Source organism: Oncorhynchus kisutch, linkage group LG3, assembly GCF_002021735.2.
Source record: "Oncorhynchus kisutch isolate 150728-3 linkage group LG3, Okis_V2, whole genome shotgun sequence".
Taxonomy (NCBI): Eukaryota; Metazoa; Chordata; class Actinopteri; order Salmoniformes; family Salmonidae; genus Oncorhynchus; species Oncorhynchus kisutch.
The window spans coordinates 49,794,784-49,862,657 of NC_034176.2; the positions used below are offsets into that span (position 1 = coordinate 49,794,784).

At 41.8% G+C, this 67,874-nt stretch overlaps 3 protein-coding genes across 11 annotated transcripts; 1 reads left to right on the plus strand and 2 right to left on the minus strand.

Moving 5' to 3' along the window:
• Positions 1 to 3,696: 3,696 nt before the first annotated feature.
• Positions 3,697 to 9,792, minus strand: shld3 (shieldin complex subunit 3). Of its 9 annotated transcripts, none has more exons than XR_004205969.1 (3): positions 9,682 to 9,792; positions 5,321 to 5,592; positions 3,697 to 4,764 (listed from the first exon to the last, which is right to left on the minus strand). XR_004205969.1 is itself a non-coding variant. In XM_031807839.1 (3 exons), exon 3 carries the CDS (start codon positions 4,738 to 4,740, stop codon positions 3,976 to 3,978), a length of 765 nt encoding a protein of 254 aa, XP_031663699.1. In that variant the 5' UTR covers positions 4,741 to 4,764; positions 5,404 to 5,592; positions 9,682 to 9,792; the 3' UTR covers positions 3,697 to 3,975. The 9 variants fall into 9 exon arrangements, 6 of the variants coding, with proteins under 6 accessions (XP_031663699.1, XP_031663696.1, XP_020332019.1 ...); XR_004205971.1 differs by lacking the exon at positions 9,682 to 9,792 and adding an exon at positions 9,520 to 9,674; XR_004205968.1 differs by lacking the exon at positions 9,682 to 9,792 and adding an exon at positions 9,019 to 9,512.
• A 9,288-nt stretch (positions 9,793 to 19,080) lies between these two features.
• LOC109884502 (serine/threonine-protein phosphatase 2A catalytic subunit beta isoform) lies at positions 19,081 to 22,867 on the minus strand. The gene is made up of 8 exons (XM_031807851.1): positions 22,767 to 22,867; positions 22,462 to 22,587; positions 21,841 to 22,050; positions 21,541 to 21,714; positions 21,299 to 21,388; positions 21,051 to 21,212; positions 20,316 to 20,434; positions 19,081 to 20,189 (listed from the first exon to the last, which is right to left on the minus strand). The coding sequence occupies exons 2-8, from the start codon at positions 22,561 to 22,563 to the stop codon at positions 20,117 to 20,119; spliced, it is 930 nt and encodes a 309-aa protein (XP_031663711.1). The 5' UTR covers positions 22,564 to 22,587; positions 22,767 to 22,867; the 3' UTR covers positions 19,081 to 20,116.
• A 6,040-nt stretch (positions 22,868 to 28,907) lies between these two features.
• On the plus strand, positions 28,908 to 57,715 carry LOC109872590 (interleukin-6 receptor subunit beta). Its single transcript, XM_031807859.1, has 16 exons — positions 28,908 to 28,963; positions 29,224 to 29,274; positions 42,389 to 42,490; positions 44,501 to 44,624; positions 44,858 to 44,991; positions 45,983 to 46,113; positions 46,543 to 46,702; positions 46,969 to 47,051; positions 51,707 to 51,923; positions 52,483 to 52,668; positions 52,786 to 52,887; positions 53,007 to 53,150; positions 53,391 to 53,531; positions 54,724 to 54,808; positions 56,319 to 56,400; positions 56,561 to 57,715. The coding sequence occupies exons 2-16, from the start codon at positions 29,226 to 29,228 to the stop codon at positions 56,930 to 56,932; spliced, it is 2,112 nt and encodes a 703-aa protein (XP_031663719.1). The 5' UTR covers positions 28,908 to 28,963; positions 29,224 to 29,225; the 3' UTR covers positions 56,933 to 57,715.
• The last annotated feature ends 10,159 nt before the right edge of the window (positions 57,716 to 67,874 follow it).

Genomic DNA, 67,874 nt, shown 5'->3' on the forward strand with positions numbered 1-67,874 from the left:
TATCTCTACTTGCACTTCTATCACTCCAGTATTAATGCTGAATTGTAATTATTTTGACTCTATGGCCTATTTATTGCCTACCTCCCTACTCTTCTACAAGCTGCCAGTCCTCAATGACTCATTGCCTGCATCCGTAATGGGTCAGCGGTCAAACGACGTCAACTCATCACTGTCAAACGCTCCCTGAAACACTTCAGCGAGCAGGCCTTTATAATCGACCTGGACGGGGTATCCTAGAAGGATATTGATCTCATCCCGTCAGTAGAGGATGCCTGGTTATTTAAAAATATAGCCCTTGGTTCTCCCCAGACCTGACTACCCTTAACCAACACAAAAACATCCTATGGCATTCTGCATTAGCATTGAACAGCCCCCGTGATATGCAGCTTTTCAGGGAAGCTAGAAACCAATATACACAGTCAGTTCGAAAAGCCAAGGCTAGCTTTTTCAAGCAGAAATTTGCTTCCTGCAACACTAACTCAAAAAAGTTCTGGGGCACTGTAAGAAGAATAAGAACACCTCCTCCCAGCTGCCCACTGCACTGAAGATAGGAAACTGTCACCACTGATAAATCCACTATAATTGAGAATTTCAATAAGCATTTTTCTACGGCTGGCCATGCTTTCCACCTGGCTACCCCTACCCCGGGCAACAGCACTGCACCCCCCACAGCAACTCGCCCAAGCCTTCCCCATTTCTCCTTCTCCCAAATCCAGTCAGCTGATGTTCTGAAAGAGCTGCAAGATCTGGACCCCTACAAATCAGCCGGGCTAGACAATCTGCACCCTTTCTTTCTAAAATTATCTGCCGAAATTGTTGCCACCCCTATTACTGGCCTGTTCAACCTCTCTTTCGTGTCGTCTGAGATTCCCAAAGATAGGAAAGCAGCTGCGGTCATCCCCCTCTTCAAAGGGGGGGACACTCTTGACCCAAACTGCTACAGACCCATATCTATCCTACCCTGCCTTTCTAAGGTCTTCGAAAGCTAAATCATTAAACAGATTACCGACCATTTCGAATCTCACCATACCCTCTCTGCTATGCATTCTGGTTTCAGAGCTGGTCATGGGTGCACCTCAGCCACACTCAAGGTCCTAAACGATATCTTAACCGCCATCGATAAGAAACATTACTGTGCAGCCTTATTCATTGATCTGGCCAAGGCTTTCGACTCTGTCAATCACCACATCCTCATCGGCAGACTCACAGCCTGGGTTTCTCAAATGATTGCCTCGCCTGGTTCACCAACTACTTCTCTGATAGAGTTCAGTGTGTCAAATCGGAGGGTCTGTTGTCCGGACCTCTGGCGGTCTCTATGGGGGTGCCACAGGGTTCAATTGTTGGACCGACTCTCTTCTCTGTATACATCAATGATGTCGCTCTTTCTGCTGGTGAGTGTCTGATCCACCTCTACGCAGACGACACCATTCTGTATACTTCTGGCCCTTCTTTGGACACTGTGTTAACAACCCTCCAGGCAAGCTTCAATGCCATACAACTCTCCTTCCGTGGCCTCAAATTGCTCTTAAATACAAGTAAAACTAAATGCATGCTCTTCAACCGATCGCTGCCTGCACCTGCCCGCCTGCCCAACATCATTACTCTAGACGGCTCTATGTGGAATATGTGGACAACTACAAATACCTAGGTGTCTGGTTAGACTGTAAACTCTCCTTCCAGACCCACATCAAACATCTCCAATCCAAAGTTAAATCTAGAATTGGCTTCCTATTTCGCAACAAAGCATCCTTAACTCATGCTGCCAAACATACCCTTGTAAAACTGACCATCTTACCAATCCTCGACTTCGGCGATGTCATTTACAAAATAGCCTCCAATACCCTACTCAACAAATTGGATGCAGTCTATCACAATGCCATCCGTTTTGTCACCAAAGCCCCATATACTACCCACCATTGCGACCTGTATGCTCTCGTTGGCTGGTCCTCGCTTCATACTCGTCGCCAAACCCACTGGCTCCATGTCATCTACAAGACCCTGCTAGGTAAAGTCCCCCCTTATCTCAGCTCGCTGGTCACCATAGCATCACCCACCTGTAGCATGCGCTCCAGCAGGTATATCTCTCTGGTCACCCCCAAAACCAATTCTTCCTTTGGCCGCCTCTCCTTCCAGTTCTCTGCTGCCAATGACTGGAACGAACTACAAAAATCTCTGAAACTGGAAACACTTATCTCCCTCACTAGCTTTAAGTACCAGCTGTCAGAGAAGCTCACAGATTACTGCACCTGTACACAGCCCATCTATAATTTAGCCCAAACAACTACCTCTTTCCCTACTGTATTTATTTTGCTTCTTTTCACCCCATTATTTAACCGTAGTCTAGCTTTTTTATGGCGCTTTTGGAGCAGTGGCTTCTTCCTTGCGGAGTGGCATTTCAGGTTATGTCGTTATAGGACTCATTTTACTGTGGATATAGATACTTTTGTACCCGTTTCCTCAAACATCTTCACAAGGTCCTTTGCTGTTGTTCTGGGATTGAGTTGCACTCTTTGCACCAAAGTACGTTCATCTCTAGGAGACAGAACGCATCTCCTTCCTGAGCAGTATGACGGTTGTGTAGTCCCATGGTGTTTATACTTGCGTACTATTGATTGTACAGATGAACGTGGTACCTTCAGGTGTTTGGAAATTGCTCCGAAGGTTGAACCAGACTTGTGGAGGTCCTGGCTGATTTTTTTTTTTTTTCACATGATGTCAAGCAAAGAGGCACCGAGTTTGAAAGTAGGTCTTGAAATACATCCACACCTCAAACTATGTCAATTAGCCTATCAGAAGCTTCAAAAGCCATGACATAATTTTCTGGAATTTACTAAGCTGTTCAAAGGCACAGTCAGCTTAGTGTATGTAAACTTCTGACCCACTGGAAATGTGATACAGTGAATTATAAGTGAAAAAAATCTCTGTAAACAGTTATTGGAAAAACTACTTGTGTCATGCACAAAGTAGATGTCCTAACCGACTTGCCAAAACTATAGTTTGTTAACAAGAAATGTATGGAGTGGTTGAAAAACAAGTTAATGACTCCAACCTAAGTGTATGTAAACTTCCGACTTCAAATGTACACACACACACACACACACACAAAAGTATTGTGTTGATGAAGAAACACTTTCTTGCAAAAACCTACAGTGGCTAGGTTCCCATCCAATTTGCAGCAGATTTTGATGCATATATTTCTAAAATCTAAATAATACAATATGAGCATATTCCTACCAGATGTTTCCATCTGATTGACTTTGAGGATAAAAGGCTGTGGGTGATGATACTGCACATAAAAATAAACTATTGCCGTTAAATTCTCATGTACAGAATAAAAAATACAAGTTGAATGGGTTTCCATTAAATTTTCAACTCTACTGATGGTTTTGTCGCAAAAACGTTTGGTTATATTGCAAATGTGCCCACTCTGGTCTTGGCACATGCGATCTAGCCAACAGTTCGCAGATACAGTGTGGCTAGGCTACCTACATTGAGATTTGCATTTGTCAAAACAGCAGCCAAGAATCGATCATCTTGTCATCAGATTAAGACCTTCGATATTTATTGGAAAGGAGCATCAATTTTTTAAATAGTTGAATTATGTTAATTTTGCAAGATGTAGGCATTTAGAATTCAATTGAGGAGTGGAGCTGTATAGTTATGTGGTGACATCAAGTTCTCTGCATACCTTCCAAATGATTTGGCAATCATCATTTATTCGAAAAACAGTTTCCAGCATTATTTTCCGCAATAACAAAAGTTTGACAGAAGAATAATCCACCCCTGTCAAATGGAGATAAATGTTGTTGATCTTTAAAAAATGTCTCCCATCTGCTGTTTCCATTACACATGTCTCATTCTTTTTGCGACATTGCTTTAAAATCAAATACACCTGAGTCAATGGAAACCTGCCTACTACAGTTAACAAAATAGATGGCAGTGACACACAGATCAAATTCTGACAATCACTAATTTCTATAAAGTGAAAATGTCTCCAAGTCTATGAACAAATAAAGTGATCTGTCCAGTGACTTGAAATTCTTCCTTTAAATAATTTCCAACATATTCACAGTATAATACATCGCAGAACACACAGATTTGTGTCAGATCCCTCTGAATGTTGGCATTGCAAGTTGGAAGCATGGAGTTCCTGATGGCCCGGTTCAGTCCTCTCCATGTATGTTCTATGTCTCCAGTGACAAAGTTCAGTTTGTCAATAACCCATTTTGCTCTCTGGCGCATGTGAAGTCCGTGCCTCCAAACAACCTTGTGGAATTGTTTGGAGAATGTTTGAGTGTTGTGAATGTATAAACCTCTCTGTGAAAAAACACTCCATGATCTTTTCACTTTCACTTCCCTCTCACTATGGAGAGTATCTTTATGCTGTGCTGATGTTCCAAACTCAGAGCATGCCTGTACATGCAAGGTGGATCTCCCCAAACTGGTTAGAGCCAAGTTCTGAATGCTTTCAGCACAGGGATGGGATGTTAGTAATGGCTCAGCAGACTGCAGATGTGTTTGGATATTTTCCAAATCTTCCAGAGAAATTATCGGCGGTGACTTTAAGGGTCTAATTGGCAATAATTTGTCACTTTCAGGTGGGAACCATGGTGTAAATATAGGCAAAACACGACAGGGGAAGTCCTCCAAGGCCTTTTCTGTTTTGTCCACTAAGATTTTCAAACTGCCATCAATGCTTTTGTAATGCAACAAGACATCCATAAGGTTTTGCCATCTCATTCCTCACAAGTCCATATCACAGTCCTACAGAAGATTATAAGAGAAGACATGGTTAAAATCAGTATTGAATGACTGTACATCAAAAGTGCTCTTTGTAAAAAATTGGGTTTAACAGTCTGTTGGTTTTTTGAAGAACACTGTTTAGAAAAACATGAAATAGCTCTGTGCTACTTTCATAGCCCAGACTGGGATCTGTCATCAGCATCTGTTATTATATTGTTGTAATGTAACACATATGCTGATAGGGCTGGACGATATAGCAAAAATATAATTTTACCCTATTTTTCTAAAGTTTCACGGAATGATGGTATTTAGTGTTTTTACATAATAAAAAAGGTCTAAATATGCTTTGAGACCTTAATGACCCTAGGGTGGCAAGACATACAGTGCATTCAGCAAGTATTCATACCAGATTACTTTTTCCACATTTTCTTACTTTACAGCCTTATTCTACAATGGATGAAATCATTTCCCCCCTCAATCTACACACAAGACCCCATAATGACAAAGCAAAAACTTGTTGAATTTTTATTATTAAGAATTTAAAACTAAAATATCCCATTTACTTAAGTATTCATACCCTTTACTCGGTACTTTGTTGAAGCACCTTTGGCAGAGATTACAGCCTCGAGTCTTCTTTATGCTGCTACAAGCTTGGCACACCTGTATTTGGGGAGTTTCCCATTATTTTCTGCAGATCCTCACAAGCTCTAAGGTTGGATGGGGAACTTCACTGGACATCTGTTTTCAGGTCTCTCCAGAGATATCATAACCGCCATCGATTAAAGACAGTACTGTGCAGCAGTCTTCATCGACCTGGCCAAGGCTTTCGACTCTGTCAATCACAGTATCCTTAATTGCAAAAAAGATATATATTTAAAAAATAAATATTATTTATTTTTTAATTGCTGAAGCTGGAGACTTACATTTCCCTCACTAGCGTTAAACATCAGCTATCTGAGCAGCTAACCGATCACTGCAGCTGTACATAAGTCCATCTGTAAATAGCCCACACAATCTACCTACCTCATCCCCATATTGTTTTTATTTACTTTGCTGCTCTTTTGCACACCAGTATCACTACTTATACACCATCTGCTCATCATCATCTGCTTATCTATCGCTCCAGTGTTAATCTTCTAAATTGTAATTACTTTGCTACTATGGCCTATTTAATGCCTTACCTCATACCATTTGCACACACTGCATATAGACTTTCTTTTTTCCCCCCTATTGTGTTATTGACAGTACGCTTGTTTATTCCACGTGTAACTGTGTTGTCGTCGTCTAATTCGGCTCGTAAGTAAGCATTTCACGGTTAAGTCTACACCTGTTGTATTCGGCGCATGTGACCTACACAATTTTATTTGATCTCTGAACTTTCATACCAGAAATCCTTATCACAGGTGCCGGAGCGGATGGCCACTGTTTTATGGGCTACTAACCAACTATGCTATTTTGTTACTCGCACGGAGGCAGGAAACACTGAAGCATGCATGAGAGCACAAGCTGTTCCGGACAACTGTGTGATCACGCTCTCAGTAGTCGATGTGAGCAAGACCTTTAAACAGGTCAACATTCACAAAGCTGCGGGACCAGACGGATTACTAGGACGTGTACTCAAAGCATGCGCAGACCAACTGGCAAGTGTCTTCACTGATATTTTCAACCTCTCCCTGGCAAAGTCTGTAATACCTACATGTTTCAAACAGACCACCATAGTCCCTGTGCCCAAGAAAGTGATGTAACCTGCCTAAACAATTACCGCCTCGTAGCACTCACGTTAGTAGCCATGAAGTGCTTTGAAAGGCTGGTCATAACCCCTGTATATAGCCTTGTTATTGTTAGGTCATTTTCTCATGTTACTTTAGTAAATATTTTCTTAACTCTATTTCTTGAACTGCATTCTTGGTTAAGGGCTTGTAAGTATGCATTTCACCGGTTGTATTCGGCACATGTGACAAATAAAATTTGCTTAATAAAAATCGAGATTTGGGACATTGCACACCGTACACATGAAATACATTGATGAAAAGATGACAGATGGTAGGCTAGTGTACAAATAACCAAATAAAACTAAATTGAATTAGCTAACCTGAATTTGATTTAAATATCGTTAAACTACACTGCTCAAAAAAATAAAGGGAACACTTAAACAACAATGTAACTCCAAGTCAATCACACTTCTGTGAAATCAAACTGTCCACTTTAGGAAGCAACACTGATTGCCAATAAATTTCACATGCTGTTGTGCAAATGGACAGGTGGAAATTATAGGCAATTAGCAAGACAGCCCCAATAAAGGAGTGGTTCTGCAGGTGGTAACCACAGACCATTTCTCAGTTCCTATGCTTCCTGGCTGATGTTTTGGTCACTTTTGAATGCTGGCGGTGCTTTCACTCTAGTGGTAGCATGAGACGGAGTCTACAACCCACACAAGTGGCTCAGGTAGTGCAGCTCATCCAGGATGGCACATCAATGCGAGCTGTGGCAAGAAGGTTTGCTGTGTCTGTCAGCATAGTGTCCAGAGCATGGAGGCGCTACCAGGAGACAGACCAGTACATCAGGAGACGTGGAGGAGGCCGTAGGAGGGCAACAACCCAGCAGCAGGAACTCTACCTCCGCCTTTGTGCAAGGAGGAGCAGGAGCACTGCCAGAGCCCTGCAAAATGACCTCCAGCAGGCCACAAATGTGCATGTGTCTGCTCAAACGGTCAGAAACAGACTCCATGAGGGTGGTATGAGGGCCCGACGTCCACAGGTGGGGGTTGTGCTTTTACAACCCAACACCGTGCAGGACGTTTGGCATTTGCCAGAGAACACCAAGATTGGCAAATTCGCCACTGGCGCCCTGTGCTCTTCACAGATGAAAGCAGGTTCACACTGAGCACGTGACAGTCTGGAGACGCCGTGGAGAACGTTCTGCTGCCTGCAACATCCTCCAGCATGACCGGTTTGGTGGTGGGTCAGTTATGGTGTGGGGTGGCATTTCTTTGGGGGGCCTCACAGCCCTTCATGTGCTCGCCAGAGTGTAGACTGACAGATCTGGGAGGAGATCCCTCAGGAGACCATCCACCACCTCATCAGGAGCATGCCCAGGCGTTGTAGGGAGGTCATACAGGCACATGGAGGCCACACACACTACTGAACCTAATTTTGACTTGTTTTAAGGAAATTACATCAAAGTTGGATCAGCCTGTAGTGTGGTTTTCCACTTTAATTTTGAGTGCAACTCCAAATCCAAACCTCCATGGGTTGATAAATTTGATTTCCATTGATAATTTGTGTGATTTTGTTGTCAGCACATTCAACTATGTAAAGAAAAAAGTATTTAATAAGAATATTTCATTCATTCAGATCTAGAATGTGTTATTTTAGTGTTCCCTTTATTTTTTTGAGCAGTGTATATTAGGTCTATGTAGCCTATATTGCATTCATTATTAGTCAGTCGGTTTTTGTTTGAAGAGACTTCATATCATTCTCTTGTTATGCAACGAGATGGGAAACTTTATTTGTAGTCACTGTCACACATAGAATTATGAATACGAGGTCTATTAGATTACATTCGTTCTGAAGTTATTGGGGGGGGGTAACACAAAGACATAACATTGATTTTGTGTTTAAGGGAAATCTTAGTATAAAGTGACGCGAAAGGGCAAACAACTATCTAATGACCCTCTTAAATGTCCTGCGAATGGTCTGATGCAGTCGTTAAATAACGAGCGTTTTCAAGAACAACTTTAGAAACAGTACAATGGTTTCGGGAAACAGCTCGGAGATGTAACAATGCTCCAACTAAGGGTCTAACGATGAACGTAGCCTTAAGATGCTTTTGGGAAACCGGACCCTGGCCCAAGACAAGTGCGCTTGCCCTATAACATCAGGGGTTGCAGGTTCAAGCCCTACTACTCATCCCTTATTTTATAGTTAAAAAACGATGTACCGGTACTCAATGTTGTTAGCAAGAAAGCAAACTATTAACGTTAGCCATCTAGCAGTGAAACCCATGTTATTTAACCGTCACTCGCGGGGCAATGCCTTCAATTGCAAGTTAACTTAATATAATTTAATAAAATAAGTTAGCTAACAAGCATTTTCTCTCTTTGTTTTGGTTAAATAGCTAACGTTATCGTTAGCTAGCTAAGTTAGCGATTTAACGTTAAAGCTACAATTAGCTAGCCAAACTGAGTGCAACAACGTTAGTTTAAATGCTAGATGACTATGAATTTCGCTACTTTATGGTGTACATACATTCGGGTTATCAATATTCGATACTAACCGGTAGTTTTGGCTCAATATCCACAATGAGTCAGTAACCAACGAGTAAATGTTTTTTTGTTTTTTTTTTATCCGCAAGCGTGTACATCCAGTTCACGCCACGGTCTCGCGGAGCATTGTTCATACAAGCACAGAAAATCAGGTGGCCGTCCTAGTGACAACAGCCACAAAGTCAGAAGATCCACCTACTCGACCAATCAGATGAGGGAGTGTGATGACGCGTATGCCGATTGGCTAGCCGGGACAGACGAGAAACGTGCATTTATATTATTTTGTGATCCATCAATGATTTGATAGTTTTTTATTATAGCTAATAAATAATATTTCTAAATGAAGTGGTAATCGGATGTTTTATTCAAACTCAGCTTGCAAGCGTATCATTACGTTTGCCCATATCCATAGTTACTTGTCTTAACCCAAAATCGGTTTACGCAAATATCTGCATTGTTCTTTTAAATGGAATGTAGACAAACAAACTGAACCTAGGTCCAAATATACTTACTGGAGCAGCTCAAACTGCACATGTTATGTTTCCATGAGACGCCATTTTAACTGACTTCATTATACAAACCGCTCTTATAATACCCCATTGCTCTCAAATGATGGCGTCTCATGGAGACATAACATGCGCAAACAAACTGAGTTTATGTTCAAATATACTTACTGGAGTAGCTCAAACTGCATATGTTATGTTTCCATGAGACGCCATTTTAACTGACTTCATTATACAAACCGTTCTTATAATACCTCATTGCTCTCAAATGATGGCGTCTCAAGGAGACATAACATGCGCAGTTTGAGCTTACTCCAAGAGGTAGATTTTGAACTTCGGCTCAGTGCTGCCATCTCTCATTGAATAGCTCCAATTGAAGGCTGACCGGGGTACTGCATGCTGCCAGTAGCAACTACATTATCCTCTACTTTGTGCAATTTTAAAATAATCGGTTCAAGGACATTCATCTGATGTATTAGAAACAATTATTGGTACCATGATAGCGTAAATATTTTTTTATTTACACAAAGATTGACCACAAAGATTTAAATTTTTCCATTCACTGAATTGGTGGACAGTTTTCTGTAAACAATGCCTGCAACTATGACCTGCAGTACTGAAGTCACCCTTGAATTTACGCGGCTTCAATGAGAAGGGGCAGTTGTTCTTCCCTGGGCTAACCCCATGACCATCTGATTGACTTGTGCTTGTATCAACAAGGCTTGCAAGAACATGATGTGAACTCAATCCACATGTCTACAGCCTTTAACTTTCTGGAAACCGACTGATCTAGCAACTCCTGTTGGATATTTAACAACAATTACCGGTTTGTATCGAATATTGGTTGTACCAGGAAAGTCAGCATATGTTATAATTGGAGTCTTCACATACGAATGAATGGTGTCACGTGATCAATGACTTTGTCCATTCACATACAGTTCAAGTCGGACGTTCACATACACTTAGGTTGGAGTCATTAAAACTCGTGTTTCAACCACTGCACAAATTTCTTGTTAACAAACTATAGTTTTCGCAAGTCGGTTAGGACATCTACTTTGTGCATGACACAAGTAATTTTTGCAACAACTGTTTACAGGCAGATTATTTCACTTATAATTCACTGTATCACAATTCCAGTAGGTCAGAAGTTTACATACACTAAGTTGACTGTGCCTTTAAACAGCTTGGAAAATTCCAGAAAATTATGTCATTGCTTTAAAAGCTTCTGATAGGCAAATTGACTTCATTTGAGTCAATTGGAGGTGTACCTGTGGATGTATTTCAAGGCCTACCTTCAAACTCAGTGCCTCTTTGCTTGACATCATGGGAAAATCTAAAGAAATCAGCCAAGACCTCAGAAAACAATTGTAGACCTCCACAAGTCTGGTTCAACCTTGGGAGCAATTTCCAAACACCTGAAGGTACTACGATCACCTGTACAAACAAAAGTACGCAAGTATAAACACCATGGGACCACGCATCTGGCATACCGCTCAGGAAGGAGAAGTGTTCTGTCTCCTAAAGATGAACGTACTTTGCTGCGAAAAGTGTAAATCAATCCCAGAACAACAGCAAAGGACCATGTGAAGATGCTGGAGGAAACAGGTACAAAAGTATCTATATCCACAGTAAAACGAGTCCTATATCGACATAACCTGAAAGGCCGCTCAGCAAGGATGAAGCCACTGCTCCAAAACCACCATAAAAAGCCAGACTACGGTTTGCAACTGCACATGGGGACACAGATCGTACTTTTTGGAGAAATGTCCTCTGGTCTGATGAAACAAAAATATAACTGTTTGGCCATAATGACCACCGTTATGTTTGGAGGAAAAAGGGGGAGGCTTGCAAGCCGAAGAACTGGGGCAGGGTACCAAAAATATCTACAGCATTGAAGGTCCCCAAGAACACTGTGGCCTGCATCATTCTTAAATGGAAGAAGTTCAGAACCACCAAGACTCTTCCTAGATCTGTCCATCTGGCCATACTGAGCAATAGGGGGGAAAAGGGCCTTGGTCAGGGATGTGACCACGATCCCAATGGTCACTAAGAGAGCTCCTCTTTGGAAATGGGAGAACCTTCCAGAAGGACAACCATCTCTGCAGCACTCCACCAGTGAAGCCTTTATGGTAGAATGGCCAGACAGAAGCCACTCCTCAATAAAAGGCACATGACAGCCCACTTGGAGTTTGCCAAAATGCACCTAAAGGACTCTGTTCTGATGAGACCAAGATTGAACTCTTGGCCTGAATGCCTGGAGGAAACCTGGCACCATCCCTACGTTGAAGCATGGTGGTGGCAGCAACATGCTGTGGGGATATTTTTAGCAGCAGGGACTGGGAGACTAGTCAGGATCGAGGGAAAGATGAACCGAGTAAAGTACAGAGCGATCCTTGATGATAACCTGCTCCAGAGCGCTCAGGACCTCAGACTGGGAAGGCGGTTCTCCTTCCAAAGGGACAAGAACCTTTAGCAATTCCGGCTCTCACAGAGCTGTTAGTTTTTCTTTAAGAATCCCTCCTGTTCTCCACTCATTACCTGTATTAACTGCACCTGTTTGAACGCGTTACCTGTATAAATACACATGTCCACACACTCAAACAAACAGACTCCAACCTCCCCACAATGGACAAGACCAGAGAGCTGTGTAAGGATATCAGGGATAAAATTGTAGACCTGCACAAGGCTGGGATGGGCTACAGGACAATAGGCAAGCAGCTTGGTGAGAAGGCAACAACTGTTGGCGCAATTATTAGAAAATGGAAGAAGTTCAAGATGACAGTCAATCACCCTCGGTCTGGGGCTCCATGCAAGATCTCACCTCATGGGGCATCAATGATGCTCATGAGGAAGGTGAGGGATCAGCCCAGAACTACACGGCAGGACCTGGTCAATGACCTGAAGAGAGCTGGGACCACAGTCTCAAAGAAAACCATTAGTAACACACTACGCCGCATGCAAGGTCCCCCTGCTCAAGCCAGCGCATGTCCAGGCCCGTCTGAAGTTTGCCAATGACCATCTGGATGATCCAGAGGAGGAATGGGAGAAGGTCATGTGGTCGGATGAGACAAAAATAAAGCTTTTTGGTCTAAACTCCACTCGCCGTGTTTGGAGGAAGAAGAAGGATGAGTACAACCCCAAGAACACCATCCCAACCGTGAAGCATGGAGGTGGAAACATCATTCTTTGGGGATGCTTTTCTGCAAAGGGGACAGGACGACTGCACCGTATTGATGGGAGGATGGATGGGGCCATATATCGCGAGATCTTGGCCAACAACCTCCTTCCCTCAGTAAGAGCATTGAAGATGGGTCGTGGCTGGGTCTTCCAGCATGACAACGACCCGAAACACACAGCCAGGGCAACTAAGGAGTGGCTCCGTAAGAAGCATCTCAAGGTCCTGGAGTGGCCTAGTCAGTCTCCAGACCTGAACCCAATAGAAAATCTTTGGAGGGAGCTGAATGTCCGTATTGCCCAGCGACAGCCCCAAAACCTGAAGGATCTGGAGAAGGTCTGTATGAAGGAGTGAGCCAAAATCCCTGCTGAATTTTGTGTGTACAAACCTGGTCAAGAACTACAGGAAATGTATGATCTCTGTAATTGCAAACAAAGGTTTCTGTACCAAATATTAAGTTCTGCTTTTCTGATGTATCAAATACTTATGTCATGCAATAAAATGCAAATTAATTACTTAAAAATCATACAATGTGATTTTCTGGATTTTTGTGATTTCGTCTCTCACAGTTGAAGTGTATCTATGATAAAAATTACAGACCTCTACGTGCTTTTTAAGTAGGAAAACCTGCTAAATCAGCAGTGTATCAAATACTTGTTCTCCCCACTGTATCTCCAGGTTGGCTAGCTTTCTCACACATGACTTGTGGGCTCAATGTCTTCCCATACAAAACGCACATGGTTTGTACCACAAGTTCATCTGTTGTACATGACTAATCAAAGGACCTGTGAAGTCAGTTATATATGTCAGCAGGGATGGAAATTAAGTTAGCCAGAGTCTAGTACTTTTCAGACTGGGCTAGTAGACAATGTGCCCAAATAGCCTGACACAGCAGTGATTTTTTGCCTTTATAAACATTGCATGCCACAGATTTGGGACCAGAATGTAGAAATCGTGGTCTGTTGACCAGTGCCCAAAATCCTTATTTTACATCCCTGCATGTCAGTCCCTTTCAGGTGATCCCCCCCATCACTGCTGACTCTCCTCAGTGGCCTCATGGCTGAGGGTTTTAACTTTCCTCTTGAGAATTCAAAGTACAGTCTTATAGCTCATCGTAATTCTCCACCTCTTCGAGCAAATAGCAACCTACACTATCCTGATCATCTAGTTGAGCATTCCAGATAATTACTCCATCTCAGCAGTAATGTCCCATCCTCATAGTATGATTTTAGATGTGCAGATAGACCAAAGCCCAGTCTATTTTACTGTTACTATAGTCAAGTCTGTGGGTTATTGTATTTAAATATATGTTACCTTTTAGTAATCAACCTAGTTAGCTAGTAAAGTCAAATTTAAAAAAAAGTGTCTTTCAGACATGAACCGAAAACACTTGGGTCTGCAGCTGCCATTTTCTGTTGTGAAAGACAAATGTTCCTGTATTTACCAGAAAAGGTAGCTCATCCACCACGGCGGAAGAGGAGGATCCAGACTCATCCACCATGGCAGAAGAGGAAGGTCCAGACAATTCCACCATGGCAGACGAACTGTAGGAAGCTGCTGTCTGCACAGTTGCAGTATGTTCTCACTGAGGCATCTTGAGGAAACATTAGCGCAGGAGAATCAGCTGTATACCTGCAACAGGTAGTACTTAGGATGGAAACAGGACTTCCAGACAAAGACATGTTCAACATCGTTGTTGAATACTTGGAACGTTACAAGGAATGGGTTGTCTACTTTGCCTTGTGGAGGGTCGAGATGCTGTCATTTGAGGATCAAGTGTTTATGGCGCTTATGAAGTTGCGTCACAGCTACACCAACTTGCATCTGGCTCAACTATTCCATTGTTGTGCAAGCACTGTCAGCAACGTTACCATCACTTTCATTAACATCACGAAGACTGTTCCAAGTCGGGAGAAGAACGTGCTTGTCTGTGACTTTTCAGGGGTCCAGAAGAAACTGCAGGATGGTCATTGACTGTACTGACATAGAAGTTGCTTCTCCAAGTCCGATAGATCTGCAGAAGCAAACCTACTGTGCAACTAATGTGGTGATAATATACTGCAGTGATCTGTATCCAGGATCTGTGTCGGACATAGCCATTGACCACAATTCAAGGTTTAAGATCTTCACGTCTGGAGACATGGCAGACCGTCTCTTATGACCGGAAACGAGTTTCCATTAACGAGTCCGACGTGAATGACATGCTGCTTTCCCAGGAACAGGCCCAGATTCCCGTCATTTGCGTGAAGAGAAGGCGGAGAAAAAGGGTCCGGAGCGCAGGTTGCCTTCTGAGAATTCTCAGGCGATCGAATAAACCCCCACTGCACGTTTGCTAGCAGAATGGAAGGCAATCTTTGGAAAATAAAATAGATGACCTACGTGGAAGATTAAACTACCAACGGGACATTCAAAACGGAAATATCTTATGCTTCACAGAGTCGTTCACGACAACATTATGAACATAGAGCTGGCAGCATCTGGTAAGACAAGGGGCGTCAGACTATGTATTTTTATAAATAACAGCTCGTGCAAGATATCTAAGGAAGTCTCAATGTTTTGATCGCCTGAGGTAGAGTATCTCATGATAAGCTGTAGTCCACACTATCTACCTGGAGCGTTTTAATCTGTATTTTACTTTATTGCAGGGAAACGTAAATCCGTCTAACAAATTTCTATCAGCATGTTAAATGTGCAACTAGAGGAAAAACTCTGGACCACCTTTACTCCACACAGAGATGCATACAAAGCTCTGCCTTGCCCTCCATTTCGCAAATCTGACCATAATTATATCCTCCTGATTCCGGCAAAAATTAAAGCAGGAAGCACCAGCATCAGCACCAGGAAGCATCAATAAAAAAAGTGGTCAGATGAAGCAGATGCTAAGTCACAGGACTGTTTTGCTAACACAGACTGGAATATGTTCCCGGGATTCCTCCGATGGCATTGAGGAATACACCAGTCATTGGCTTCATCAATAAGTGCATCGACGACATTGTTCCCACAGTGACCGTACGTACATATCCCAACCATGGAAGAAGCCATGGACTACAGGCAAAATCCACACTGAGCTAAAGGCTAGAGCTGCCGCCTTCAAGGAGCGGGACTCTAGCCTGGAAGCTTATAAGAAATCCCGCTATATCCTCCGATGAACCATCAAACAGGCAAAGCATCAATACATGACTAAGATCGAATCGTACAACACCAGCTCTGACACTCGTCGAATGTGGCAGGGCTTTCAAGTCATTACAGACTACAAAGGGAAGCACAGCCGAGAGATGCCCAGTGACACAATCCTACCAGACAAGCTAAACTACTTCTATGCTCGTTTCGAGGCAAATAACACTGAAACATGCATGAGAGCACCAGCTGTTCCGGAAGACTGTGTGATCACGTTCTCCACAGCCGCTGTGAGCAAGACCTTTTAAACAGGTCAACATTCACAGACAGATTACCAGTACGTGTACTGGGAGCATGCGCTGACAAACTTGCAAGTGTCTTCACTGATATTTTCATCCTCTCCCTGTCCGAGTCTATAATACCAACATGTTTTTAGCAGACCACCATAGTCCCTGTGCCCAAGAACACTAAGGTAGCCTACCTAAATGACTGCAGACCCGTAGCACTCACGTCTGTAGCCATGACGTGCTTTGAAAGGCTGGTCATGGCTCACATCAACACTATTATCCCAGAAACCCTAGACCCACTCCAATTTGCATACCGCCCTAACAGATCCACAGATGATGCAATCTCTATTGCACTCCACACTGCCCTTTCCCACCTGGACAAAAGGAACACCTATGTGAGAATGCTATTCATTGACTACAGCTCAGAGTTCAACACCATAGTGCCATCAAAGCTCATCAATAAGCTAAGGACCCTGGGACTAAACACCTCCCTCTGCAACTGGATCCTGGACTTCCTGACGGGCCGCCCCCAGGTGGTAAGGGTAGGTAACAACCCATCCGCCACGCTGATCCTTAAAACAGGGGCCCCTCAGGGGTGCGTGCTCAGTCCCCTCCTCTACTCCCTGTTCACTCATGACTGCACGGCCAGGCACGACTCCAACACCATCATTAAGTTTGCCGATGACACAACAGTGGTAGGCCTGACCACCAACAATGATGAGACAGCCTATAGGGAGGAGGTCAGAGACCTGGCCATGTAGTGCCAGGACAACAACCTCTCCCTCAACGTGACCAAGACCAAAGGAGATGATTGTGGACTACAGGAAAAAGAGGACCGAGCACGCCCCCATTCTCATCGATGGGGCTGTAGTGGAGCAGGTTGAGAGCTTCAAGTTCCTTGTTGTCCACATCACCAACAAACTAACATGGTCCAAGCACACCAAGACAGTCGTGAAAAGGGCACAACAAAACCTATTCCCCCTCAGGAGGCTGAAAAGATTTGGCATGAGTCCTCAGATCCTCAAAAGGTTCTATGGCTGCACCATCGAGAGCATCCTGACTGTTTGCATCACTGCCTAGTATGGCAACTGCTCGGCCTCCAACCGCAAGGCACTACAGAGGGTAGTGCGTACGGCCCAGTACATTACTGTGGCCAAGCTTCCTGCCATCCAGGACCTCTATATATCCGGCGGTGTCAGAGGAAGGACCTACAAATTGTCAGACTCCAGCCACCCTAGTCATAGACTGTTCTCTCTGCTACCGCACGGCAAGCGGAACCAGAGCGCCAAGTCTAGTTCCAAGAGGCTTCTAAACAGCTTCTACCCCCAGGCCATAAGACTCCTGAACATCTAATCACATGGCTACCCAGACTATTTGCATTGCCCCCCCCTCTTTTACTCCGCAGCTAATCTGTTGTTTTCTATTCATAGTCACTTTAATAACTCTACCTACATGTACATATTACCTCAACTAACCGGGACCCCCGCACATTCACTCTGCACCGGTACCACCCTGTATATAGTCTCGCTATTGTTATTTTACTCCTGCTCTTTAATTACTTGTCACTTTTATTTCTTATTTGTATTTTTTTAAACTGCAGTGTTGGTTAGGGGCTCGTAAGTAAGCATTTCGCCTGTTGTATTCGGTGCATGTGACTAATATTTGATTTTAGAACATGAGGCTCACCCCACGAGAAGCAGTGCGTGATGAACACCACCCTCAGCAAGGAGATCTGCTGGAGGAGATGTCTCTCCCATCCTGCATTTACCAGAAAAGGAAGCTCTACACAACAAAGGGAACAACAAATTATTTAAACATCACAGATATAAATTCCCACTGTGCCCATGATAAAATACAATGTGAATGAACTGAGACCACTCAGACCAGTCTTTGTATGTAAAACTTGTATGTAATATAACCTATTCTGTGAGCCTAGTTTGTGTGTATGAACTGTGGAATATTTTTGGATCACTGGCTTCCCTGAAAACAGATACAGGAGGCGCGACGAATGGTAATGCAGCCCCCCCCCCCCACACAAAAAATGATTGGAATAAAATCAAGGTAAGAACAAAAACTGATTTGTGCCAAAACACAAGATATTTACAGATGTTCAGTGTTGCAGTGCCAATTTTGGGAGTATGTGGTCCTTGAAAACTATTTTAGTCTGCCAGAGGTTGTCACGCTGGATGGGGATGGAGGCTTTGGTGGTCCACACAATGAAGAAGCAAGTGTGCCTTCCAGTGATGTGGATCTGCCATTGGACCTGGTGCCAGTAAGGAAGGTCTTCAGAGGCTATAAGACCCTCTCTCCTCCTGGATATAAAAATCCTTCGACTTCACTTCCTCTTCAATGTTAAGGTCCCTTGCAACATACGGACACTTGACCTCCACCCTCGCTGTGGTGCCCACCAGACCATACGGTGAGGCACCTAGGATTCCTGACCCCATGACCCAAAGCCCTGACTTCTGCACATGCATCCCTGTAGCTATAACGAAGAGGACAACACCCCATCCAACGACTGATCTGAGGCCACCTTTTAGCAGCGACAGAGCAACGGGCAATGCTCATCCTTGAAAAATGCCATATGCTAGTCTGATAAAGGACATTTTACCACAACCGTGCTCAGGGCTTGCTAGTTCCTGCTAGTGTTTTTTTTATTTCCACTTTTGCTAGCGAGGCACTTGATTGGTACTTATAACCATGGATATAGCAAAGCCAACTCCTACAATCCTCAATTGCGATAAATGGAGAAAAGGGTATAGCCAAAAAGCAGTGTGGTAACTTGATAGTCAGGAAACAGTATAGGGTCAGCAAAGTTTCAGCCTCAGTGTGAAAGGATATTTTAATTTCATTGTCCTTGTCATCATTTGGTGAAACTTACCCCAGCTCAGTGTGGCTTAATGTAAAAAGCCCTCAAGTACCCTTATTCCAGCCTCATTACTAACTGAAACAGGGAACTGTAAAGCTGACCCAAGTGATAACTGACAAGAGGACCGTTAAATGTTCATTATCTTTATTCAAATTATAAGGTTGCTGAGATGTTCAGCAGAGCAAGTCATCTTTATGAATGCCACTTGGTCTAAGAAGCTAAATGACTTTTAGGAATCTAAATTTACAATCTAGCAAGAAAAAACATTTCATACCATAGTCAGTTGGAGTAGCTACAGATAACATTAGCTGGTCTTACAACCAATGATTGTGTCCATTACAGGAAAACCCCATACAAACAAGCCCATAGATTTAACTAACCTGTTGGAGATTCTTTCTTCGTTCTCAATTAAGTGAAAAAAAGGACCTTAAAATGTCAATTTCGAGTTGCTTCTATAAAAACTAGAGAATTCTAGAGAAAGATATTACATTCATGTTGTGTCAAGTGAGATGTCTCTTGCATGTGTGTAGAGCTTTGTTTTGGTCACATTTTAGAAACAACTAGTTCCTGCAAAGGTGCTTGGAAATGCTAGATATGCAGCAGTTAAGATTGTGAGGAACCACAGAGTGGTACAAAACATGGATTTAATCTTTGTTAGCTATTTTTATTTTTTTCAAATGGAAACTAACAGTGCTAAAAAAATGTATGCCGAAATGAAGAACGTGTCAACAAGAACATGTTAGTTAAATCTATGGGCTGGTTTGTATGGGGCTTTCTTGTAATGGCCACAAAAGACTTGGTTATCACATCTTGCATACAATCTGTAGCAACATTGGCCAAATAAGTATTCTATTGAAGTGAAAAAAAAGGCAAGTTTTACATGTCTTAAGATTTTATGGCACATTTGGTCCATGTTGGTACTTTCATATTTCAATCACTTTAAAACATGTATAAAAAAAAAAAAGTTAAACATGTAATTGCAAATGTTTATCAGCACAGCATTATGACAGCATTTTCTAAACTGCAGAGGGGGTTCTTGCTATTATTTTGTAGGTTTCCTATCCCATTATCTTCTGTAGAATGCATTTATTAAACCCCTCTTGTACAGTATATTCAAATCTAGATGTGCAGTACTTGAACAAGGATGGCTTCAAACAGTTACAGGAAGTAGTCAGGGGTGCGTCTAGTCACATGAGGCTCTCCGCGGCGAGGAGCCGGGTCGAACTGTAGGCTGAAGGGGATTGAGAAGAAACATTTGGTCAGATTGTTTTCTGTTGCTCAACACTTGTGCAAACATTGGATGTCTGATCTACCCAATTTGAAGAGTAGGAAAGTCACTAGACATCCTCATACTTACAAAGAATATTTGAGTGTATCATCCAGCTCCATGATGGCTGCCTGGTTGCCACAGCGATAGCAGTAATTTGGTGCACTGAAAATTGTGACAACATTTTTGTCATGGCCCCAGTTGTATCCCTGAAGAAAAACAATTAAGAACCAGTCTTAAGGCATTGTTTGCACCCTTGTATTAATATACAATCCTAACGATGTGGCAGGTCTCCAAACCTCCATGGTAATCACAATTAGAAATAAATACTTAGTCGCCATTCACGTCATAAACAAGTACAATGGCCACCGTGTGGGAACCCAAATGCCATTCGCCATCTGCGCACATTCAATTTTGCCAATTTGTGTGTGTTGTCATACGCGTAAAGTTTTGATTAGTTATTGAATGGTCGCTAAGAATATTTGATTGATCATTGCAAAATGCCTATTTTGAATGCCGCTGTTAGTTAGAATGCTAAAGCTTGACAGACTAGCAATGTAGCCAAATAACTTTTCTGGTTGAAGTATAATGCAGTTGATTTGCGATGACAAACATTAAGCAGGATATTCATAGGAGCCTTACAAACCAATCATAATCCCAAAGTAGTGTGAAATGCACTCATAAGCAACATGTAAATAGGGCTTTTTTGCTGGCAGTCTGAACTCCTGTGTTTTCTCCCAAGGTGGGGAAAATGTGAATACTGACTCAGAGTATTATACAACTTCGATTGAAAACGTAATAGCAGATTAACAAATTATATTGTACCTCCATAACCAATTGGTGGGCACGGGACACAAGGGTGAGTCCGTTGGCATGGTTGAAGGTTTCAGAGATGTCTTGACCAAAGGTGTAGCCAGCACCTCTAGGGGAGATACCCCAGCCACCACGGTCATCTGGGTCTGACCACAGAAGGTCACACATTGGACCCTGAAATAAAAGGAACACAGTTAATGTTGATGCGCCATGAGACTTTGAGAATGACACCTATGCTCTCTGTGCAACATTATATCTACCTCGTGTGGGACCTCTTGCAAGCGGTCCAGAGCCCGTATGTGATCAAGAGTGTCTATAGAAGGAGAGAGACCTCCATGTAGGCAGAAGATCTGGCAATATAAAAGTACAGTTTGGATTAGAAATCAGCAGTTAGTGTGGAGGATTTAAATAGAACATACTCAATTCCATTAAACATTAGCAATTCAAATATTGAGTTGGTGAAACTGTACAAATACAGATTTAATAGGAAAACTCAAAATACCTGTTCATCTACAAGTGCAGTTAGTGGGAGATAGTCAAACAGGTCTGTGAAGGATTTCCACACGTTGGCATTGCCGTATTTCCTCAAGCACTCGTCATAGAAGCCATACACCTGTGTGATTTGCCTGCTTTCATGGTTTCCTCGCAGAATTGTGATTCGTTCTTGGTAACGGACCTGTAACATTTCACCAAAAGTAATCTGTCATCATATACAGGTCTTAGCTGCTTGAGCAACAGTGAATTATCATCATAACCTGGTGCACCAGACACCTTTGTGTAAAGTGAGTTGTGAAAAGCATACCTTTAATGTGACGAGAAGTGTGACAGTTTCCACTGAGTAGTAGCCTCTATCCACGTAATCCCCCATGAACAGGTAGTTGGTGTCAGGAGATTTCCCCCCAATCTTGAAGAGTTCCATGAGGTCATGGAACTGCCCATGAACATCCCCACAAACTGTGACCGGACATCGCACTTTCTGCACATTTGATTCTTTGGTAAGGATTTCCTTGGCCTGAAAACACAAAACGACAACGTACATTTAGCTAGATCATTAACAGAACGCCCTGTCCTACCAGCGAAATCGTTGATCAGATAGCTAGCCTTGCACACCCATAAATATTGATTGGATTGAAGGGCGTCCTGAATAAGTACGTTAACTGTGGTTAGTCATCATGGTGTTAATCATCTGGATTGTTTAGTCATTCCATATAGGCTTCAGTTTGGCTAGCTGAATGGTTAGGCCCAGTTCATGCTAACGAGCGTTAGCTAGCTAAATCGTTAGCAAGTATGCTTTGAAACTAGCTGGCTACTGTTAGTTAGCTATGCTAGCTACCTATTGTTAGCTACCGTTAAACTAGCCAACTAATCTCGTCGAACAATAATTTCAGCTCTAATCTAACAAATTGGGTTTAGGTAAAGTTACCTTCTCACAGAGACTCCTGACTTGATTCTCCGTAAGTTGTTTACACTCGTTTAGTTGTTCGATCCATTGATCTAATTCCTTCGTAAAAGATTTGTCTTCCATGACAGCCGTGGTATCAATCGACGTCTTGATCGGGAAAAAAAATGTATTAGCTAAATTGACTAGCTAACTAGTTAGCTGGCTGACTTGTTAGCTGCTCCTGTCCCGACAAAGTGATGACTCTAAAATTCAGAACTAAAGGCTTAACTATCTACTTTCTAATCATGGTAAAATATATAAAACCAAAGTCTCGTAAACAGGCTTACAGAGTATTAACTGAGGGGAATCAGAGTGGATTAAAATCCCTCGGTGCGGCAGAATTTTACCGGCGACGAAGCGCTCTAGCTGGCCTACAACAATAACATACGGGGTTTTAAGGGAGTTCTAGTGCCACCATTTATTACACGCCAGCCACCTTGTGGTGAAGAAGACGAATTACACGCACAGGGCATTAAACGAGAAGAGTGTAATTGCAGAACGCAATTTGGGGCGTTTTCTGATATTGGCATTTCTTGATGTCAAATTACACCCATTGATGATCGCCATTGGTCCCTGTCCGTTTCTTTTAATTACATGTCTTTTTCCCAACGAAGAAGAAAGCTGCAGTCAAAATAGATTTGGACAATGTTGGTAATTACTTCTCAACTGTTCAATAAGACACTACCTACACAATTGTCAACATAATCGGATTGCTACGGATAACTAGGAAGCTGTTATGTTAGAAACTAGCTAGCTAATTGACATTGAACATTCCCGACGAGTACAAATCACAAGCTTTCAAGCTAACATAACAAATGCCAAAGTTTGCCGATGACACAACAGTGGTTGGCCTGATCACCGACAACGATGAGACAGCCTATAGGGAGGAGGTCAGAGACCTGACCGTGTGGTGCCAGGATAACCTCTCCCTCAACGTGACCAAGACCAAAGGAGATGATTGTGGACTACAGGAAAAGGAGGACCGAACACGCACCCATTCTCATCGACGGGGCTGTAGTGGAGCATGGTTGAGAGCTTCAAGTTTCTTGATGTCCACATCACCAATGAACTATCATGGTCCAAACACACCAAGCCAGTTGTGAAGAGCAGGCTCCTGAGTGGCGCAGTGGTCTAAGGCACTGCATCTGTGCAAGAGGCGTCACTACAGTCCCTGGTTCAAATCCAGGCTGTATCACATTCGGACGTGATTGGGAGTCCCATAGGGCGGCGCACAATGGGCCCAGCGTTGTCCGGGGTAGGCTGTCATTGTAAATAAGAATTTGTTCTTAAAACCTCTAAAGGATCTGACAATTTTTTTCAATTTTCGCCTAAATTGACTTACCCAAATCTAATTGTTTGCAGCTTAGGACCTGAAGCAAGGATATGCATATTCTTGATACCATTTGAAAGGAAACACTTTGAAGTTTGTGGAACTGTAGGAGTGATATAACACATTAGATCTGGTAAAAGATAATACAAAGAAAAAACCATGCATTTATTTTGTTTTTGTTTTGAACCATCATCTTTGAAATGCAAGAGAAGGGCCATAATGTATTATTCCAGCCCAGGTACAATTTAGATTTTGGTCGCTAGATGGCAGCAGTGTATTTGCAAAGATTTAGACTGATCCAATAAACCATTGCATTTCTGTTCAAAAATATGTATCAAGACTGCCCAAATGTGCGTAATTGGTTTATTAATAACTTTAAGTTCATAACTGTACACTCTCCTCAAACAATGGCATGTATTATTTCACTGTAATAGCTACTGTAAATTGGACAGTGCAGTTAGATTAACAATAATTTAAGCTTTCTGCCAATATCAGGTATGACTATGTCCTGGGAAATGTTCTTGTTACTTACAACCTCATGCTAATCGCATTAGCCTAAGTTAGCTCAACCATCCCGAGGGGGACCCACCAATCCTGTAGATTCACTGTCTTGCCTAAATAAAGGTTCAATAAAATAAAAGGAGGGCACGACAAAGCCTATTCCCCCTCTGGTCCTCAGTTCCTCAAGTTGCACAGCTGCACCATCGAGAGCATCCTGACTGGTTGCATCACTGCCTGGTATGGCAACTGCTCGGCCTCCGACCACAAGAGGGTAGTGCGTATGGCCCAGTACATGAATGGGGCAACCTACCAGGACCTCTAAACCAGGCAGCATCAGAGGAAGGCCCTAAAAATTGTCAAAGACTCCAGTCACCCTAGTCATAGACTGTTCTCTCTGCTTCCACATCGCAAGCAGTACCGGAGCGTCAAGTCTAGGTCCAAGAGGCTTCTTAACATATTCTACCCCCAAGCCATAAGACTCCTGAACAGCTGTTATTTCTATTTTTTTACTTAACACTTAATTTTCTTAAAACTGAATTGTTGGTTAAGGGCTTGTAAGTAAGCATTAAACTTTTTTTGTTTTTTACCTTTTATTTAACTAGGCAAGTCAGTTAAGAACAAATTATTATTTACAATGACGGCCTACCGGGGAAAAGTGGGTTTACTGCCTTGTTCAGGGACAAAATGACAGATTTTTACGTTGTCAGCTCAGGGATTCAATCCAGCAAACTGGAATTCAGCAAACTTTCTCCCAACCCCTGTCTCCCAACATTATGTTTCCGAATGACAGTAAGAGGTAAAATATATAGTGAAAACAATAGTGGTCCTAAAACGGAACCTTGAGGAACATCGAAATTTACAGTTGATTTGTCAGAGGACAAACCATCCACAGAGACAAACTGATATCTTTCCGACAGATAAGATCTAAATCAAGCCAGAACTTGTCTGTGTAGACCAATTTGGGTTTCCAAACTGTCCAAAAGAATGTGGGGATCGACGGTATCAAAAACAGCACTAAGGTCTAGGAGCATGAGGACAGATGCAGAGCCTCGGTCTGACATCATTAAAAGGTAATTTACCACCTTCACAAGTGCAGTCTCAGTACTATGATGGGGTCTATAACCAAACTGAAGCATTTCGTATACATTGTTTGTCTTCAGGAAGGCAGTGAGTCGCTGCGCAACAGCTTTTTCTAAAATTTTTTAGGGGAATGGGAGATTTGATATAGGCCGAAGGGAGGCTTCATTACTGCCACTTTTAGTGAGTTTGGTACACAACCGGCGGATAGCGAGCCGTTTATTATGTTCAACATAGGATGGCCAAGGACAGGAAGCAGCACTTTCAATAGTTTAGTTGGAATAGGGTCCAGTATGCAGCTTGAAGTTTTAGAGGCCATGATTATTTTCATCATTGTGTCAAGAGATATGGCACTAAAACACTTGAGTGTCTCCCTTGATCCTAGGTCCTGGCAGAGTTGTGCAGACTCAGGACAACTGAGCGTTGGAGGAATACGCAGATTTAAAGAGGAGTCTGTGATTTGCTTTCTAATGATCAAAGTTCAAAGAAGTTCAGGAATTTATCACTTTCTCTCTTGGGGAATGCTGCTTTTTAGTTAGCGTTGCGACAGTATCAAAAATACATTTTGGATTGTTCTTATTTTCCTCAATTAAGTTGGAAAATAGGATGATCGAGCAGCAGTGAGGGCTCTTCGATACTGCACGGTACTGTTTTTCCAAGCCAGTTGGAAGACTTCCAGTTTGGTGTGGTGCCATTTCCGTTCTAATTTTCTGGAAGCTTGCTTCAGAGCTCGGGTATTTTCTGTATACCAGGGAGCTAGTTTCTTATGACAAATGTTTTTTTGATTTTAGGGGTGCGACTGCATCTAGGATATTGCGCAAGGTTAAATTGAGTTCCTCAGTTAGGTGGTTAACTGATTTTTGTACTCTGAAGTCCTTGGGTAGGCGGAGGGAGTCTGGAGGGCATCTAGGAATCTTTTGGTTGTCCGAGAATTTATAGCACGACTTTTGATGATCCTTGGTTGGGGTCTGAGCAGTTTATTTGTTGCGATTGCAAACGTAATAAAATGGTGGACCGATAGTCCAAGATTATGAGGAAACACATTAAGATCCACAACATTTATTCCACGGGACAAAACTAGGTCCAGAGTATGACTGTGGCAGTGAGTAGGTCCGGAGGCATGTTGGACAAAACCCGCTGAGTCGATGATGGCTCTGAAAGCCTTTTGGAGTGGGTTTGTGTACTTTTCCACGTGATTATTAAAGTCACCAAAAATTTGAATATTATCTGCCATGACTACAAGGTCCGAAAATAATTCAAGGAACTCAGTGAGGAACGCTGTATATGGCCCAGGAGGCCTGTAAACAGTTGGGGGATATGGTCACTAGTGTAACCAGGAGGTGTTGCCTCATTTAACACAGTAAATTCATCAGGCTTAAGCCATGTTTCAGTCAGGCCAATCACATCAAGATTATGATCAGTGATTAGTTCATTGACTGTAACTGCCTTGGAAGTGAGGGATCTAACATTAAGTAGCCCTATTTTGAGATGTGAGGTATCACAATCTCTTTCAAAAATGGCAGGAATGGAGGTCTTTATTCCAGTGAGATTGCTAAGGCGAACACCGCCATGTTTAGTTTTGCCCAACCTAGGTCGAGGCACAGACACGGTCTCAATGGGGATAGCTGAGCTCACTACACTGACTGTGCCAGTGGCAAACTCCACTAAGCTGGCAGGCTGGCCTGCACCCTTTCTCATGTTGGAGCTAGGAGAGTTAGAGCCCTGTATATGTTCGTAGATAAGATGAGAGCACCCCTCCAGCTAGGATGGGAGTCCATCACTCCTCAACAAGCAAGGCTTGGTCCTGTTTGTGGGTGAGTCCCAGAAAGAGGGCCAATTATCTACAAATTCTATATTTTGGGAGGGACAGAAAACAGACTCTGCTGTAGAGCTCATCACTCCCCCTAACTGGGAGGGGCCAGAGACAATTTAACCGTTTCATCCTAACATCGTTGGTGCCGAAGTGGATAACAAGGACTAGGGTTTTCAATTTGTCAGAGCTAATGGTGGGAGGCTTAGGCGTCTCAGACCTCGTAATGGGAGGAGTAGAGACCAGAGAAGGCTCAGACTCTGACTTGCTGCTTAATGGGGAGAAACGGTTTAACGTTTCTGTCAGCTGAATGAGCGACACCAGTTGAGCATTCCTACAGCATTTCCCTCCAGAAGCCATGAGAAAGTTGTCCGGGCGAGGGGACTGTGTGAGGGGATTTATACTATTATCTGTACTTACTGGTGGCACAGACGCTATTTTATCCTTTCCTACACTGAAATTACCCATGCCTAATGATTGCGTCTGAAGCTGGGCCTGCAGCACAGCTATCCTCGCCGTAAGTCGATCGTTCTCCTGTATATTATGAGTACAGCGACAGCAATTAGAAGGCATCATTTTAATGTTACTATTTGGCTTCGGCTGGTGGAGGTCCTGATGAACCACGTCCAGATAAAGCGTCCGGAGTGAAAAAGTTGAATTAATTTTTTGGGAGTGAGGCAGTATATCAAGGCACAAGGTGAGACCCAAATGCAGACACAGGAGGCAGATGGTTAGAGTCTTACAATGTTTATTAATCCAAAGGGGTAGTCAAGAGAATGGTCGTGGACAGGAAAAAAAGTAAAAACCAGTTCAGAGTCCAGGAGGTACAGAGTGGCAGATAGGCTCGGGGTCAAGGCAGGCAGAATGGTCAGGCAGGTGTGTACAAAGCCCAGAAACAGGCAAGGGTCAAAACCAGGAGGACTAGGAAAAAGGAGACCGCAAAAAGCAAGAGAACGGAGAAACTGCTGGTTGACTTGGAAACATGTGAGACAAACTGGCACAGAGAGACAGGAAACACAGGGATAAATAAACTGGGGAAAACAAGCGACACCTGGAGGGGGCGGAGACAGGTGAAACTGATCAGGGTGTGACACAGTAGGGATGACCAGGGATGTTCTCTTGATAAGTGCGTGCATTGGACTATTTTCCAGTCCTGCTAAGGAGCATTCAAAATGTACTTTTGGGCGTCAGGGAAAATGTATGGTGTAAAAAATACATAATTTTCTTTAGGAATGTAGTAAAGGTAGTTAAAAATATAAATTGTAAAGTACAGATACCCCCAAAAAACTTACTTAAGTAGTATTTTTACACCACTGACTGACTATACATCAATAAAGGTTAATGGCATATATGCACAACAACAATAAAGCCCAATCTGCATGTTCTTTGTAGTCTTGTGAAACGTTTAATGTTTCTGTTGTGACGCAAGAGCTTGATGCTCTAGTAGATATGGAATGGATGTTATGACTCACAGATATGGAGTAATATCCTCTATAAAACCTCAGCTACCACCTTCCTTCTTCACTGGCTAAACTTTGTCACAAAATATTACTCAGAATGGACTTTTTATTATGTACGTCACTAAGTATAGTTTTTATACTGACAGTGAGTAAAAAGAGTTGATGCTTGCAACTTTGAATTGTCCCATGAATGTAATTATTTGCATGTTTTATTTTATTTTAATATTTGCATGTTTTTTTTTGCATTTACAGTGTACAGGGTAAACCATTCCTGGATAGTTACTTGCATATTAATCTTTTCCCATGGTAAGTGCATTTACACCGTTATATGTCCTTCATGTTACAGTAGGCCACTTGTTTACAATAGATGTTTTATCTGGAAGCTGTAATCATAATTCTGAGTAATGTTGTGCATTGCATTTAAGCCTGACAGATATTGACACAAAACACTAGTATTTGGTGTTGGAAATTTTTTTTTCTTCTTCTCCAAAGTAAGGATACTAATTAGTCTAATTTCCATTTGCACTTAATATAGCATTTGTTTTACTGAAATACTTACATTGCAGTTATGATGTCTTGTCACATGGAAGAACATTCTGAGAGGCGCCAACTTCATGGTAAATACTTTTCAAATACTACATTCTAAATATGTATTGCTCTGGGTCCGGTTTCTCCGATAGCGATGGAATTTAGGCTTAAGAGTGTTTTAACGAGAGTTGGTCCTACGATCGCCGAAGATGTAACATGTGTTTCCCGAAACACCATGCATAGAGAACGGTTGCCTAGTGCATTGTTGGATAATGTGTTGATACTGATAGGATCGAAAGAAATGGAGCGCTGCTGTCAGCTTTATCCATTCAATTCTTACCTTAACATAATTATTTCACGACACTGACGACGGATCAGCTCCTAGAGAGATATTACCGCCTACCTCTGCTAATATTGAGGCGGTTTTTTCTAATGCTTACCCAATAAAAATGCATTAAATCACTGATTTGGCACATTGCGCACGTTAGGCTACACATCATGAAATACACTGAACAAAAATATAAACGCAACATGTAGTGTTTGTTCCATGAGTTAAAATAAAAAATCCTCGAAATGTTCTATACGCACAGAAAGGGTGGGTGTTGAGTGGTATTTCTGTCTTTAATAAAGCCCTTTTGTGGGGAAAAAAATAATTCATTCTGATTGACTGGGCTAATTCATTTATTTCAATTGACTGATTTCCTTATGAACTGTAACTCAGTAAAATATTGGAAATTGTTGCATGTTGCATTTATATTTTTGTTCAGTATATATTGACACAAATTACAGACAGTAGCCTACAAGTAGCAAAACAGAACTCGATTTAACATGAAATGTATTTCATTATGATTGAAATAGACCTATAACCTACTGTTTCTATATTTTAATGCATTCATCTCAGTTTACAGTTGTAGCATATTTTTTTATGTCACTTGTCTGTATCAATTACAAAGACATTGGCAACTTTGTATTTGTAGGTCACAGAGATATAAACCATGTGATTTTATGTTTAGTGGAGATCATCTATTTATAAAGCGCAAATTAAGCATTAACGAGGCACTTAGCTGTTCTACGAGTAGTCTGAAGCAAGCTTTAGATTACGAGCATTTTCAAGTGCAACATTAATAACGATGGTTTTGGGAAACAGCTCAGAGATTTAACGATGCTCCTACGAAGGTTCTAAGGATGAACTTAGCCTTAAAATGCTTTTGGGAAACTGGGCCCTGTTCTGTGTATTGCAGTTCTATGTTACCTGCATACCTTGCAGTAAAAATCATCTGTTAATGAGGTAGGCTATTAGTACATCTTTAGTTGTTCTTGAGTAAATAATAATAAAATAATTTATTACATTTGTAAATACCTTTCATGTGTACAGAATAATCTCAGTGCATAAAATAACAGTTAAATAGAAAAAGGGTGGGCTTCTTCAGAAAGGGGGCTGATGACAGTGGTCTCAAATGCAGGTGGGACACTTCCAGATTGGTGGGAGTGGTTAACAATCTGGGTTATCAGAGGGCTGAGTACAGGGTGCATGATTTGAGCAGGGCTGTTGAAATAGGATCCAATGTACAGGAGCAGGTTTTCATTCTCGAGAGTTTTCTCAATATTTTGGGTGACTTCAAGGAAGCAGGAGAGAGGCTGAGGTGGCATTGAGGGCCAGAGGAGAGTAGTAGAGCTAAAGAAGAGATCTGATGTTGCTGACCTATGTTACACTGCTATTCCGTTCTCTTGATGGGGGACTGAGGTTTCAAAATATGGTTTATGGTGGAAAACAGGTGCTTTGTGTTTCCAGGATTTTTATTGAGGAGGTTGGAATAGAACATCGACCGTGCCTCTTTCAGGGCCTTGGAATAGGCCATTTGGTGAGTTTCTAAGACAACGCTCCAGTATTGTCACGCCCTGACCATAGAGAGCCCTCAGGGTTCTCTACGGTGTTTTAGGTCAGTGCGTGACTAGGGGGTGTTCTAGTCGATTGTTTTCTATGTTTGGGTTTGAGTATGGTTCCCAATTAGAGGCAGCTGATTATCATTGTCTCTACTTGGGGATCATACTTAAGGTGTCCCTGTACCCACCTACATTTGTGGGATATTGTTTGTGTTTTATGCTTGTTGCACCACGTAAGTCACATTTCGTTGTTTGTTTAGTTGAGAAGTTTCACTTAATAAAAAGCTGTGGAACTCCTATCTCCCTCCCCCAACTGCTCCATCGACTCCCAGACTGTCTCTGGCTCTCTCCTCGGCTCGGCCGACCGCCCCTTGTGCCCCCCCTCAAAAAAATCTTGGGGTTGCCCTTGGGCTGTTTGTGGCCGCGGAACCCGGCGCCGTCGCTGTCCTCCTTTACTCCTCGCAGCCACCTAATATCTCTTCCCATGACCAACTCTCCTTTACCTCTTGGGCACACTGCTTGATTCTGCTTTGGTGGGATATTCTGTCATGATCGTTGTATAAATAAGTGGACCAAGGCGCAGCGTGAGTAGAGTTCCACATTTTTATTATAGTGAAACTTCCCAAAACAACAAAGAATTAACGAACGTGCAATACGTAGCGCACATAGGCACTAACACGAAACAAACCAATATCCCACATCGCAGGTGGGAAAAAGGACAACTAAGTATGATCCCCAACTAGAGGCAACGATTATCAGCTGCCTCCAATTGGGAACCATACCCACACACCAACATAGAAACACAATACCTAGAACCCCCCTAGTCACGCCCTGACCTAAAACACAGTAGAGAACCCCGAGGGCTCTCTATGGTCAGGGCGTGACAATAATATGATAAGTCTACAGCTGTAAGGCACCAGCTTTGGGCAGTCTACAAGGATAACATATGGACCTCTGTGGAGAAACTGGTGTGTGCTGTAGCTGTAGAGAAAGGCCTCGGAGTACATTTTCAACTTTACTAAGGCTGGTATTTTGCTCGGACCCTTAAGTGATCCTCGCATAAATCCTCATTAAATGGGAAAGACAATCAAGTATCCTGGTAGGCTGCAACCTGTTCAGAATGAGTCTGACGTCATCAGATCATTTTCATGTCAATGCCTGGAAGTCAGTAAGAATTGATGTCGACCTCAAGACATATGTTAAGGGGACGTGTAATAGTTTTATTACAAGTCACTGTGTCTTACACCATTGTAGTGGCGATAGGTATGAAGGAGTCTATTTCATGGCTTTGTTATCCATGGAGGAGCTAACCTCACGACGGAAGTACTCTATAAGCACTGAACCAGTCATACGCAGTGTAATCATGGTTCATGACTTCTAACAACTTTCCTCCTGAATGGAGGGTTCTGTTTATTAGTGGCATGTGTGTTAACCATCAGAAGAGTGTTCTGGAGATTCCCTTACACGTGTTGCAATATGAGTGACTACTAACTCCTCTGTAGCTGTTATCAATAGAACTTGAACTTGTTTGGTCTCTAAACTTCTTACTGATTGTGCCTGGACTGACTGTTCTGGCATTGGTACTGTTAATCAAGGGGACCGGTTATCCAACTGATTTATTCTGAAATGTTATTGTTAGTGGAATTGTAAATTCCTCTGTATTATTTCCCAATCAGAATTCATTACTCTGTAAATGCATTCTATGGGATTGTAAAACCCATATTTTTACAAGAATGGACAGAACCCCGGTCTTAAAAATCAGGTAACAGCGTTTAATTCAAGAGAGTACTGGTACATACACATTTTACCACAGGTTATAAACTGAAAATGACGTCAGCGTTTCCTAAATGTTCTATCTCTTCATGACACGGGTAGAGAGGCCCTATAGTTCTCGAGCCTTCCCTCCTCGCCTAAAGCCAAGGTCAGTCACTGTAAATCAGCATTCTAGACAGTCTGGAGATAGTTCATTAATTTGTACAAAGGAACAGACCATCATTGTTACTAAACTCCTGACTATATTATGTACAATTGGGAATGGGAGCAAGAGAGAAAATTCATTATGTACAGTACATAATAGCATTTGGACTAGTCAGTCCTGATTGAAATGTATACATAATTAGTCATCATTGATAAAAATTCCCTTAACAGTTATCCTACCGGAACACATGATTAGAGCATTTCACTAGTTGCATTATAGTTGAAACTACACATGGCAAGGAATGATTATTGTTGCCATTTGTTTTAGAGGTGGTACACCTCAGTGATATCTTTTAATTATTTTTTTTTTTTTTACCTTTATTTTACTAGGCAAGTCAGTTAAGAACAAATTCTTATTTTCAATGACGGCCTAGGAACAGTGGGTTAACTGCCTGTTCAAGGGCAGAACGACAGATTTTGTACCTTGTCAGCTCGGGGATTTGAACTTGCAACCTTTCGGTTACTAGTCCAATGCTCTAACCACTAGGCTACACTGCCGCCCCAGTGTAGCCTAGTGGTGAAAATTCTAACCAAGTGAGAGAGATTTAGTCATTTCTTCAAACAATCATCTTTATTCAATATCAATTCATTATTACAATAATGAGGCTGGTCGACCCCACACCCTTGAGTGTTGGACCGATTAACCTAACCTTTACACAAATGCAGAGTACTATATATAGCTGACACTAAAAATACTTGGTCCAAGTATTTTTAGTGTCATTGGTTCCACCCATCCCATGCAGGTTGGTGCATCATAAAGCACTCTGGGTTCATCCTGTTGTTATCTGCACGTGTGTTGTTGTCTTAACCTCACCCTGGCTTAGTTTCCCAGATGCAAGCATGATTTTGAGACAATGAGGGATTGTTCTACTCCTAAGCTATCCTTAGTAAAACACATTATTGTCTATGTAATGCAGTCTTTAACTCATTTGTCAGCTCAAGCCATCTCTGGTAAACATATGCCCAGATTAGCTGCAGGGAACTAGAGTGGAGACCATAAAAATAGACACTAGTAGGACAGAAATGTCTTACTATTAGTTAAATATGAATTGTTAACCATTAATATCAAATAAATAAGGTAAATATGTAATTTTCCACTAACATTCCCCTCTCAAGAAACTCAAGTTTCTTCTAGAAAAATTACAATTTGTTAAGTATACATTTAAACTAACAAAATACATCCCTCTGGTGCCTGACATTTCATCCATGGTAAACAACCTTCCTCTGGGTTGCTGAGCTTAATACCTTCTTTATCAAAACACAGTCAATTTGGAACATAAAACCCATAAAATTAACATCACACACAAGCTTCATTTCAACAGATAGGACAGTATTCACGCTGGCATCACGCACAAAGGTAGGAGTCAGCATTTAGAACAAACCCTTCCTACACCAGTGACAGACACCCCTCTCTGGGCACTTTGTACACTCAGTAGGAACATGAGCTCCACATCTGGTTCCTTATGCTCAGAATTGGGGTCCTCATCAGAGATGTAGTCAGGAATAGGGATTAGGTCAGGGAAATCCTTGGGTTTCCAAATCAGATATAAACCCAATTCATTATCCAACCAAAATCCGGAATGACATTGCTCAGTGATTCACATTGGTTATATATCACTCAAAATGAACACCCCCCAACTTAACACACATCAACACTGGCAGAATGTACATTCATATTAACATTCAATATAATTGTCCTATAATTCTAGTATTATAACTTTCTCATCACGATTATAATTACAGATCAGTATCTCAATGCATTCTTAGCCTAAATTACTATACATTTAGCAGTGTATACCTCCACAATCAACCTGATACCCCAAACAACAACTTTAGACAAGTCTAAATCAATTACGAGCACAGTTGACCAACCCCTCCCTTTCCCAGCACTCAATCTTCAGGCATTTCTTAATTTTTCTTCAGATAGCTTCACAGTTCAAAGTGGATGGCCCATGACAATGTCCCAATTTCAATGTTTCACCTGAACCCCACCAAAACTTATTATGTCTTGTCCATTTGCCAACCAGTATGTATACCAGCAATATGAGAGGAGTTTTGGAACGGATAGGATCAGTCACAGGGTCAGGAAGTTATCCTGATCATCCAACAGACCCAATCTGATGATATTTATCAAACCAAACAAAAACAAAAATATACTCAATATATCACGCAATACATTCCTACATATCACTCAAGGTGTGTAAACCTCAATCCAAAAACCTCAAAAGACTGGTCATTCCCCCATGTTGATACATGCCTCACCATGTGAGTAATGTGTAAAAACACTGCAAATCAAATTCGAATTACTACCCATTAAAAAAAAATTGTACCCATAACTTCATAGTAAAAACAGACTTTAGACAGCTTCCCCTCATTCAAGGGCAGCCCTCTCTTTCCACTGTGGACCTAATCATAACTAGTAAGTTGTGTGTGTGTGTGTGGTAAACCATACGGCAAAAACAAACAAAAATGGCCAGGCCTTATTTAATTTGGTAGTTCCCTTTACTGCCGAATCCAGATACCTTTATACCTATAAAACTGCTGAATTTCACTAACCCCTCTCCCAAGACCAAAGCCTCAGGAAACATTTCAAAGAGATGGAAAATGGAAGAGAAACAAAACATTTATTTAGCATAAGGAACCAGTGATATTTGATCCCAGGCATCTATTTAAAAGTTGTTTGAGACATGGTCTCCTACAGTTGAAGTCAGAAGTTTACATACACTTAGGTTGGAGTCATTAAAACTCGTATTTCAACCACTCCACACATTTCTTGTTAACAAACTATAGTTTTGGCAAGTCGGATACGACATCTACTTTGTGCATGACCCAAGTCATTTTTCCAACCTTTTTTACAGACAGATTATTTCACTGTACCACAATTCCAGTGTGTCAGACGTTTACACACACTAAGTTGACTGTGCCTTTAAACAGCTTGGAAAATTCCAGAAAATTATGTCATGGCTTTAGAAGCTTCTGATAGTCTAATTGACATAATTTGAGTCAATTGGAGGTGTATCTGTGGATGTATTTCAAGGCCTACCTTCAAACTCAGTGCCTCTTTGCTTGACATCATGGGAAAATCAAAAGAAATCAGCCAAGACCACAGAAAAAAAGTCTGGTTCTTCCTTGGGAGCAATTTCCAAACACCTGAAGGTACCACGTTCATCTGTACAAACAAGAGTACGCAAGTATAAACACCATGGGACCACACAGCCGTCATACCGCTCAGAAAAGAGATGCGTTCTGTCTCCTGGAGATGAACATACTTTGATGCGAAAAGTGCAATCAATCCCAGAACAACAGCAAAGGACCTTGTGAAGATGCTGGAGGAAACTGGTACAAAAGTATCTATATCCACAATAAAACAAGTCCGATATCGACATAACCTAAAAGGCTGTTCAGCAAAGCCAGACTACGGTTTGCAACTTGCACATGGGGACACAGATCGTACTTTTTGGAGAAATGTCCTCTGGTCTGATGAAACAAAAATAGAACTGTTTGGCCATAATGACCATCGTTATGTTTGGAGAAAAAGGGGGAGGCTTGCAAGCCTAATAACACCATCCCAACCGTGAAGCACGGGGGTGGCAGCATCATGTTGTGGGGGTGCTTTGCTGCAGGAGGGACTGGTGCACTTCACAAAATAGATGGCATCATGAAGAAAGAAAGATTATGTGGATATATTGATGCAACATCTCAAAACATCAGTCAGGAAGTTAAAGCTTGGTCGCAAATGGGTCTTCCAAATGGACAATGACCCCAAGCATACTTCCAAAGTTGTGGCAAAATGGCTTAAGGACAACAAAGTCAAGGTATTGGAGTGGCCATCACAAAGCCCTGACCTCAATCCCATAAAAAAAAGTTGTGGGCAGAACTGAAAAAGTGTGTGCGAGAAGGAGGCCTACAAACCTGACTCAGTTACATCAGCTCTGTCAGGAGGAATGGGCCAAAATTCACCCAACTTATTGTGGAAGTTTGTGAAAGGCTACCCGAAATGTTTGACCCAAGTTAAACAATTTAAAGGCAATGCTACCAAATACTAATTGAGTGTATGTAAACTTCTATCCCACTGGGAATGCGAATGACTGTCAGGGATTTCCTCCTCTTCTTCCGAAGAGGAGAGGCAAAAAGGATCAGAGGACCAATATGCGGTGTGGTAAGTGTCCATGGTTCTTTTAATATGTAAATGTACACATGAACAACTAACTACAAAAACAAGAAACGTGAAAACCCAAAACAGCCCTATCTGGTGCAAAACACAGAGACAGGAACAATCACCCACAAACACACAGTGAAACCCAGGCTACCTAAGTATGATTCTCAATCAGAGACAACTAATGACACCTGCCTCTGATTGAGAACCAGGCCGAAACATAGAAATACCCAAATCATAGAAAAACAAACATAGACTGCCCACCCCAACTCACGCCCTGACCATACTAAATAATGACAAAACAAAGGAAATAAAGGTCAGAACGTGACAATGACGAAATAGAAACTGAAATAAATCATTTTCTCTACTATTATTCTGACATTTCACATTCTTAAAATAAAGTGGTGATCCTAACCTAAGACAGGGATTTTTTTACTAGGATGAAATGTCAGGAATTGTGAAAAACTGTTTAAATGTATTTGGCTAAAGTGTATGTAATCTTCCGACTTCAACTGTACGTCTCCCTTTAACTCAAAGTCCGTAATCACTACCCCTATTGATCTAACCGAGACCATACACCACTATGTACCACTTTCCTGTCCCACTACTTTCTAGAGGATTTGTTGCTGCTATTTTGAAAAAGATGATAAGGCTTACATCACAGCACCCCCCCCCCCCACACACACACACACCCCCGCCCCAATGCTGTGGGCGCAGTAGTCTCCATTACCACTCTACTCATTTTGTAACCCTGTACCTTGTATTACTAAAATATCGCATCATTAGAGTGTTATCAAAAAACTCACTAATAACAATTTACCATTCACATACTGTCAACATTCATTAAATGTACATCAATCCTCCTTATCAATGTCTTCGTCACTGTCACCCATCGTAAGGTTTATAAAATAAAATAAACCATGCTTATTCTCTCCTTAGTAAAAGGCCATGTTTACATGTAGTCTACCCTAACAATATTACTCTATATTTTTTTTATATTAGCCTTGCTTCACACTCATTAAACGTCTATTATTTTAAGATTAACCTGTAATGCGCCGAATGTAGAAAATACATCAGCCAATTCTCAATCAATCCAAACATTTCAAATTCGAAATTCTTACTTACCTTCACTAGTCTACATCTCTTCCCTTAAATTCAGAAAGCCCTATAGAATCTCTACTGTACTCTACCTCTGTCTTTCCGCTAACGTTACTATATCAGATGAACAGTTTTTCTTCAATTATAGTCAAAACAACACAACTTCTGTTCATAAGGAGGCCACTTTAATATATTATCTCTTGTTTCGCTAGTTGTACTTTCCCGTATGATGCCTTGCGACCCTGCTCTACCACATAGTTGACTAATGTGGCAATGTTTGGTATATGAGTATCTTCGTCTTTCCACGTCAATAACAAATCCACTACATGTTGTATCAACACAGAATATTTCTGGTGAGACTGGCAAAATGTTTCACAAACTCATCCATGTTGAGGGAATGTGCCCTCCTTGACTCAACACTGAGATTTCCGAGGTGACTTAGCCTGTCATCAACCATTGTCCTAAGGTGGGTTTAAATCCGTTTTAAAGCTGAGAAGCTTCTCCCACAAGAAGCAATGCAGACTGGTGTAACAAACAGAAATCTTACTAAGTCGAAATAGCTCATGGAAGATGTCTTTATAAGGTTATAAAAACAAAACAAAGTCAAGGAGAGTACAGTCGTGGCCAAAAGTTTTGAGAATGACACAAATATTAATTTCCAGAAAGTTTGCTGCTTCAGTGTCTTTAGATATTTTTGTCAGATGTTACTATGGAATACTGAAGTATAATTACAAGTATTTCATAAGTGTCAAAGGCTTTTATTGACAATTACATGAAGATTCAATATTTGCAGTGTTGACCCTTCTTTTTCAAGACCTCTGCAATCCACCCTGGCATGCTGTCAATGAACTTCTGGGCCACATCGTAACTGATGGCAGCCCATTCTTGCATAATCAATGCTTGGAGTTTGTCAGAATTTGTGGGTTTTTGTTTGTCCACCCGCCTCTTGAGGATTGACCACAAGTTCTCAATGGGATTAAGGTCTGGGGAGTTTCCTGGCCATGGACCCAAAATATCGATGTTTTGTTCCCAGAGCCACTTAGTTATCACTTTTTCCTTATGGCAAGGTGCTCCATCATGCTGGAAAAGGCATTGTTCGTCACCAAACTGTTCCTGGATGGTTGGGAGAAGTTGCTCTCGGAGGATGTACCATTCTCTATTCATGGCTGTGTTCTTAGGAAAAATTGTGAGTGAGCCCACTCCCTTGGCTGAGAAGCAACCCCACACATGAATGGTCTCAGGATGCTTAACTGTTGGCATGACACAGGACTGATGGTAGCGCTCACCTTGTCTTCTCCGGACAAGCATTTTTCCAGATGCCCCAAACAATCGGAAAGGGGATTCATCAGAGAAAATGACTTTACCCAAGTCCTCAGCAGTCCAATCCCTGTACCTTTTTTAGAATATCAGTCTGTCCCTGATGTTTTTCCTGGAGAGAAGTGGCTTCTTTGCTACCCTTCTTGACACCAGGCCATCCTCCAAAAGTCTTTGCCTCACTGTGCGTGCAGATGCACTCACATCTGCCTGCTGCCATTCCTAAGCAAGCACTGTAGTGGTGGTGCCCCGATCCCACAGCTGAATCAACTTTAGGAGATGGTCCTGGCGCTTGCTGGACTTTCTTGGGTGCCCTGAAACCTTCTGCAGAAATGCAGTGGAAATATTTTGGGGGGATTCAGTTCATTTGCATGGCAAATAGGGACTTTGCAATTCATTGCAATTCATCTGATCACTCTTCATAACATTCTGGATTTTATGCAAATTGCCATCATACAAACTGAGGCAGCAGACTTTGTGAAAATGAATATTTGTGTCATTCTCAACTTTTGGCCACAAATGTATATCCCTTCCACTTTTCTCTCTCCTATCAAAAAGCCCCTTGGTTTGATGAACCTCATGTTTGAGGTCCTCTAAATCTGGCTCTTAGGTCTGAGCAAAGGCAAACAGAGGCTCCTCATTCAAGAATGTTGTACTCTTTGGGTTGAGAAACTGGACCCCTTGCATTATCTTGCAATTCTTATTTGAAAAACGCCTCTGCAGCTCAGCTGTGAGACTGTCAAGCACCTGATAAAAGAAAGCTCTTTGGAAGCTCTCACCTTCACTTCGGTCACTATTTTTCTGTCCTACAGCGCTCATCATCAATGAGTCGTGAAATCTTAAACTTGCTTTAGGCTGTCTTTTACACACTGTTTGTACACGCATTTTGCAGTGCTCTGCCATCTCTTCAACCTCTTTCCAAAGTTCTCCAAAGTAACCCTCACTAGTCCTGTAATGTGTATGTAAGGGCACCTACTAGATCCACAGCCCTTGCTAGGTCAAGAGAGCTTGATTGGAGCATGTCAGAAAGACATTTGGCATCTCCAAGCACTTTATAAAAGGTAAACAAAAGCCCTATGACATGTAAATCTATCCGAGAAAGAGTTGATGTGTGCCTGAACCAGCCTTTCAAAGAACTTCATGATTACAGATGTCAGTGCTACAGTGCAGAGTTCTTGGGAACAGGAATGATGGTAGTCGTCTTAAAACCTGTGGACAGTAAAAGGCCTGTCTAAAATTTGCAGTTTTTTGCACATTGCCACAAGTTTTGAGGGAGCGTGCAATTGGCATGCTGACTGCAATACTGTCCACCAGAGCTCTGCCATAAGCCACCTCCAATATCGTTTTAGAGAGTTTGGCAATACGTCCAACCAGCCTCACAACTGCAAGCCATGTGAAATCATGCCATTCCAGGATCTTCACATCCAGCTTCTTCACCTGCGGGATCGTCTGAGACCATTCACCTTGACTGTTGATAAAACTGTGGGTATGCACAACAAAATCATTTCTGCACAAACTGTCAGAAACCATCTCAGGGACACTCATCTGAATGCTCGTCATCCTCACCAGGGTCTTGACCTGACAGCAGTTCGGTGTCGTAAACCGATTTCAGTGGGAAAATTCTCACCTCGATGGCCACTGACACAATGTGCTCTTCACGGATTAATTCCGGTTTCAACTGTACCGATGTCAGACAGCGTATATGACATTGTGTGGGTGAGCAGTTTGCTGATGTCAACGTGCGACACATGGTGACGATGGTGTTATAGTATGGGCAGGCATAAGCTATAGACAAACAAGCAATTTGAATGCACAGAGAGATGGTGACAAGATCCTGATGCCCATTGCCTTGCCATTCATCCGCTGCCATCACCTCATGTTTCAGCATGATAATGCATGGCCCCATGTCTCAAGGATCTGTGCACAATTCCTGGTAGCTGAAAATGTCTAATTTCTTCCATGGCCTGCATACTCACCAGACATGTCACCCATTGAGCATGTTTGGTCTGGATCGATGTGTACGACAACGTGTTCCATTTCCCTCCTATATCCTACAACTTCGCACAGCTATTGAAGAGGAGTGTAACAACAATCCACAGGCCACAATCAACAGCCTGATTGAAGGAGATCATGCTCCATGAGGCAAATTGTGGTCACAAGCCCCTACATTTTTAAGGTATCTGTGACCAAAATATGCATATCTGTATTCCCAGTCATGTGAAATCTATAGGTTAGGGCTGAATTCATTTATTTGAACAGATTTTATTATATGAACTGTATCTCAGTAAAATTGTTGACATTGTTGCATGTTGCGTTGATATTTTAGTTCAGGGTACTTAACTTATTCATCTGTACATAAAGATGAATATGGAAACATAGGGTTGGCATGACATCCAGGGAACTCTTAGTACACTACATTTGACTAGGGCCCTTAGAGCTAGTAGTATGCTATGTACGAAATAGGGTCCTATATGGCACTCCCCACTGAGTAAAACTGGTTGAATCAACGTTGTTTCCAAGTAATTTCAACAACAAAAAATCTATATGATGACATTGAATCAACATGGAAAACTGTTTGGATTGCAAAAAGTAATCAACATAAGGGAATTTGATATTCATTTCTCCCAACTTTGAACCTAAATCCAATAACATGGTAACATTTTTGTTGATTTTACATTGAATTCACACTAGTTGACAACTCAACCAAATGTAAATAAAAAAATTGACGTAAATTGTAAATTTAAGATGTTTCTGTTCCAATTCTATATGCCCAGAGTTAACTGTAAAGAGGAAAGACCTGAAGCGATGTGACAATGATAACCGCGTATGCGTCACTGACGATAGTGACTGTGTCCCCAGATCTCATGTGTCTCATGGTAGGAAGTTGACTCTTTCACCTTCATGATATCAGATTGTTTTTACTATTACTTAACTAGTACTTTTACTAGAACTAGTACATTTATTAGTACTGTTACTACTACTTTGAGAGATAGTACATTTGCTGAGATTAAAAGTAATGTACGGTGCCTTCGGAAAGTATTCAGACCCCTTGACTTTTCACATATTTTGATACGTGACAGCCTTATTCTAAAATGTATTAAATAAAAACATTTCCTCAGCAAGATGTTTCTACAACTTAAATGGAGTCCACCTGTTGTAAATTAAATTGATTGGACATGATTTGTAAAGGCACACACCTGCCTATATAAGGCCCCACAGTTGACAGTGCATGTCAGAGCAAAAACCAAGCCATGTGTAACGGACGTCGTCGGTGGAATAAGGTGAGGACCAATGCGCAGCGTGGTACATGTTCATCTTTTTAATAAAGTAAACTGAACACTGAATAACAAAGAAACAACCGGAACAGTTCTGTCTGGTGTAGACACACAAAGACTGAAAACAAGCACCCACAAAACACAATGGAAAACAGGCTACCTAAATATGGTTCTCAATCAGGGACAACGATTGACAGCTGCCTCTGATTGAGAACCATACCAGGCCAAACACAGAAATAGAAAATCGTAGAAAAACTAACATAGACAACCCACCCAACTCACGCCCTGACCATACTGAAACAAAAGACAAAACAAAGGAACTAAGGTCAGAACGTGACACCATGAGGTCGAAGTAATTTCCATAGAGCTCCGAGACAGGATTGTGTCGAGGCACAGATCTGGGGAAGGGTACCATAAATGTTCTGCAGTATTGAAGGTCTCCAAGAACAGAGTGGCCTCAATCTTTCTTAAATGGAAGAAGTTTGGAACCACCAAGACTCTTCCTAGAGCTGAGCAAATCGGGGGAGAAGGGCTTTGGTCAGGGAGGTGACCGAGAACCCGGTGGTCACTCTGACAGAGTTCTTCTGTTGAGATGGGAGAACCTTCCGGAAGGACAACCATCTCTGCAGCACTCCACCAATCAGGCCTTTATGGTAGAGTGGCCAGACGGAAGCCGCTCCTCAGTAAAAGGCACAGGACAAGATTCTGGTCTGATGAAACCAAGATTGAACTATTTGGCCTAAATGCCAAGTGTCACGTCTCGAGGAAATCTGGCACCATCCCTACGATGAAGCATGGTGGTGGCAGCATCATGCTGTGGGGATGCTTTTCAGCGGCAGGGACTGGGAGGCTGACTAGTCAGGGTCGAGGGAAAGATGAACAGAGCAAAGTACAGAGAGATCCTTGATGAAAACCTGCTCCAGAGCACTCAGGACCTCAGACTGGGGTGAAGGTTACCTTCCAATAAGACAACGACCCTAACCACACAGTCAAGACAACACAGGGGTGGCTTAGGGACAAGTCTCTGAATGTCCTTGAGTTCCCCAGCCAGAGCCCGGACTTGAACCCGATCGATCATCTCTGGAGAGACCTGAAAATTGCTGTGCAGTAACGCTTCCCATCCAACCTGACAGAGCTGGAGAGGATCTCCAGAGAAAAATGGGAGAAACTCCCCAAATATAGGTGTTCTAAGCTTGTAGCGTCATACCCAAGAAGACTCTAGGCTGTAATCACTGCCAAAAGTGCTTCAACAAAGTACTGAGTAAAGGGTCTGAATACTTATGTAAATGTGATATTAGAGTTTTTAATTTTTAATAAATTAGCAAAAAAACAGTTTATACTTTGTCATTATGGGGTATTATGTGTAGATTGATGAGGGGAAAAAAGCTATTTAATCAATTTTAGAATAAGGCTGTAACCTAACAAAATGTGGAAAAAGTCAAGGGGTCTGAATACTTTCCGAAGGCACCGTATTTACTTATAGCAATATATTCTCTCATGACTCTGGTTTCCACTATCATATGTTTTATGCATTTCTGACTTGATGTCAAATCTTCAATTAATTCCAGTACTCCACTGCCTTTTCGTTTCTCCATTTGCCTCCATTTTCAGAAAGGGTGAATATATCATGCTTTTTTCTACTCACGGACTATGCTCTGACTCCGTATCCTCAATGCCTTTGGAGTCAGGAATATAACATCAATGCAGAAAGCATGCACTCTCTCATTTTCAGTCAGTAAGTCCATCTTAAATATTGCACCTTTATACTTTTTTGAGACATATATTTTTAGATCAAGCGTAATCAATGTTATATCAATTGAATTTGCACCTATGTTGAATTGCTCCATCACCTGGGTGTCCTTTTATGCTCCCTTTCTGCTGGACAAAATACTGTATATCAGAAATAATGCTTACAATGACAGCATTGACATTTAAAATTGTCTTATTTATTATTAATATTAATTTCAGGACCACTCCGATTTATTCTTGTATGGGAATCTTCAGCTTTGGTGGACGAATGAATGTAACTTTAAAAATTAAGAACAACATGAACGGAATGGAATCGTGGTCAGAGCCCTACGAAGTGGCAGTACAAGAAGCAAGTAATAACCCTTTAATTACTCATTTTAGCACATAATTTGAGATGAGGGACACCTTTTCACCTTTTCACAAATTCATAAATGCATTTATAATTGGTTTATACATTTATGGAATTTATTTAAAATATATATATATATATTTATTAGGATCACCATTACTCTTCCTGGGGTCCAGACAGTGTTAAAACAGTTACATCACAACAAAATACACCAACAGCCTATATCATAAATAAAACAATACATCATAAATTACATTATTGCTCTAATATTACAAATGTACTATATAAAATCCACAATACCAAAACATTCCAGTGTGTGTGTGTCTCCTCACAGTCTGCATTGTACCTTGAGGTGTTGTTTTATCTGTTATTTAAATCTGATTTTACTGCTCGCTTGAGTTACTTGATATGGAAGAATCCCATGAAGTCATGGCTTTCTCAGAGTCTGTTCTGAACTTCGGGACTGTAAAGAGACCCCTAGTGGCATGGGGTATGTACAGTATGGGTGTCTGAGCTGTGCGTTAGCTGCTTGAACAGACAGTTTGGTGTTTTCAACACGTCAGTACCTCTTACAAAGACAAGTAGTGATGCAGTCAATCTACTTTGAGCCAGGAGAGATTGGCATGCATATGTGCTTGATATTAGCCCTCTGTGCCGTTCTGCTCTGTTCTGGGACAACTTTAATTTGCCTATGTCTTTCTTTGCAGCACTTTCAGGTGTGATAAAACTAAGGCTTGTAGACCTGTAGGCTTTTAGATTTTTTATATGTATTTAGGACTAGCTTACTACTTCACTTGCTGTGGTAGCTGCCATATATAATGGTGAGTCATCAGTCACACAGGCTTTGTGTGTGTGTGTGTCTGTCTCCTCACAATCTGCATTGTGCTGTGAGGTGTTTTTTTCTTCTTCTGTTCTTTACTATAACTGTGAGGAATGTGGGGACAGTAACAGGGGACGTGAATTTCATTTAGTTTTCTTTTTGCTAAATGGAACAGTAAAAGCACCTTGTCCTACCATCACATCAGTCAATGGCTCTGACAACTCACTGGAGGTGACATGGGGGATCAGCAAGTTGCACACTAGATGTCGGGTCCGTTACCGAATGGCCACTGACAAATGGACTGAGGTATTGACTTCATTCTCTTCTGCTCTAACCTCACTACTCAAATGGACTCAGGTATTGACTTCATTCTCTTCTGCTCTAACCTCAATACCCAAATGGACTCCGGTATTGACTTCATTCTCTTCTGCTCTAACCTCAATACCCAAATGGACTCCGGTATTGACTTCATTCTCTTCTGCTCTCACCTCACTTTCCAGAAGTCTCTGACAGTGCACTTGTTGTTATATGATGCATATTTTAATCCAATGTTACATTTATTTGGGTAGTTAAAGCCTGATCCCAGACTACGTCCAAAATAGCACCATATTCCCTATATGGTGCACTTCTTTAACTAGGGCCCATATGGCTCTTTTCAAAAGAAGTGCACCATGTAGGGAATAGGGTGCCTTTTGGGACATAGACTCAGTGGTATACTGCCATCTCTCACACCAGATCTCAGCCTATGTTCTTGTGGAAAGTGCTGAAAAAGCAGTCTACAGGATTGAAGGCCTCAAGCCTTTCAGCAGCTACATCATTGCCGTTTCCTGTATTTTGTCATTTGGTCACTGGAGTGACTGGAGCATGGAGACAACTGGGACAACACTGGAGAGTGGTAATAAATTTAATGATAAATCCAAGTCATTCCTTACACATGCTTCAACATTTCGAAACCTTACTGAGACTGTCAACTACCCTGGATAGCTACATTGTGGGAAATATACTTTATGGAATCAGCAAGTATGTTAGTTCAGTGGTGTGTGACAAAGCTACATTTGAAAACAACATATGGATGCCGGAATAAGATGTTGTGTGCAGGAGGGCTCCTGATACATCATCATGTAGAACATCATGCTAGGTCTTATTTTTGTGTTTTCACAGCACCCTCTAGACCGCCAGATATCTGTTATCATATGGAGACGGTGAACAAACAAGGACCTCATCACCTTATGCTTATGTGGAAGGTAATTTGAGTTTAAAACATTGTTCTTCGGTTTATCCTTAACTTTTATCTTGCAGTCGAAATCTATACTCAAGATTTGATAAAAGTCAGCATCATGATCCGATCTGAGGCCTTATCTGATTGACCTTTCAGTCATGTACAGGTGAAGTCGGAAGTTTACCTACATCTTAGCCAAATACATTTAGTCAGTTTTCACAATTCCTGACGTTTAATCCTAGTAAAAATTCCCTGTCTTAGGTCTGCATGTAAACTTCCGACTTCAACTGTATGTATAGTGGTGTCTGAAATTATTGACATCCTTTATAATAATGAGCAAAAACTGTAGGTTTGCTGTTTTGAGGTTTATATTTATGTATGTATGTATGTATGTATGTATGTACAGTGCCAGTCAAAAGTTTGGACACACCTAGTCCTTCAAGGGATCTTCTTTATTTTTACTATTTTCTACATTGTAGAATAATAGTGAAGACATCAAAACTATGAAATAACACATATGGAATCATGTAGTAACCTAAAAGAGTGTTGAACAAATCAAAATATATATTATATTTTAGATTCTTCAAATTAGCCACCCTTTGCCTTGATGACCGCTTTGTACACTTGGCTTTCTCTCAGCCAGCTTCATGAGGAATGCTTTTCCAACAGTCTTAAAGGAGTTCCCACATTTGCTGAGCACTTGTCGGCTGCTTTTTCTTCACTCTGCAGTCCAACTCATCCCAAACCATCTCACTTGGGTTGAGGTCGGGTGATTGTGGAGGCCAGTTCCTCTGATGCAGCCTCATCACTCTCTTTCTTGGTCAAATAGCCCTTACACAGCCTGGAGGTGTGTTTTGAGTCATTGTCCTGTTGGAAAAACAAATGATAGTCCCACTAAGCGCAAACCAGATGGGATGGCGTATCACTGCAGAATGATGTGGTAGCCATGCTGGTTAAGTGTGCCTTGAATTCTAAATAAATCAAAGACAGTGTCACCAGCAAAGCAGCCCCACACCATCACCACTCCTCCTCCATGCTTCACGGTGGAACCACACATACGGAGATCCTCCGTTCACGTACACTGCGTCTCACAAAGACATGGCGGTTGGAAGCAAAAATCTCAAATTTGGACTCATCAGACTAAAGGACAGATTTCCACTGGTCAAATGTCCATTGCTTGTGTTTCTTGGCCCAAGCACGTCTCTTCTTCTTATTGGTGTCCTTTAGCAGTGGTTTATTTGCAGCAATTTGACCATGAAGGCCTAATTCACACAGTCACGCAGTCACAGTTGATGTTGAGATGTCTGTTACTTGAACTCTGAAGCATTTATTTTGGCTGCAATCTGAGACTGGTAACTCTAATGAATTCATCCTCTGCAACAGAGGTAACTTTGGGTCTTTATGAGAGCTTTGGGTCCTTATGAGAGTCAGTTTCATCATAGTGCTTGATGGTTTTTGTGACTGCACTTGACTGATCTTCATGTCTTAAAGTAATGATAGACTGTCATTTCTCTTTGCTTATTTGAGCTATTCTTACCATAATATGGACTTGGTCTTTTACCAAATAAGGCTATCTTCTGTATTCCACCCTTACCTTGTCACACCACTGATTGGCTGAAATGCATTTGAATTTGTACAATTTATTTCACCTTTATTTATCCAGGTAGGCAAGTTGAGAACAAGTTCTCATTTACAATTGCGACCTGGCCAAGATAAAGCAAAGCAGTTCGACACATACAACAACACAGAATTACACATGGAGTAAAACAAACATACAGTCAATATTACAGTAGAAAAATAAGTCTATATACAATGTGAGCAAGTGAGGTGAGATAAGGGAGGTAAAGTAAAAAAAAGGCCATGGTGGCAAAGTAAATACAATATAGCAAGTAAAACACTAGAATGGTTGATTTGCAGTAGAAGAATGTGCAAAGTAGAGATATAAATAATGGGGTGCAAAGGAGCAAAATAAATAAGTAAATAAATCCAGTAGGGATAGAGGTAGTTGTTCGGGCTAAATTATAGATGGGCTATGTACAGGTGCTTAAAGCTAGTGTGGGAGATACAGTGCCTTGCGAAAGTATTCGGCCCCCTTGAACTTTGCGACCTTTTGCCACATTTCAGGCTTCAAACATAAAGATATAAAACTGTATTTTTTTGTGAAGAATCAACAACAAGTGGGACACAATCATGAAGTGGAACGACATTTATTGGATATTTCAAACTTTTTTAACAAATCAAAAACTGAAAAATTGGGCGTGCAAAATTATTCAGCCCCCTTAAGTTAATACTTTGTAGCGCCACCTTTTGCTGCAATTACAGCTGTAAGTCGCTTGGGGTATGTCTCTATCAGTTTTGCACATCGAGAGACTGATTTTTTTTTCCCATTCCTCCTTGCAAAACAGCTCGAGCTCAGTGAGGTTGGATGGAGAGCATTTGTGAACAGCAGTTTTCAGTTCTTTCCACAGATTCTCGATTGGATTCAGGTCTGGACTTTGACTTGGCCATTCTAACACCTGGATATGTTTATTTTTGAACCATTCCATTGTAGATTTTGCTTTATGTTTTGGATCATTGTCTTGTTGGAAGACAAATCTCCATCCCAGTCTCAGGTCTTTTGCAGACTCCATCAGGTTTTCTTCCAGAATGGTCCTGTATTTGGCTCCATCCATCTTCCCATCAATTTTAACCATCTTCCCTGTCCCTGCTGAAGAAAAGCAGGCCCAAACCATGATGCTGCCACCACCATGTTTGGTGGTGGCAGATATCTTTAAGAAATGGCTTTCTTCTTGCCACTCTTCCATAAAGGCCAGATTTGTGCAATATACGACTGATTGTTGTCCTATGGACAGAGTCTCCCACTTCAGCTGTAGATCTCTGCAGTTCATCCAGAGTGATCATGGGCCTCTTGGCTGCATCTCTGATCAGTCTTCTCCTTGTATGAGCTGAAAGTTTAGAGGGACGGCCAGGTCTTGGTAGATTTGCAGTGGTCTGATACTCCTTCCATTTCAATATTATCGCTTGCACAGTGCTCCTTGGGATGTTTAAAGCTTGGGAAATATTTTGTATCCAAATCCAGCTTTAAACTTCTTCACAACAGTATCTCGGACCTGCCTGGTGTGTTCCTTGTTCTTCATGATGCTCTCTGCGCTTTTAACGGACCTCTGAGACTATCACAGTGCAGGTGCATTTATACGGAGACTTGATTACACACAGGTGGATTGTATTTATCATCATTAGTCATTTAGGTCAACATTGGATCATTCAGAGATCCTCACTGAACTTCTGGAGAGAGTTTGCTGCACTGAAAGTAAAGGGGCTGAATAATTTTGCACGCCCAATTTTTCAGTTTTTGATTTGTTAAAAAAGTTTGAAATATCCAATAAATGTCGTTCCACTTCATGATTGTGTCCCACTTGTTGTTGATTCTTCACAAAAAAATACAGTTTTATATCTTTATGTTTGAAGCCTGAAATGTTGCAAAAGGTCGCAAAGTTCAAGGGGGCCGAATACTTTCGCAAGGCACTGTAAGTGTTTCCAGTTTCAGAGATTTTTGTAGTTCGTTCCAGTCATTGGCAGCAAAGAACTGGAAGGAGAGGCGGCCAAAAGGAAGAATTGGTTTTGGGGGTGACCAGAGAGATATACCTGCTGGAGCGCGTGCCTGCTATGGTGACCAGCGAGCTGAGATAAGGGGGGACTTTACCTAGCAGGGTCTTATAGATGACCTGGAGCCAGTGGGTTTGGCTACGAGTATTTTAATTTGTACCTTTATTTTACTAGGCAAGTCAGTTAAGAACCAATTCTTATTTTCAATGACGGCCTAGGAACAGTGGGTTAACTGCCTGTTCAGGGGCAGAACGACAGATTGTGTACCTTGTCAGCTCGGGGATTTGAACTTACAACCTTTCGGTTACTAGTCCAATGCTCTAACCACTAGGCTACCCTGCCGTATGAAGCGATGGCCAGCCAACGAGAGCGTACAGGTCGCAGTGGTGGGTAGTATATGGGGCTTTGGTGACAAAACGGATGGCACTGCGATAGACCGCATCCAATTTATTGAGTAGGGTATTGGAGGCTATTTTGTAAATGACATCGCCAAAGTCGAGGATTGGTTAGGATGGACAGTTTTACAAGGGTATGTTTGGCGGCATGAGTGAAGGATGCTTTGTTGCGAAATAGGAAGCCAATTCTAGATTTAACTTTGGATTGGAGATGTTTGATGTGAGTCTGGAAGGAAAATTAAGGAAAGAAATTCCACAAATTAACTTTTAACAAGGCACACCTGTTAATTGAAATACATTCCAGGTGACTACCTCATGAAGCTGGTTGAGAGAATGCCAAGTGTGTAACCCTGTCATCAAGGCAAATGGTGGCTACTTTGAAGAATCTCATATAAAATATGTTTTGATTTGTTTAACACTTTTTTGGTTACTACATGATTCCATATGTGTTATTTCATAGTTTTGATGTCTTAACTATTATTCCACAATGCAGAAAATAGTAAAAATAAAGAAAAACCCTTAAAGGAGTAGGTGTGTCCAAACTTTTGACTGGTGCTGTATGTGTATTTAAAAAAATAGTATTTCAGTGAAGGTACATACATTATCCAATCAATAGATATATTCTTAAATCTGAATAGGCCATTTGACTTTTAAAAATGTATTTGTTTTTGTATTTCAGGCTCTTGATGTTTATGATGCTCACGGACATATTCTTGGGTACCAAGTGAGCTACACACAAACAAAGCACCCCTTTCTGAGTGTGACCACTAACACCACAGATCTGAAGGTGGTCCTTGTGGTGACCGAGGATGAGTTGGAGGTCACAGTTATGGCGTACAACAGCGCTGGTGGATCTCCTTACTCTCATCTAAAGATTGACCTGAGTCTTCATCAGAGTGAGTTAAATGTCTGTTTCCATGAATAGATAGTGACTACAGAGGTGTTTGACTTTTTCATTTTAATGGGTGATAATCTCAACACCCAGATCCAAATCTCTGCGCTAGTCGAATAACCGCTTGTCACGAGGCTAAATGCGTGGTAAATGGTAATGTAATGTACTTCTGAGAAAATGAGGTAGAGAAGAAGTCTCTAATCTTAACAACCATCTGGTTGATTAGACTCCTCCACCCTTGGCAAAATTGTGCAATATCCTTTTTGTGTCAATATTACCCATTTCTGTAGAAGCCTGAGAGGGAAGTGAGAAATGGCAGATGCATAAGTCCTCTGTCTCCAGCCTTTAAGTCAAATGATTTTCCAGCGATATTATGTATTTTTCTAGATTGCCCTTGAACTATTCATTCAAAAATCAAAACTGTTTAGTTAGACATTCAACATAGGTATTTTACATTACTGACATGAATTACAGTAGTCCCTGAAGGGGCAAGGCTTTTCACCTTGTGTAATTGATCAGATATTAGGTAAATTAACTTATTAAACAGTGGATGTTGGTGTTAGCTCTACCCTCAGTGAGAAGACTTTGGGTGAATTCTGAAGATGATAGGCTAGTGCTTCATTGGGATGTGGGACACATATCCCTGCCAGTTAGTGAGGTTGCCAATGAGTGGGCCACTGATGCTGCACATCCCACATCCAGTCACTGGAAACGAGTGAATGGCTCCACCAGATCAACAGTCTTGAAAGGTAAATGCATGGGCATGCACGGTGATGAAGTAGACAAAGCATTAATACCACGTATCACAGTTCAATCGCAATAAGACATGTTGACTGACTGTGCAAATGCATGCACCTCTGTTTCAGACCATCTTCAGCCTGGGACAACATACAGAATCAATGTTTACCCCATATCAAATCAACTGTGTGGGCCACCCAAGTCAATCTTTGCCAACCTAGAGTACGGAAGTAAGTAGGGCTAATGTTAAAGTTATAACATTTATTCACTTATTGTTTATGTGAAATGGGGTTCCTACTATTACTACTATGTCCTCCCCTCACAAGCCTCCAATGCTATGTTGCTTCAGCGCTTTTAGGTGCAGTCGGAATGCACGTTGTGGATGTGACTAAAAACACAGTGACTGTACAGTGGGAGTGGCAGAGAAAGGAGGTTCACCCCAAGGTTCTCAGATACAGAGTGATACTGCGCCTGGGGGAGACACAGGTCGAATGTGAGAGCATTTCCTCTATTTACATAATAGTCCAGGCAATTTGTGATTTCTTTGAACTTTTTCATTAAACATGAAACTTGCTACACTTATACAGTTTGAATTTGCATGAATGTTTGATCTCAAGTTAGGATTTGGTCCTATGTGATAAAGTCATTGTTTTGTCCCTGGGTTAACAATCACAGTCTTGAAACTATTGTTGATATACAGACAGATCAATTGCTATTCTATTCACCATCTCAGCTATCCCTGTCTGGCCAGAGGTATGGCAGCACACATTCTTCAAACTCCACGCAAACACAGGCTATTCTGTTAATTTACTGGCGGAGACTTCTAATGACAACATTTCAAGAGAAATTATTCCGATTAAAACACATATTTTTGGTAAGTATTTCTTTAAGTACAGTATTGTTGAGAACATACACTACCGTTCAAAAGTTTGGGGTCACTTAGACCATTAAAATAACATGAAATTGATCAGAAATACAGTGTAGACCTTGTTAATGTTGTAAATGCCTATTGTAGTTGGACACGGCTGATTTTTAATGGAATATCTACATAGGCCCATTATCAGCAACCATCACTCCTGTGTTCCAATGGCACGTTGAGTTAGCTAATCCAAATTAATAATTTTAAAAGACTAATTGATCATTAGAAAACCCTTTTGCAATTATGTTAGCACAGCTGAAAACCGTTATTCTGATTAAAGAAGCAATAAAACTGGCCTTCTTTAAACTAGTTGAGTATCTGGAGCATCAGCAATTGTGGGTTCGATTACAGGCTCAAAATTGCCAGAAACAAAGAACTTTCAGAAGAAAGTTCTTTGTTAGCAGCTTCATTAAATGCCACCTGCAAAACTCTGCCTATAAGGCCAGCATCCCGACGTCGCCTCTTCACTGTTGACGTTGAGACTGGTGTTTTGCGGGTACTATTTAATGAAGCTGCCAGTTAAGGACTTGTGAGGCGTCTGTTTCTCAAACTAGACACTCGAATGTACTTGTCCTCTTGCTCAGTTGTGCACTGGGCCTCCCACTCCTCTTTCTATTCTGGTTAGAGCCAGTTTGCGCTGGATTAGCTAACACAACATGCCATTGGAACACAGGAGTGATGGTTGCTGATAATGAGCCTCTGTACGCCTATGTAGATATTCCATTTAAAATATCTGCCGTTTCCAGCTACAATAGTCATTTACAACATTAACAATGTCTACACTGTATTTCGATCAATTTGATGTTATTTTAATGGGCAAAATGTTTTGCTTCTCTTTAAAAAAAAAAGGAAATTTCTAAGTGACCCCAAACTTTTGAACGGTAGTGTACCCCAAACTTTTGAACGGTAGCCTTACAGTATTAAGATGGTAGTGTATAATATCATTAGAATTGGGCAATTCTAAATTATGCCATCTACCTACAGGCTTGATTCTGTCCAAAGCTGCTTGCTTGTACATTGGTGTATTTTAATGCATACCTCATTATAATGTTGGTAGAATATTAAATACAAGGTTATTTTGTCCACATTGGTTTTGATTGACAAAATAAACATCACTCTGAATATATGAAACTTGTTCCATTTTCAGAACATAATGAAATAATGTTCACCTTCTGTCTAATCGTCCTGCTTACTCTTGGCCTTGGAGTTTTCTTGATCTTATCCAGAACTGTGTAAGTCATACATTTTGGTATTTTTCTTCATAATTAAAACCTACACATTGCTTTTGCTTTTCTCATTGCTTATGTGTTTTAGCTTCATCAGTATCATAACATAAGGCTCAAGGCTTTTTGTCATTAATGATCAAGGATGATGCTTGTTTTTTCCTGTTGCTCTCTGTGATATGTGAATAGGCCTTATCTGACTGTCCTTCGGGTTATGTGTATGCAGCTGTAGGATCTTAATTTGATCAGTATTGTCGTAGCAAACTAATCATGCAGCAACAGGATTTGAACATTTAGTCCATAATGTTGCTTGATCAATGGTTAGGCTATTAGCTGGACAAAAATAGGCAACTGTTCATGAAAAGTGTAATACTGTTAATATAACCTTGTGTTAGTGAGGGTTTTCAGTGAATTTATGTAAATCATGAAGCTCATCTGCATTTACTGCTGGGCAGGAAAATTATCTGCACTAAAAGTGTTATCAAATTAAGATCCAACATCTGTATATGAATGACGTGATGTCCAATCAGATAATGCCAATACACATATCACCGAGAGTAATGGAAAAAAATGGCACTCTAATGCGTGTTTTTTTCCCTTCTTATTTTCAGCTTGTCTCTGTATATTTGCTGTGTATGTTTTTGGCTTTTTTATGCTGCACAATCATTTTCTTTCGGGGGACAATCAAGACACACTACCGTTCAAAAGTTTGGGGTCACTTAGAAATGTCCTAGTTTTTTAAAGAAAAGCACATTTTTTGTTCATTAACATAACATCAAATTGATCAGAAATAGTGTAGACATTGTTAATATTGTAAATGACTATTGTAGCTGGAAAGGGCAGATATTTTATGGAATATCTACTGTATATAGGTCCATCGTCAGCAACCATCACTCTTGTGTTCCAATGGCACGTTGTGTTAGCTAATCCAAGTTTATTATTTTAAAAGGCTAATTGATCATTAGAAAACCCTTTTGCAATTATGTTAGCACAGCTGAAATCTGTTATTCTGATTAAAGAAGCAATACAACTGGCCTTCTTTAGACTAGTTGAGTATCTGGATGGAGCATCAGCATTTGTGGGTTCGATTACAGGCTCAAAATGGCCAGAAACAAAGTCAGGATGTGGGCCAGAAGTTAATTGACAGCATGCCAGGGCAGATTGCAGAGGTCTTGAAAAAGAAGGGTCAACACTGCAAATATTGACTCTTTGCATCAACTTCATGTAATTGTCAATAAAAGCCTTTGACACTTATGAAATGCTTGTAATTATACTTCAGTATTCCATAGTAACATCTGACAAAAATATCTAGACACTGAAGCAGCAAACTATGTGAAAATTAATATTTGTGTCATTCTCAAAACTTTTTGCCACGACTGTATATTGAATGGAATTGATTTAACCATAAAGTCGAAGAACTGTGTCATGTCGAAGGTTAAGGGCTTTTCTCATTAATTCCACACTGCATATTTAGTTTAAACACATTGTGCATATTATTATTGTGTTCTTTTCTCTGCAGCTACAAAACATATTTCTTTCCAAATATTGCTAACCCTGGGGCCAGTGTTGTTGGACGATGGCTTTTGGAGTCACACCATGAGGTAATTTTCATGGCCACGCACAGTTGCATCCACCATTTGGGACACGCACAACATGTCGGAAATTGTTGTGTACAAAGAGAGAGTGTTGTGTTGTGTTAGTTAAGCTCCTTAAAACCCTAGACCACAGTCTAATGTGTATAATGTACATTTTCCCCAACAGAAAAACCGTGTGAAGAATGTACTGAAGCTGGAGGAGTTCTTAGTCACTGATCTCTCAGGGGAAAACGGCTTTGTTGAGCTGGGGCAAGAAAGGCCACCTGTGAGAGATGACGGGATTTTTAACCCTGGTTCATCTCACAGTACCCTCAATATAAAACATATTTTTATTCCGCAAAATACAGAATACATTGAAAATACTCCTAAAAGTAACAGAGAGAACAGGGATTCCTCCCTGATGTTTAACAATGTTGCCCACATAGAGAATGGCCAGGGTATACACGTTGAAAATTGCCAGGGTAGCTTACTTCCAGAAAGCACCCAAATACAGTGCAATTTTGACTATATAAAGAACAAGCATACTCTTGAAAAATAGCATTTTTAGAGAACACCCCAAGCAATGTTGAGTAAATTGAAAACACTTTCTCAGCAATAAAATGCTCAATATGGATTGTCTTCAATGAATGCCGTTTTAATATTCTCAATAAACAAACCTAGATTTTACATTTACATTTTGTAAATGTAAACCATTAAGTGCTACTGTTCTTCATAATGTTACAGGCTTTGTTTTTTCCACTTATGTTTTGAGGTGGGACTTTAGCAGGTAAAGCTCGTTAGCACATAGGGCACACCGATTGGTGTCACCTCGTTAGTCAGTATGTGTTAAACCTGTGCCGACCTAGTGCTCTTGAGAGATGTGGAGGGTTAACACTTTTATTCGGCGCTCCTTCTTTTTGATTTCTAGGCAAACAGTCCTTTATCTGATCATCCCTGTTTTCGTTTTGCTCCACTTTTTGGTTTGCTTCCTGTATAAGTTTGGTGTGTTTTTTTGTTGTTGCCTCTTCTCTTTTTTGCAAATTCAGTGGGCTCTTGTGGTGGATGTCTTTAAGGTTCCACGTGTTGTTACTTGTCAACTTTCAGTGGGCACCCCCACGTCTTTCAGAACTCCCCCTAAAACCCCACTTGTTTCATTTTGGTTGTTGTCAGTGACTCTTTAGTTCCCCCTTCTGTTTGAGCGACATTTTAGTTCCCCCTTCTGTTTGAGCGACATTTTAGGTTTTCTTGCTGGGGAACTTAATTAACAATGTATACAGTATTTGTTCTGCTGTAAAATATATTGTACATATATTTTTACATTTTATATTAAACTTCAACCCTATCCCATGTCATTTTATGGGTTAACTATATGGGTAAACAATGAGAATGATTAATATACTGTATGTCATTTTTTGTATGTAGTATTCTCTTTATGTATTATGGGGAGTTTAATTCAATTTAAATAGATATATAAATAATTACATGAAATCAGCTTACCTGACTGATGGTATCCTATACGAAAATAATATACTATGGAATCACTGATAGAGAAAATTATTGAAGGGGAAAATACACTGAGAAGGGACAGTTAAAAATATTTTATTAAATAGATGTAGCTGCAGCTCTTAAATAACTTGTCAGTAATTGTATTGCATAGTAATTTATATTACCTGTATAGAGGGCTTGAAGTTGACGTACGATGCCTCCTGGTGGTCATTCATTCCTTCAACGAAAACAGCCCAGTGGCTACCCAAAACTGTATGATAACAGTGCCTAAACTAGTTGATTCATCACCACGGTCATTTTCAGTGTATTATTTGGCTGCTCTAACAAGACAGGAAAGACAACGGGCAAAAATATGCTTACAGATTCCCTGCAATCCTAAAAATACCATTGTTGATACCAATGAGATGAGACTCAACAACTGTCAGAAAGGCGAAGAAACCTTTTGGCCCGTCAAATTAAATAAACTTTTATTGTCAAGACTTTAACCCAGACAGCTGCCAGTACAAGACCTGCTACTATAATTTCATCACTGGTAAGTACATTTGAAGTCGGAAGTTTAGCCTTAGCCAAATACATTTAAACACAGTTTTTCACAATTCCTGACATTTAATCTGAATAAAATATCCTTGTCTTAGGTCAGTTAGGATCACCACTTTATTTTAAGAATGTGAAATGTCAGAATAATAATAGTGAGAATTATATATTTCATGTTACGGCTTTCTTCCGTTGAAAGAGAGTCGGACCAAAATGCAGCGTGGTAAGTTAGATACATATTTAATGATGATGAAGAAAAAACGAACAAAACAAAACAACAAACGTAACGTGAAAACCTAAACAGTCTATCTTTTTTAATTTTTTTAAAAATTAAAAATAATTTATTATCTTCAATACCATTCATTCTTTACAACTCATAATTTTCATACATCCTCAAATAATGGTATTTTAATTTAACTAATTTAACTAAACATAAACCCCAAACAAAACCTCAGGGGAGCATCTTCCCTCCCCGTCACCCTACAAAATACCTTTCCCTATCTCCCCGTCCCTAATCTATCCCCTTACAAATCTAAATGACACCCAGCCCTAAACCCCCCTTCCACCTCTCCCGAGCAGCATGCTGCCCCCACTTCCTCTCCTCCCTCTTCATCCTCCCCCTCAAATCTCCTTCCACCCTCCTCACTATCCCTTCCACCCCCCAATCTCTCCCTGTCTTCACCATGTTCTGCCTGCCATGTTCCCCACAGCCCCCGTTTAAAGAGACCCATGAGAAGCCAGTGCAGAAACCTGTCCCTATCCGTCCCTCTCCCTACACCTCTCTCTAACCTGGCCCACGTCAATACAAAATCCCCCCTTACCAAACCTAACAACACCCGTGCCCTAGCCCATACTACTCCGGCAAAGGCACAGTCCCAAAAGACATGGCGCACAGTCTCCTCCCTGCCACAAGAGGATCTTGGACAGGTGGGGGATTGCACCAAACTATACCGGTACATGATGGAACGTACCGGCAAGCACTTATGGAGGCTCAACCAATTCAGGTCCTTAAGCCTGTTGTCCAGACCCCGCGCCTGCACTCCCTCCCAGACCACTTCCGAGATGCCCACTACAGGCGCCGGACTCCCTGCCTTTCTGACCTCCTCGTACAGGTGCCTGTGATCTAAACCTACTCGGGCAACTTCAACCTCAGGGTGCGCACGCAGCCACTTGGCCGCATGACCAAAGTGCCACGGCAGCTGTTCCGCCCGAGGACCCGTGTTAGACCACACCATTACGCTTCTCGCCTGATACGAGAAGAACACCCGCAGGAGGTAACCGGATGGGTGTATCACTGGATGAGCAAGCTCCGTTAACAAGAAAGAAACAAAAATTGTGTCCAGCTTGAGGGGGAAATGTGGTACCCCCCTACCTCCCTCCCCGATGGGACAGATCATGCGTGCCCTGGCGACCCACTCGCACCTGCCACTCCACATGCACTGAAACACAAGCCTCACTAGAGGCCTCCTCAGACAAGCCGGCAATGGGTAGATGTACACCAAATACAAAAGAGACGGCAACACATCCACCTTTAGGACCAGGACTTTGCCCATAAAAGACAAATACCTAGCCTTCCACATTGCTAGCTTCCTCTGTACCACTGCGATACGCAATGGACCCCGAGAATCCTCAGGGCCCCCTTACAGAGAGATAACCCCCCAGGCACATCCGTTCTACCAGTCCCCCCGGGACTCCCGTCTCAAGGATGGCCTTCAAGACTTCGAGGACCACTGGTCCAAGTATACCCCAAAACTTGAGATAAAACTCAGCCGGCAGCCCATCCATCCCAGGCACCTTCCCTTTTCCCATCCTCCTAAGAGCGCTCTCAACCTCTTCTAGTGAAATCTGGGCCTCCATCACTTCTCGAATGTCCTCCGGCAACTGCCTGGACAAGTGTTCTAGAAACACATTTCCCTGCTCTACATCTATTTCCCTTTCCTTAAATAAACCGTGGAAATGATCAGTTGTCACCCTGACCATATCCTCTGGTTCTCTAACTATACTACCATTTTCTTCCCTAACGCCATGCATTACACCTTCCTACTCTGTCTGGCCCTAACCGACTTAAAGAACATAGCAGAACAAATCTCATTATGTTCTAGAAAGCCACTATGCGCACGTTCCAGGAAAGCTCGAGCCTTCCGCTCCTGCAACTCCCTGTTGCCTGCCTCGTATTCGAGTTCAATTAACCTTTGGATACGATCCACCTCCCTCCCCTCCTTCCTTTTTTCCCTCTTGCAATACCCTATTATAAAAGCCCTAATCCTCACCTTAACTAATTCCCACCACTCTAACACCCCCTCGCACATGGACCGGAGGCCTTCAAGCCTCCAAAATAAACCATAAAACCCGTCAACAAAAGCCTGCTCCTCCAGCACATCCCGATCTAACTTCCAGTACCCCCTACCAAAGAAGCAGACTGGCGACCCCACCTGCAGGAGCACCCCGTCGTGATCCGAAAAGAAAACAGGCAACAGCCGCCCAGACAACTTACCCAAAGACCTGGGTACAAAAATATAGTCGAGCCTCCGCTCAACCCCCCTGGAGTTGCGCCATGTAGGACCGGCCATTTTCAGAGTAGTGTGCAGACCACCATCTACCAGACCATGGCAAGCCATTAGCCCGGCAATGGCGCCTGCACTGCTATCCCCCCTATTCCTAAATCTGTATTAAAATCCCCCCCTATCACTAATTTCCTATTTGTGACACACAGGGGCGTCAGACAGTCCACCATCTCCCTCCTGTCTGCCACCACCTGTGGCCCATACACCACCACTAATCTAAATTTACAATCCCTTATCGTGACATCCACCCCTATAACCCTCCCCTGCATTACCACAAAATAATCCTCCACTTTTACCTCCCTGTGCCCACACAAAATCCCTACCCCCGATGAGTGCACCCCCTCAATACCCCAAACCGACTCCCCCTTGTCCCACTCCCTCTTAAACCTACTAACATCCCCTCCATCCCTCAGGTGAACCTCCTGTAAAAAACAAAAATCAAACCCCACACCCTCCAAATAACTAAAAACCGCCCTCCTCTTAACAAAATCCCTTAAACCCCTTACATTTAAAGTAACAAAAGTAAAATTAGACCCCATGAAAGAATCAAATAAAAACATGTAATACACTCAAATTCTAAACCCAGACAGAAAAAAAAAAAAAAAACAGGAGACTCACCCGATGCTCCCCTGCTCCATATCTACCGGTGAGAACACCATCCGTACTCCCGACATCCCCCCCTCTTCCTCCATCTCACCAACCCAGGATGCAGGAATAGTGTTTGGCTCTGGGGTGCCCTGCACCCTGGGTCTACCCCCACAATCCTCCCCCTCCCCAGTGCTGCAGCTGGATTGGAAAAAAATCGGGGAGGCTGAGTCCCCAAACAAAAAACTCCCCACCTCCTCCTGTACCCAGTCCTGAGTCTTGTTAGGTGTGTCCCCACCCAACAGAACTTGAGGGCCTGGGGAAACCAGCAGCAACCCAGAGGTTTCTCCCACCCCCATCACTCTCTTGGCCATCCCCTCCCTCTCACTGTCGGCCAATCGCACCCTCCTCTTCATTCTCTTCTTTGGTGATGGCGGCAGTGGAGAGATACCACCCTCCCCCCCCGCCAGCTCCTCCACCATACCCCTCATCTCTTCCACCAGGGCACTTTCCCCCCAGTCCACTTGCTCTTCCACCGTCTCCTTCTCCAACACTCCTCCCTCGCTTTCTTCTCTCTCATGCTCCTCCACTCGGTTGCCTTCTTCCGCCGCTTTTCCTGGTTCTCCTACTCCCGTGCCTTCCGTTTCCTTCTCTCTTCCATCCGCCGCTTCTTGCTCCTCCTCCTTCCTTGCGGCCTTCCCCTCTGGACCTGTACTCTGGTCATGAGGCTTGCTTCCTTCCCCTCCTCTTCTTCCCATCCCCCGCTCCTGCTCCCCCCCCAGCCACAGACGCATATGACCTCTGACGAGCCGGGCACCCCCGCCACAGGTGTGCTGACGAGCCACACCCGTGGCACGCCTTAGGCTTGTCACAATCCCTCGCCTCGTGTTCCTCAGATCCACAAAATCTGCATTTTCTTGTGCTGCACGAGGCGAATATGTGGCCGTAGGCCATACAGCGCCTGCAAAATGGGGGCTGACGTGCATAAAACAACGTCCCCCTGTCAGCCCCTAGGGAGAACATAGCAGGAGGATGGAGGTAGCCACCATGTCCCTTTGGGTCCTCTCTGAGGAGGGCCTGGAAGCCTCTCCTCCCATTCCAAAACCCAAGGGAGTCTTTGAGGTGCCTTGCTGAGGAGACGTTATCCATGTATCTCCCCAGAAAGGCCCTCACCTCTTCAGCCTTAACGTATGGGTTGTAAATGTTGACAGTTACAACCCTAAAGTTATTCTTCGCCAGGCTTGTTATTTCATAGTGGCTCATCGGCCTCTCGCCTCCCACTGCTCTTGCCCTTCTCAGGATATCATCGTGTTTCTCCTCTGTATATAGTGCCACGTCGTATGCTCCCTCCAACGAGTTGCCTTGGAAACAAAACACGTCCTTCACCGTCAGCTTTAGAATCCCCATCAATATTATCCTTCCAAAAGTTTCCCGTCCTAAAGGCTCCAACTCCTTTTCCTTCCAAGCAAAACGAATCTTGTTGGCCAGCCCAATCCCAGGGACCGACCGTGTTGATGTATTTAGCACCATCTCCGCAAGGAGAATGGCGCTCGTTCTCTTCTCTTCCAAAACAATGAAAAAAGAAAATCCAAAGTGACTGAGCCTATCTGGTACAAACACAGAGACAGGAACAATCACCCACGAAACACTCAAAGAATATGGCTGCCTAAATATGGTTCCCAATCAGAGACAACGAGAATCACCTGCCTCTGATTGAGAACCGCCTCAGGCAACCATAGACTTTGCTAGAACACCCCACTAAGCCACAATCCCAAAACCTACGAAAAACCCCCATACATAAACACAACACAAAATAAACCCATGTCATACCCTGGCCTGACCAAATAAATATAGAAAACACAAAATACTAACACCAGGGCATGACATTTCAGCTTTTATTTCATCACATCCCCAGTGCGTCATTGGTTTACATACACTCAATTAGTATTTGGTAGCATTGCCTTTAAATTGTTTCACTTGGGTCAAACGTTTTGGGTAGCCTTCCACAAGCTTCCCACAATAAGTTGGGTGAGTTCTGGCCCATTCCTCCTGACAGAGCTGGTGTAACTGAGTCAGGTTTGTAGGCCTCCTTTGCTCGCACCCGTTTTTTCAGTTCTACCCAAACATTTTCTATGGGATTGAGGTCAGGGAGATGGCCACTCCAATACCTTGACTTTGTTGTCCTTCAGCTATTTTGCCACAACTTTGGAAGTATGCTTGGAGTCATTGTCCATTTGGAAGACCCATTTGCGACCAAGCTTTAACTTATGTCTTGAGATGTAGCTTCAATATATCCACATAATTTTTCTTTCCTCATGATGCCATCTATTTTGTGAAGTGCACCAGTTCCTCTTGGAGCAAAGCACCCCCACAACATGATGCTGCCACCCCCGTGCTTCACGGTTGGGATGGGGTTATTCGGCTTGCAAGCCTCCCCTTTTCCTTCCAAACAGAACGATGGTCATTATGGCCAAACAGTTCTATTTTTGTTTCATCAAACCAGAGGACATTTCTCCAAAAAGTACGATCTTTGTCCCCATGTGCAGTTGCAAACCGTAGTCTGGCTTTTTTTAAATGGCGGTTTTGGAGCAGTGGCTTCTTCCTTGCTGAAGGCCTTTCAGGTTATGTCGATATAGGACTTATTTTACTGTGGATATACAGTGCCTTGCGAAAGTATTCGGCCCCCTTGAACATTGCGACCTTTTGCCACATTTCAGGCATCAGGCTTTATAAAGATATAAAACTGTATTTTTTTGTGAAGAATCAACAACAAGTGGGACACAATCATGAAGTGGAACGACATTTATTGGATATTTCAAACTTTTTTAACATATCAAAAACTGAAAAATTGGGCGTGCAAAATTATTCAGCCCCTTTACTTTCAGTGCAGCAAACTCTCTCCAGAAGTTCAGTGAGGATCTCTGAATGATCCAATGTTGACCTAAATGACTAATGATGATAAATACAATCCACCTGTGTGTAATCAAGTCTCCGTATAAATGCACCTGCACTGTGATAGTCTCAGAGGTCCGTTAAAAGCGCAGAGAGCATCATGAAGAACAAGGAACACACCAGGCAGGTCCGAGATACTGTTGTGAAGAAGTTTAAAGCCGGATTTGGATACAAAAAGATTTCCCAAGCTTTAAACATCCCAAGGAGCACTGTGCAAGCGATAATATTGAAATGGAAGGAGTATCAGACCACTGCAAATCTACCAAGACCTGGCCGTCCCTCTAAACTTTCAGCTCATACAAGGAGAAGACTGATCAGAGATGCAGCCAAGAGGCCCATGATCACTCTGGATGAACTGCAGAGATCTACAGCTGAGGTGGGAGACTCTGTCCATAGGACAACAATCAGTCGTATATTGCACAAATCTGGCCTTTATGGAAGAGTGGCAAGAAGAAAGCCATTTCTTAAAGATATCCATAAAAAGTGTTGTTTAAAGTTTGCCACAAGCCACCTGGGAGACACACCAAACATGTGGAAGAAGGTGCTCTGGTCAGATGAAACCAAAATTGAACTTTTTGGCAACAATGCAAAACGTTATGTTTGGCGTAAAAGCAACACAGCTCATCACCCTGAACACACCATCCCCACTGTAAACATGGTGGTGGCAGCATCATGGTTTGGGCCTGCTTTTCTTCAGCAGGGACAGGGAAGATGGTTCAAATTGTTGGGAAGATGGATGGAGCCAAATACAGGACCATTCTGGAAGAAAACCTGATGGAGTCTGCAAAAGACCTGAGACTGGGATGGAGATTTGTCTTCCAACAAGACAATGATCCAAAACATAAACAAAATCTACAATGGAATGGTTCAAAAATAAACATATCCAGGTGTTAGAATGGCCAAGTCAAAGTCCAGACCTGAATCCAATCGAGAATCTGTGGAAAGAACTGAAAACTGCTGTTCACAAATGCTCTCCATCCAACCTCACTGAGCTCGAGCTGTTTTGCAAGGAGGAATGGGAAAACATTTCAGTCTCTCGATGTGCAAAACTGATAGAGACATACCCCAAGCGACTTACAGCTGTAATCACAGCAAAAGGTGGCGCTACAAAGTATTAACTTAAGGGGGCTGAATAATTTTGCACGCCCAATTTTTCCGTTTTTGATTTGTTAAAAAAGTTTGAAATATCCAATAAATGTTGTTCCACTTCATGATTGTGTCCCCCTTGTTGTTGATTCTTCACAAAAAAATACAGTTTTATATCTTTATGTTTGAAGCCTGAAATGTGGCAAAAGGTCGCAAAATTCAAGGGGGCCGAATACTTTCGCAAGGCACTGTAGATACTTTTGTACCAATTTCCTCCAGCATTTTCATAAGGTCCTTTGTGTTGTTCTGGGATTGATTTGCACTTTTCGCACCAAAGTACGTTCAACTCTAGGAGACGGAATGTGTCTCCTTCCTGAATGGTATGACGACTGTATGGTCCCATGGTGTTTATACTTGCATACTATTGTTTGTACAGATGAACGTGGTACCTTCAGGCGTTTGGAAATTGCTCCCAAGGATGAACCAGACTTGTGGAGGTCTAGAATTTTTTGAGTGAATTATAAGTGAAATAATCTGTTTTAATGACTCCAACCTGAGTGTATGTAAACTTCCGACTTCAACTGTATGAGTTAAGCTTGTCTCTGCTTCAAATGCACAATTTCAAGGGATTATTGGCCAGGGCTGACATGACACATACTGAAAAGGACCCACTTTGACCCCACTCTCCTCCTCCGTCTCTCTCCTTACTGCATCCTCAATGGCCTCACCTGCATAGAGAGATGTCACTGACATCTATCTGCACACTCCAAAATCAGACTAAATATTAGTGCTGGCCTTGAATAGAAGCCTGCACACCCAGCAGGGTTTGACGGCTCTGTATACTGTATCTGAGGACAGAAAACATTACAAAGAAACAGAGATGTTGCTATATCCTCAGTTTTTCTCGCTAGGGACTGGAACTGGGGAATAGTTTAATAATGTCCTCCAACAAAGTTACCGGCCATATCCAGGGTAACAGTAGCCTACTCTCCCTTCTTTGACCGCTGGAAGTGCTAGCTAATCATTTCACTAGCTGTTAGCTAGCTACCTAACTACAAATGCATTTGGAGTAAGAATGATAAATCCAACAAGATAACTAACGTTAGCTAAAATGAAGTTAGCAAGCTGGTGAATTCACGTAGCTAGCTACTGTAGCTATAGAGTATGTAAAGTTAGCTAACTAGCAAACATAACTTACATGTTAGCATTTGAGTTAGCCTGGGTCCTTAGAAAAACGAAATAATCATCAAAGTTTCGGGTGGTAGCAAAACGCAGCAAGCCATGTAGACGATTGGAGGACTTTCAGACTGATGCTTGGTGCGGTTGCTAAGTGATTTGTGACGCAATAGACGATTGGAGGACTTTCAGACTGATGCTTGGTGCGGTTGCTAAGTGATTTGTGACGCAATTGCAAGCACTAATTGACTACCTGTACAATATGTATTTTTGACAATATTCTTTCATATGAACAATTTATAACATTGAATGAGTTTACCATACCTTTCAGATAGTTTATTTCTGTGATCAAAGCCATTCCCAGTGGTTTAACTACACTAATGAAAACTCATCTTAGCTTTGGTGATGATCACAGAACTTATCCAGAAATCAGTTTGGAAGGCGTGGGCTTACATGAGAAATCTTGTTGTACAAATACACAAGGCACATTTTCCATTCCCAGAAACAATTTACGCCTAGGGGAAACATTTTCCGGAACATGCTTATTCCTGACATTGTCTGGAAAAAAGCTTGCTTGATGCCTTATTGTATATATATATATATATATACACATTTAAGGAAGTGCACTTTAAAACTCTACATAAGATATATCCATGTAATTCTATGTTGTCAACATTTGTTGATATCTGCATTTTCTGCTAAAAAGAAGGCGAACATCCGACTATGAATGTAAATCTGTGATAGATTTTTGGAAAAACCTTGCAGAATACTTATTTACCTTTTTGAACACTATGTTTTTGACATTAAGAATATGTTACTATTGCAATGATAACAAGATCATTGAAATGATAGTGATTTTTTTTAAATTCTTGTTGCCAAATACTTTATACACAAACAAAAATTTCAGAATTCTATACCAAAATTACAAATATTTTTGATTGAATTTAATCATCTTGTCAAGACATCCATAGTGAATAACAAAAATATTATCTTCCTGAATCATTCAGAGATTTTTTTCTGAGTGAATACAATTGCCCTGGAATTGTCATATTTTTTTAAATATTTTTTTTAATGTTATTTCTGAGTCCAATCATGATA

What these genes read in the sequence shown, in the direction of transcription:
- shld3 (XM_031807839.1), bottom strand. Translation starts at nt 4,740, where the DNA reads ATGAGATGGCAAAACCTTATGGATGTCTTGTTGCATTACAAAAGCATT.
- LOC109884502 (XM_031807851.1), bottom strand. Translation starts at nt 22,563, where the DNA reads ATGGAAGACAAATCTTTTACGAAGGAATTAGATCAATGGATCGAACAA. An exon ending in CACTTCTCGTCACATTAAAG is followed by an intron (nt 21,715 to 21,840) that starts GTATGCTTTTCA and finishes GAAATGTTACAG; the next exon opens with GTCCGTTACCAAGAACGAAT. An exon ending in CTGCACTTGTAGATGAACAG is followed by an intron (nt 21,389 to 21,540) that starts GTATTTTGAGTT and finishes TTATATTGCCAG; the next exon opens with ATCTTCTGCCTACATGGAGG.
- LOC109872590 (XM_031807859.1), top strand. Translation starts at nt 29,226, where the DNA reads ATGATGTCTTGTCACATGGAAGAACATTCTGAGAGGCGCCAACTTCAT. An exon ending in CACTCTCTCATTTTCAGTCA is followed by an intron (nt 44,625 to 44,857) that starts GTAAGTCCATCT and finishes TATTAATTTCAG; the next exon opens with GACCACTCCGATTTATTCTT. An exon ending in ACCTTATGCTTATGTGGAAG is followed by an intron (nt 47,052 to 51,706) that starts GTAATTTGAGTT and finishes TTTGTATTTCAG; the next exon opens with GCTCTTGATGTTTATGATGC.